The 72,089-nt window shown below is 44.7% G+C and overlaps 1 protein-coding gene across 1 annotated transcript; it reads right to left on the bottom strand.

Annotated features, from left to right (window-relative positions):
* Positions 1-38,373: 38,373 nt before the first annotated feature.
* On the bottom strand, positions 38,374-71,087 carry slc9a8 (solute carrier family 9 member 8). Its single transcript, XM_031565483.2, has 16 exons — positions 70,713-71,087; positions 70,145-70,323; positions 68,798-68,878; positions 67,831-67,889; positions 58,682-58,765; positions 58,291-58,392; positions 58,125-58,159; positions 57,272-57,415; positions 54,183-54,321; positions 53,862-53,967; positions 51,354-51,470; positions 50,752-50,834; positions 50,117-50,228; positions 44,194-44,414; positions 42,020-42,166; positions 38,374-39,281 (listed from the first exon to the last, which is right to left on the bottom strand). The coding sequence occupies exons 1-16, from the start codon at positions 70,958-70,960 to the stop codon at positions 39,168-39,170; spliced, it is 1,971 nt and encodes a 656-aa protein (XP_031421343.2). The 5' UTR covers positions 70,961-71,087; the 3' UTR covers positions 38,374-39,167.
* Between the last annotated feature and the right edge of the window lie 1,002 nt (positions 71,088-72,089).

Raw genomic sequence — 72,089 nt, 5'->3', positions numbered from 1 at the left:
TTTTCATTCCCCTCTCTTTCACTCTCTGGGTGCCTCAATTCCACTTGTACTTGCCTAGAGCGCATCTTAATGTCTCTCTTACAAAAGGTTTCCTCTTGCCAAAGGCCAAAGGCTTTTACAGGCTGTCAGTCTTCATAGCCGTGTTTGGCGAGATGTACCTCTTAATCAATACCCACCACACTCCTCGCTTCCATTTGTGTTGTATTTACTGTGCACAAACACACACCTTTGGGAGGCCCCACTCATAGTGGATTTAATGAATGTTTTCCTCTTGTTGTTGTTGTTTGGGGTTCCCAAGGTGCTCAGAGAGAAAACAGGTGGAGAGAAAGAAAACAAAAGTAGGCAACGAGTTTAAAGGGAACCCTGACTATGTGGACTCGTAGGCCTCATTAGATCAACATTGGCATCAGTTGTGTACATATGATATCAAAAACACTCTTTATTGCTGCCATTGTTGTTTACGCCGCAATGCAGTCTGGTTATTGAGGTTGAATGGTGGCACCACTCCAGTCTTGGTCCCCTTCTCTCGATAGGAGTTACAGCGGGATAAACATGTCTTCTGTTCATCCTTTTAAATTTGAACCCGAGCGCAAAGTAAGCCAAGTAAGTATGCCAACCGAGAGGCTCCGCTTTCCGTCAGCAGCTGGTCAAGGTATGCATATGGATAAAAACGTATTCCAATCATTAATCAATAATCAATGATTCCAGACATTAGCATCCACTGCTGTCGTTTGCTATATACGACATTATGAGACTCTAAAACACACTAGCAGGATGCTTATGTGTCTGATTCTATTTATAGATATCCCGTGCATTGCAGAACACGAAAATCAAGATGTTTTATGGGCTGCCCTTGTCAGCTGCCATGACCAGGAATATGCTGACCTACCAAATTGGAACCAGGTCACCAAAAGGCAAGTCAAAACATCAGTCTGTGTTCACCGTTAAGTTATTTTACATTTATTTTACATAGTTATATGGTATTTTATATAGGATAAAACGTACTTCATAATAGCTAAAGGCATCCTATATCATGTATTAAATTCAGTTTGATTCCAGGTTATTTGTATTCTTGTATATTGTAATAGTTTTTTTTATTAAAAAAAAAAAAATTTAAGATCAAAATGTAGGAAATTACACCAAATAGTGTGCTTGCATTATTTTGCACCTATATTTGATTACAACACCTAAATGTATCTACAGGAGAACTAAGTATTTATTCTATATCAATAGGATTTTGTATTTTCTCAATCATAAACGTCCTCAGATAAAAACCCATACAAATAAATGTAAATGTGAATTTACAATGTTACTTTCCCATTTCAGGTGGCATGTTTGTAATTCAAGACAGTGGTGGACTGAGGATTGTCTAGTTTCTCCTGTGAGTTTACCTGTGCACTCATTACACTCTACAAGTGATGGACTATGCCCTTTGTGCAGTTCACCTTCAGTAGTTTTAAAGGTCAAGGCAAACAACTTGTATCATTCCTTCATAATTAAGCAGTATATTTATTTGAAGAATCTTGGTTTCAGGTCTTACAGATATGCCTCATATCATCAGTTTACACGGTGAATGAGTCATTGAGTCATTTCATCATGTGCAGTCAACAGACTAAGAAATTAGCAGTTAACAGACTAAGAAATGTCTACTCTGAACCAAGTGGAAGCTATAGAGGGTTTGAAGATGTAGATGTTCTTATGTTCTTAGAGATTTCTTATTTTTGAATGATAGTTAAACTGTATAGTTTACATTTGAAGGCATTTCATCAGGAGCATGAGTTATGCACAGCTCAACACAATAGAGATCAGACAGATGCCTTCAAATAAAAATCCTTTTTCAAAATGAACCCTGATATGAAAAATATATAGATCCGTGTTTCATGTAATTTATGAAATATTAAGTGTCCTTAAATACAAACATACTGTTACGTCCAGTCCAGTTTATTGAGTTAAGTTTGTTGATTTAGATCGTTTATTCTTGTGTTCCATGTTGTGATTGTTTACTCACCTCTCCTCTCGTTTCAGACTCCTCACTCCCTGCCTCATGTGTGCTCCATCTTGTTGATTGTCTGCCCCTCCCTGATTGTGTTCACCTGTTTCTCATCACCTAGTGTATTTAGTCTGTGTTTTCCTGTGTCTCGTTGCCAGTTCGTCTTTGTTTCCCCCGTGTCTCAAGAGTTCCAGCGTTTTCCATGTTTTCCAAAGTTCTAGCGATATCGACCCTTGCTTGTATAATCGACTCCGTGTTTGCCTTCTCCTTGCCGGTACCTTTGCCTCCACCACCTTTCACCTGGATAACGAACCTGGACTGTTTATTCGACTACGTGATTGCCTCCTCCTTGTCGGTACTTCTGCCTCTTCAAACTACTACCCGTGTGACGACCCTGGACTGGATAAACGACGATCCCCGCTGCCCATCCCTGATTGGATTTGTTTGTTTATATTTGGACTGCCTTACCGTGTACCGAACCCGTTCAGTAAAGCTTGTTATTCTCCACCTCTGTCTCCGAGTCAAGCATTTGAATCCGCCGTTTCCACGTACATTACAGTACGAACTGGCCAGAAAGATGGATTCAGCCGACTCTGATGCCGTGCTCACTGCCTTGCAGTAGAAGTAGAAGACTTCATCAGACTGAGGAACAGTATAACGCGCTTCGTCTCGAGATGCGAGTGATGTCGGATAGCCAGGTGAATTTTCACAGTCAGGTTGGTCTGCTGACTAATGGGTTCCAAAAGCTCATGGATGGCCTGGACACCGTCATCACTCCGAGTGCCGTTCTGGAGCCTGCTCCAGCTGCAGCTGCAGCTTCAGTTTTATCACACACTGCTCCGTCTGCTCTTCCTCCACGTCTCTCCCGTCCCGAGAGATTTTCGGGGGATTCTGGAGATTGTCGGCCCTTTTTAGTGCAATGTGGTCTTCAATTTGAGTTTAATGCACCTATTTTCCAGACTGAACGCGCTAAGGTGGCGTACATTATGTCATATCTCTCTGGCAGGGCTGAGAGATGGGCGACTGCCGAGTGGGCAAGAAACTCGCACGTCTGCTCCTCGGTTCAGCTGTTTACGGAGACGTTGGGCAAGATATTCAACACCACTAGACCAGGTCGAGAGGCAGCGAGAGAACTGATGGGACTTTGTCAGGGCAATCGGAGTGTCTCAGACTATGCCATTACGTTTCGCACATTGGCAACCGATAGTGGTTGGAATGAGGAGTCTTTGTTTGACGCGTTCCTGTATGGGTTAGCAGAGCCTATAAGGGATCAGTTAATCAATCGTGATTTACCAGAAAATGTTGATTCTCTCATTGAACTGACAGTCAAGATTGATAAGAATCTCCAAGATCGTGGGAAACCCGGGCCTGATTATTCTGCACCTTTCCAGAGGGGACAGCGGGCTACCACTCAGCAGTCCTGGCGAGCCCCTGCTCGGTTCTCATCCGCGGCCGTCGTACCAGCGCCATCTGCAGATACGGAGGAGCCAATGCAGCTAGGACGAACCAGACTCAGTCCAGAGGAGCGTCAACGTCGAGTTCGGGAGAGAAGATGCATCTATTGTGGGCAAATGGGTCATTTCCTCTCAGGCTGTTCAGGGAGGGACCAGGCAACTGCAAGATCTACACTGGTAAGCCACACCACTGTTTCTGCTGTTCGACCTCTCATGCAAGCAAGATTTATCACACCATCTCAGACTGTTATTTATCCTTTCTTGGTTGACTCCAGAGCTGATGAGAGTTTTATGGACTGGAGGTTAGCTAAGAGATTAAATTTAAGATTAATTCCTCTTCCCAAGCCATTAGAGGCTCACGCTCTAGATGGACGTTTACTGTGCAAAATAACACACCGGACTGATCTGATTCAGATGACTATCTCCAAAGAACATACTGAATCTCTGAGTTTTCACCTGTTCAACTCTCCATCACACCCTATCATTCTGGGCTTTCCATGGCTCTCTAGACACAACCCACACATAAACTGGACCACAGGGGAAGTAACAAGTTGGGACAGGAGCTGTTCTGTCACCTGCATTCGCGCTGGTTTATCTCCTAGTTGTCCTGAACTTCCTGTGTCTCGTTCTGCTGTCTCCGCTCCTCGCACAGCTTCGGTGGACTCTGATTTCCCAGATCTCTCCGGAGTGCCTCCATGCTACCTAGACCTCAAGGAGGTCTTCAACAAGACTCGGGCTACCTCGCTTCCGCCTCATCGACCTTATGACTGTGCCATTGATCTGCTACCAGGTAGTTCACCCCCTAGGGGGCGCCTCTATTCTTTGTCTTCCCCAGAAGTAAAGACCATGACGGATTATATTGACTCTTCCCTGGCGGCGCGCCTTATTCGGCCATCCTCCTCTCCTGCCGGAGCTGGGTTCTTCTTCGTGGATAAGAAGGACAAGACACTTCGCCCCTGCATTGACTACAGGGGTTTGAATGACATCACGGTGAAGAATCGGTATCCCCTCCCGCTCATCTCTTCAGCCTTTGAACTATTGAAAAACGCAAAAATTTTCACGAGATTGGATTTAAGAAATGCCTACCATTTGGTGAGAATAAGAGAGGGGGATGAATGGAAAACTGCTTTCAACACCCCTAGTGGTCACTACGAGTACCTCGTGATGCCTTTTGGCCTGTCAAATGCCCCAGCCGTATTTCAGACTCTGGTGAATGATGTTCTCCGAGACATGCTGAACCAGTTTGTTTTCGTTTACCTGGACGACATCCTGATCTTCTCCCCTGATGAGGAGACTCACGTCGAGCATGTCCGGCGCGTTCTAAAGCGTCTTCTGTCCAACCACCTTTTTGCTAAGGCTGAAAAATGTGAATTTCATGTCTCCTCCGTCACATTCCTGGGATTTATTGTCTCGGAGGATAACATCCAGATGGACCCTACAAAGGTCAGTGCTGTCACAGGGTGGCCGACACCGTCAACCCGCAAGCAGCTTCAGCAATTCCTGGGCTTCGCCAACTTCTACAGGCGATTCATTAGGAATTTCAGTTCAGTCGCCGCTCCGCTACATGCCCTAACCTCCTCCAAAGCCCGGTTTCTGTGGTCCCTCCCGGCTGATCAAGCATTCAAGAGGTTGAAGGAGATTTTTACGTCGGCTCCTGTCCTCACCCTTCCGGACCCTCATCAACAGTTTGTGGTGGAGGTCGATGCCTCAGACTTAGGGATCGGGGGGATCCTCTCTCAAAGGTCTCAGGCGGACAACAAGCTCCAATCCTGCGCCTTCCTCTCTCAAAAACTCTCTCCTGCCGAGAGGAACTATGACGTGGGCAATAGGGAGTTGCTGGCTGCTAAGGTGGCTTTGGAGAAGTGGCGCCACTGGCTGGAGGGAGCAGAACACCCTTTCCTGGTGTGGACGGATCACAAGAACCTGGAATATATCCGCTCTGCCAAAAGGCTTAACTCCAGGCAGGCCAGGTGGGCCTTGTTTTTCAATAGGTTCAACTTTACCTTGTCTTACCACCCCGGCTCCAAGAATGTGAAACCGGATGCACTTTCCCGTCTGTTTGACCCTAGTTCTGCCCCGAGGTCCCCCTCCAACATCCTGCCTCCATCCTGTGTGGTAGGGGCAATAACTTGGGGAATCGAGAAGAAGGTCAGACAAGCTAATTTGAATTGTCAGGTGCCGGATGGGTGCCCCCCTAACCGATTGTTTGTCCCTGCCCTCCTTCGTTCCCAGGTAATCCATTGGGCCCACACCTCCCGGGTTTCCTGCCACCCCGGAGTACGACGAACTCTTTTTTTTTATGAGACAACGCTTCTGGTGGTTGTCCATGGAAAAAGAGGTTGGGGAATATGTGGCTGCCTGCCCGGTGTGTGCTCGGAACAAGAACTCGCGACGCCCACCCTCTGGTCTTCTACAGCCGCTCCCTGTGCCCCATCGTCCCTGGTCTGATATCTCCCTAGACTTTGTCACTGGTCTGCCTCCCTCTGAAGGTAACACCACTATTTTAACAGTTGTCGATCGATTCTCCAAGATGGTTCATTTCATTCCTATGCCTAAGCTGCCCTCTGCCAAAGGAACTGCGGAGGCAGTCTTATTACATGTTTTCCGGATCCATGGTTTTCCTAAAGATGTGGTTTCAGACCGGGGACCCCAGTTTATCTCCCAGTTCTGGAAGGCTTTCTGTTCCCTCCTTGGTGCAACAGTCAGTCTTTCCTCCGGATACCATCCCCAGTCCAATGGTCAGTCGGAGCGGCTGAATCAAGAACTGGAGACCGGCCTACGGTGTCTTGTGTCTCAAAATCCAGCTTCCTGGAGCAAGCATCTGATGTGGGTGGAGTATGCACACAACACGTTACCAAGTTCTGCTACCGGTCTTTCCCCGTTCCAGTGTGCATACGTTACCAGCCACCACTGTTTCCCCGATCTAGAAGAAGGACGTCAACGTTCCATCTTGCCCAGAAGTTCATTCGTCAGTGCCGTCGGGTCTGGAGTGGGGTTCGTGAAGTCCTCCTAAGGAGTTCAGTCCGTACAAAGAAGATGGCGGACCGACAACGGACTCCTGCACCCACATACCAACCTGGCAATAGGGTTTGGCTGTCCACCCGGGACATTCCCCTACGGGTAGAGTCCCGCAAGTTGGCCCCCCGATTCATTGGCCCGTTCCCCGTCTCTAGGATCATCAACCCCGCTGCGGTACGGCTCAAGCTTCCCAGGTCTATGAGGGTGCATCCCACCTTCCACGTGTCCCGAATCAAGCCTGCTTTAGAGAGCCCGTTGGTCCCACCCACCAAGCCTCCTCCTCCTCTCAGGATCATCGATGGAGGTCCTGTATACACGGTCAAACGCCTTTTGGCAGTTCGCCGCCGCGGTCGCGGTCACCAATACCTGGTGGACTGGGAGGGGTACGGTCCTGAGGAGAGGGCATGGGTGTCAACGAAGAACATTGTTGACCCTACCCTCATTCAGGAATTTAACCGCCGTCATCCTGACCAGCCTGGGACGTCCAGTGCCGTCCCTAGAGGGGACGTCCAGTCCAGTTTATTGAGTTAAGTTTGTTGATTTAGATCGTTTATTCTTGTGTTCCGTGTTGTGATTGTTTACTCACCTCTCCTCTCGTTTCAGACTCCTCACTCCCTGCCTCATGTGTGCTCCATCTTGTTGATTGTCTGCCCCTCCCTGATTGTTCACCTGTTTCTCATCACCTAGTGTATTTAGTCTGTGTTTTCCTGTGTCTCGTTGCCAGTTCGTCTTTGTTTCCCCCGTGTCTCAAGAGTTCCAGCGTTTTTCCATGTTTTCCAAAGTTCTAGCGATATCGACCCTTGCTTGTATAATCGACTCCGTGTTTGCCTTCTCCTTGCCGGTACCTTTGCCTCCACCACCTTTCACCTGGATAACGAACCTGGACTGTTTATTCGACTACGTGATTGCCTCCTCCTTGTCGGTACCTCTGCCTCTTCAAACTACTACCCGTGTGACGACCCTGGACTGGATAAACGACGATCCCCGCTGCCCATCCCTGATTGGATTTGTTTGTTTATATTTGGACTGCCTTACCGTGTACCGAACCCGTTCAGTAAAGCTTGTTATTCTCCACCTCTGTCTCCGAGTCGAGCATTTGAATCCGCCGTTTCCACGTACATTACACATACATGTATATGTGAGTCACATTCTGCCATAATACCAAAAATACCACCACATTATATTGAGAACAAACCTTTTAAAGACTTCTATATATGAATATACAGTACCTCTAGTGCTGTTGTGTGGATGTACTCCATTAGATGATCCAGGTCTTTCAAAAGCCAGTCTTTCAGTCTTCACCAGTGCTTTGTAGGCTTCAGATCCTGGCCTTAACCAAAGCTCACGTCTCTGTCTCGTCTCATCAAGGGGCTCATGAGCACATCTTTGGTCCATGTTTTCTTTTACAATATCAGGAAACACAAATTTCCTCCTCAATACAAGCTGATGTCATTGTTATTTGGGGAGACACGTAGTTATTTTTATACATTCTCTGACCTTTCACTGCCACTTCCTAGTCAGCTCGCTCTCACTGGCTATTGCAGGTCTCTGCTCAATATTCTATCCCTGTTCCTTTCACATGTCCAAGACTCAGATCAAATCAATAACATTAGGATTATGTCTGTAAACCTCACACTACATGATTATTTGGGGAGTTAATTGGTTCAGACCAGCCTCGAGTCGGGAACGCCCCCACGAAGGACGGGATGGGGCGAATCGGACCCAAAATCTGGCCAAAAATCCTCTAGCATGGGGCCAGCCTTAAACAACAAGACAGCTTAAGCACTGATAACAGACCGAGGAGCTGATATTGAAGGGGCGCTTAATAACAAAATAGGGCTGTTCACACAAGCAATCACAATTGCAGACGGTTTGCAAGAACGGTGTTTGTCTTTCCGACCCCCATTGTTAAGGTTTGGGAAAATTAAAAGTAAACAAAACGTTTCTCCGATCTCTGACCTCTGACCTACCCACTTATGGATGATGTGGAGACGGTGCGTGAGCCTGAGCCTGAGCCTCAGCCACGGCTCGAGCCTGACACCCAAGTCCCGGCAGAGTCGGTCTTGAAAAAGCCATTAGCCTTTTAAAAGGCTGGGTCAAATGACTGCGGAGCTGAAAGTAAGTCCGCAGGACGCTAAGCTGCTTGGGCTCAGTGGAAATGTGGTGGGTGGCCCTGATGTATTTAAACCGTCGACTCAAAGATAGTAGTTTCAAGTGGTGGGGATGGAGTGAGTGTGTGTTTATGTGTATGAGAGAGAGGGGAGGGGGGGAAATGAGGGTGGGGGGTGTGAGGTCTGCGATTTGAAAAAGAGGGATTTTAATCTTGAGAGTTGGAGGGCAACGACCCCAGCCGCCCTTCCCATTCCCCCCTTTATATTAGCACTGTGATCTGTTGCCGTATAATGTGACTCAGCAGAGGGAAACAGATTAATATCACAGTAATTGTAGTAATTTGTCACACTCTCTTTAAGAAGAACATGGGACCTGCTATCCCAGCGATCAGAGACGAAACTTTAAACAATGATTGATTTGTGTCCATTAATAACCACATCCATCCAGTGCTTCCCACTGAGGCCTCGTAATAATACAGTATTGATGCACAGTCCATTTCTAAGACAGTACTAGGCACACACAGACAAATGGCCTTAATCTTGATTGATAGCTGTTCATATTCATATTTGATCTCAAAGCAAGCAGCAATACTTCATGTATTGGCAGCCCCTACCCAACCGATAGCAGATTATTCTGGAAGAGTCAAGGGCCTGTTCAGGTCCAGAGTTGAAAACTACCTGGGAATACAGGTATACTGCTATGTACTACATACCATATACTATGTTCTTCTTCTGATTGTTATTACATGTATTACTTTGGTGGTGGTGTTAGCAATGTTTCATCAAGATGTGTAACTTTGGTACTTGTGTTAGCAATGTTTCATCAAGATGTGTCACTTTGGTAGTGGTGTTAGCAATGTGTCATCAGTATGTGTGTAACTTTGGTGGTGATGCTTGCAAGTTGCTACACCAGCTGAGCAGTATGAACAAAGACATCAAGTGTGGGTCTGCTAAATTCTTAGCTCAAACTCCTAACATATCCTCCATCAGATAAGGTTTGCGACAGTCTGAGAATTATTAATAATTTCATAAATGTGAAAATGTACATTTCTCCTTTCTTTGGGATCCTGCCATAAACAAAAACAACAACAACAAAAAACACACACATTGCAGCTGAGAGCAGCGTCTTCGCCAACCCCGCAATTTCACATCAGAGGGAAATTGCCCCTTGCTGCGAATGTTGACAAAGCTTTCTAGGATGCACCATATTGTAGGTCTCTTCACTGGTCTAGTGAAAAACAAATTACCCAGCTCAAATGACAACAACACAATTTGCTTAGATAACGCTGACTTCAGTCTCGGTATGCTTTCGAAGATATGTTCATGCCAAAATTATATTCCCAAATATGGCATGGAATGTCTTCACTCATACCCTTATTACTTTTAGGTTGAGTTAAGGTGTTGTAAACCAAGCAGGCTGTGTTACAGTGTATGTGAAGACACACCACAGAGTTGTGTTTCCATGTTCTACAGACAGTGGCAGAAAGAGACCAAGTACATTTACTCAAGTACTTTACATAAGTACAATTTTGAGGTACTTTACTTGAATATTTCCATGTTATGCTACTTTATACTTCCACTCCACTACATTTCAGAGGGACATATTTCTACTCCACTACATTTATTTGACAGCTTTAGTTTGTAGTTACATTTTATCATTCTAGTAAGATTTTACACCATGGATAATATAACAAGCTTTTGAAATACAACACATTGTTAAAGATTAAACCAGTGTTTTGCAACCTTTCTGGCCTTTTAAGTAATTGGAGTCACATTTCATATGTCTATAAATTGTCAACTGCTCCACCAAAAAGATTAAAGGAAAAATCCAATAACTGTAAACAGATTTTGTGTATCAGCTTTGTTTTTCTTATTTTCTCTTCCATTAATCAACTCACGACCCATCAGATTTATCTGGTGTCCCTGTATATAAAGTAGTTCAAACTAGCGCAGCCTCCAACAGCTACAACAGTAACATGCTGCTTACATGCTTCAGTATTAATAATCTAATGATGTCATATATAATATTATATATTATAAGTAAAGGATCTTACGAAGGGTTACGAAAGGCGGTTACTGTAAAGGAGAAGGAGAAGGGAATGGTGAGTTGAAGTGCCTCTTTTACGAGAAAGTTACCTTCTTGTCTTGTTGACAATGTTACGAATGGTGGGTGTTGTGCAGGACTCAATTGCACGACTCAGCACAGGGGTAGATTTAAAGGGTGAAACGTTTTACTAGCCGGGTTCGGTACACAGGTAGGCAGTCCAAGAATTGCAAACAAAACCAAACAGGGAATAGGCAGGAGAATAGTTGTAGGGCAGGCAGAGGTCAGAAGCACGAGTAATCACTTTAACAAGGAGGAAGCGCTAAACACGAGGAACAGCGGAAAAAACAAGGAACATACCATATAACAACAATTTACGAAGACGCCACGAGAAACCAGAAAACAAGGACTATATATACACACAGGCAACAGATAACGAGGGACAGGTGAGAACAATCAAGGCGGGGCAGACAAAGACACAGGTGGACTAAACAAGGGGAATTAACAGGACACAGGTGAAACCAATAATACAAACAAACCGGGAGATTGGGAACAGGTGAGGGGTGGAGACACGGACAACAACAAGAGGGCACATGGCATAGACAAACAAACATAGGAAAGCACATGGCGGGAACAAGGAAGCACGAGGACAAGACAAAGGAACAAACATGTGACAACACAAGGGAGACAAACTCAGAAATTACACACAGACAGAACACAGACCTTACAGACAAGCACTAAAACGTTGAACTACCTTGAAGTTACATTTTACCCCAGAGCATGTTGGGAAAATATGAGGGTTTTCTTCAAGGACTATGCGCACACATAAACACTGCACACAAAGATATGCATATCAATACACACACACACACATATATTAGGATTACCCCTTGCTCTCTTTTAAGCTGTTATTCAGCGGCTCTGTGTGTCCGGTATTCCGTGACAAGAGCAAAAGCGAGAGCATGACTCAGCAAGACTAAAGAACCTCTCAACAAAAGTTCTACTTTCTTCAATGCAACTCAACCCCCCCCCCCTCCCCACACACACACACACACACACACACACACTTCCCATCCACTCATTTTAGCAGATGCTTTTAACCGAAGCAAACATCAGAGCCCTGAAAAAACATTCCTTTAATTAGCCCCTGCCCGCCCCGTGGTGGGACCCCTTCCAGGATGCTCGATTAGGTTGGCACCACACTACACCTGCTGAGGCAAGATCGCACTCGGCACACCTGAGTCACTCATCTCATTCATAACAAGAAGCCGCTGCAGAGATACCCGCACACACTGATGTCCCCATCACGCTGGGCGTCCCACATTTGCATAGCTTTTTACCTCAGATAAATCTTGACACATTGTCTTATTGAAAATAGCCCCCCCCCCAACCGCATATCAGCCGAATATTGAAACAAAACACCCAGCAAGAGGAGGAAATGGGCTATTCATCCCTTTTAATGACTTTCTCTTTTTCTCTCCCTTTGCAATCGTGCCTTATCAGGTCACCACACTACTAAAATTATTATTTATTGCCAACCCCCCCCCCCCACACACACACACACACACACACACACACAGACAAGAAGGAGCTCAAATATAGGCAACTGGAGATCTAATACAAGATGCTCAATTGCAGAAAATTGGACCTGGATGGTTTTATGGGCCTGAGATAAGTAGGTGCATTATTTCAATGAATAAATGCAGGCTCATTTTCCCCCAGCATGTTTGGTGTCGGGTCAGGAGGCGAGCAGATGAAGTAGAAAGAACGAGGGAGGAGAGGGAGTAGAGGGACTGAGAGTCTTGACCTGCTTTTGCATTAAATTGCGATGGGAGCAGCGCTCATCAATCAGAGAGTGATGAACAATGCTGCGTCATTACCAGAGCACTGGAGAGAGGGGAGGAGAGGAGGTGAAAGGAGAGGAGATGAGAGGAGAGGAGAAGAGAGGAGATGAGAGGAGGTAAGGAAAGGAGAGGAGGTGAGAAGAGGCCAGGCGAGGAGACGAGAGGAGAGGAGTGGAGAGGAGAGGAGGGGAGAGGAGGTGAGGATAGGAAAGAAGGTGAGGAGAGGAGGCCGGCCAGCCAGCCCGTTTAGATGCCCCAGAATTGACTATAGTCTCAGGCTCTCTCAGGGAAAAGAAGGAAAAGGGAAGGGCAGAGAGAGAGAGAGAGAGTTTGAGTTGAGCTGTTAAAATGCACATAACAAACAGGCACACGCAGGGAGTGCAGAGGCATCACAAACAAACGGAATGTATCAGTGTGCAGACAAACTAAAATGACATGTCCAATCATACACACACACACAGACACACACACACACACACACACACACACACACACACACACACACACACACAGAAAAGACACACACAGAGAGATAATTTAAAACACTCCATGCATACATAGACTAAAGAGAGCAACAATACCACAAAACAAAACACACCCATAACCATACACACAAACAGATTGTAGGACCATCCTCTTTCCTTCCCTTTCCCATCTGTCTCCCACCACCACCACCATCCCACAATGCATCACTGCAGGTCCATCCTTTCCTGCTCTCTCAGCCCATCATGGTGGGATGTTACGATAGCAGGTATGTCCACTCATGATCAGACACACCCCCCCCCCCCCCCCCCCCCCCCCCCCCCCCCCCCCCGCCTACGGCAGTCAGAACTTACTTCCAGGCCCTCTCTCAATGCTGATAGTACACACACACACACAAATATATATACGCACACACGAACATACGCGCACAAACATACATGACCACACACACACAAACATCTTTGCGCACACACACATGACCACTAACACAAAAAACATGTATGCACACACAGAAATATACTCACACAGAAAAACTTGACCACACACAGATATACACACACTCACTCACACTCTCACACACACACACACACACACACACACACACACACACACACACTCTCTCTCTCACACACACACCATCTGTGTGAGGCCAGAGATGAGTGAGTGAAACCAAGGCAGCGTGTGCAGCAGAGCGTGCAGCAGAGGAGAGTAGACCAGCGCCAGGGCTCGGGGCATCTCTGGGATGTCGAGTGTATTTTATGGCGCCGTAAAGGCGAAGTGTGCCTTCCACCACACACTGATAACGAGGGGAGCAGCATAGACTGATGAGAGCTCTTGAGGAGTAACATAGCGCACAAATCTACCCCCCCCCCCTGTTTTATAGCAAATAAGCAGGAGCAAGGTGCCATTTGAAGGAGGGGGGGGGGGGGGGAAGAAAAAACTCAGAGGGATCTCTATGTCTCTCTCTAGGCCATGGGGTTGATAACCCCTGTAAAGTCCATCTAAGGTAAGAGTTGCCACGAATCGCTGTCTCTCTCTCGGCGAGATAAAACGAGAGAGGCGCAAGGAGCGTTTATCTTTCTCCCCATCAACAAAAACAACAGGAGCGTGATCTCCTCCATGATCTCTCTCTCTCTCACTCTCTCTCTCTCTCTCTCTCTCTCTCTCTCTCTCTCTCTCCAAACACATCCCCGCCAGCCGTAAGCCTGGGAAACCAGCAAACGCTGAACATATATGACCACATCCACTGAACAACCAAACAGAGACGGGATGGAATTACCCAGACAGAATCTCATCACCAACACCAAAAAAAAAACAAAGTGCGCGTAAGCTGCAAATAAACCCTCGACCATCTTTCTTTTTCCTGAAAATAAACGAGGGTGCCTCCTGCTGAGTCTCTGACTGGCCTCTCCATGAGATCCCTCACGTCCCTCTGCCAGCCTGCTTTCAGAAAGAGAGAGAGAGAGAGAATATGAGAGAGAAAGAGATTCGGAAAGAGAGAAAAAGACAGGAAGATAATTGGAGAGGGCGAGAGAGAGATGTAGAGTAATTGTGTGTATATGAGAGAGAGAGAGAGAAAGAGAGAGAGAGAAAGAGAGAGAGAGAGAGAGAGACGCTTATCTTTTTAATGAAGTATTCCTCCAGTGCATAGGGCTGCGTCTTAAACCATTAATTGCTGCAGTATTTTCAGAAGGGGCCAAAGACCTCTGCACCACCCGTAACCCATCATGGCACCGCTTGCGCAGAGACTCTGACTCACGGCGTGTAGAGTAGGGGTAATTAAGATGACAGGGAGAGTGTGTGTATGTGCGTGAGGGAGGGCCAGACATGTCCCCTGTTGCAGGAGGGAGGTGGTGTCAAGGTGAATGACAGATGAGGTGTGAGGCACAGCCTTTAGGGGGCGCTAGGGTTAATTTGATGCCTTCACTCGAACCTCTGGTGGCTGAGATGCTATCAGACACGTCGCTGCTGTAAAGATACTGCGTCAATCTCAGGTCTCATTTCAGCTAATCTGACGCCACCACCTGCATGCAGATCTCCTCACTGCACAGGGGGCAGAACACAGAGACAGAGAGAGAGAGAGAGAGACAGAGAGAGAGAGAGAAAAAGGCAGTGGATATTGGTAGGAATGTCTAGAGCAGTGTGTGTATGTGGGGCGGGGTGGCACAGAGTTACAGCAGGGCGTGCGTGAGGTTAGAGTGGAAAAACTTGAATGAGAACTCTTTATTCTATAGGGATAGCTATATGCCTTTATGTTAGAGGGGATAGCGAGCCTAATTATTAATACAACAGATATGTGCCTAATATGAACCAATTCAAAGAATGAAGCGATACATAACACATCATAACACCATATTTGATCCAGCCACATTTGATTCTGAGTTCTATTCAAAATTAAATAAAAAAATGTTTAACGGATAAAATATTTAAATTGAACTGACTGATCAAATGAAATCAAAAAAGTAAAAGTAAAAGGGGGGCCTGTCATGAAAAGTTTGGGAAGCACTGGTCTAGAGAGGGAGCCTCTTTAGCAGGCTCCGTACTCTGCCTTTACTCCAGTGGTCTCTGGCCAGACCAGTGGCAACTCTCTAGACCATGCTGGAGGCAGCCTCCGCAACCCAAAATGCAGGAAAAAAAGGGAAACAAATCGTCCTTCCCCAGAACAAAGATCAAAGACCACCACCAATTTCATTGAAAGGAAAGTGGGTTGAACAGGGTTAAAACGGACCCCAGGGCTCAGTACAGGTCAAGATCTAGTGCACATGCTGTTATGGACTACAATTACTGTACCATAATTCTACAAACAGGATGCTGGACCATCCCACTTTGTGACATTATGGGCAAGGGTGAGAGGCAGTATGTTTCACATGGAGAAAAAAGGCCCCACTTACCATGTTTTTTGTCAGGTTTCAGCAATCTTCAGTAAATCACACACACACACGCACGCACACACACACACACGCACGCACACGCGTGTACATGAACACATATATATACACACACACACAAACACCTGTGGACATGAACACAAACACGCACGTGTACATGAACACACACACACACACACACACACACACACACACAGACACTGGTCTTCAGCCCCCTGCTGTGAACACATCTTCCAACACTTCCTTACATCCATGCCACATTCCATTCCATCCAAATGCTGGTAAACAGTCTGTATGTGTGCATGCGTGTGTGTGTGTGTATGTGTATGTATGTGTAACATGTGTAAAAACCTGAAATGCTGAATGTGAAAAGCTCCACGAATCCAAAAAAACCAACAGACAGGCATGTTAATGACAACATAAAGGAATTAAGTCTTTCCACCGCCATCTCCAGCCAATCCCTCGGTAGCGAAGCATGCCTGAGGTCAATCCATTAGCCTCTGCTCAAGGTTTAGCCGGCCAGGCTGCAGGGTGCACTTGAGGGTAAGTGCCGGCCACTCACTGCAGGGGATCTGAAAGGCCATTAGACCCACAACACCTGGGACAAGGATACAGCTGGGCCCAGGGTCAGTCTATGGCAGCAGCAGCAGCAGCAGCAGCAGCAGCAGTAACAGCAGTAACAGCGTGGTGGTGGAGGGGGAAGGAGGGAGAGGGGGAAGGAGAGGTGGAGGGGTGGAGTAAGCATCTGGCAGGAGAGGTGTGTGTGTGTGTAGGGCCAGTGTGAAATGCTGTAATGACGATCTAGGGGTCTTGTTTTCTCCTGTTCTGCCTTAATGGTATTTTCTCTTGTGCTGATTTCTCCTGTTTGTGCGTGTGTGTGTATATGTATGTGTGTGTGTGTGTGTGTGTATAAGTGTGATTGTGTGTTTATACGTTTGTGTTTGTGTATGTGTATGTGTATGTGCATGTGAGTGCGTATGTATGTATTAGTGTGTGTGTGTGTGTGTGTATTTATGTGTGTGTGTGTGTGTGTATAAGTGTGATTGTGTGTTTATACGTTTGTGTTTGTGTATGTGTATGTGCATGTGAGTGCGTATGTATGTATTAGTGTGTGTGTGTGTGTGTGTATTTATGTGTGTGTGTGTGTGTGTGCATATTTATGTGTGTGTGTGTGTGTGTGTGTGTGTGTGTGTGTGTGTGTGTGTGTGTGTGTGTGTGTGTGTACCCAGTGCTCTTACTGCTGCAGTCTGTTGGCACTGCAGATGTCCCGATTGTTCGTGCCAACAGGAGAGGGCAGTCTGAGTTGGGTAGATAGGATTGACTGCACACACACACACGCACAGACACGCATAGGTACACTCACTCTAAAGTGGGCAGAAACTGGTTATGTGACCTTTGAGAAATTGTTGAAGGTAAGCCTTAGAGATAAATATAGACAATATATATATATATATATATATATATATATATATAGAGAGAGAGAGAGAGAGAGAGAGAGAGAGAGAGAGTAATAGCTAAAAAAGAACAATTCTCTGAAGAGAAGTAAAAACGACTAAGCACAAGCACAAACAAGAGGACAAACTGAAATCAGTAGACGCTAACCTTTAATCAATCATCACTCGATCTCCATCAATGCCGAATGTATCAATCTACTGTCAGTCCCCCATTTTCCTCCTGTCCCCTTGTCAGTCCTAGGGCCCGTCCACACGGAACCTGGATTGCCTGAATCCGGAAATAAATGTTGTCGGATCAGCTTCTCGTCCACACAAACCCGGCGGATTGGGTCACTGAATCCGCAACCCTTTGAATCCGGTCTCCAGAGTGGGTAGATTCAAACCCGCCAGCGGATCCGTGTTCTTCTGGACGCCCGATCCGCACATTTTCTAACCCGATGATGTCATTGCCCCACGTGAAGGCCCCAAGCCCCGCCTCGCAACCTCAGCCTGAACCCTTATAAACCCTGCTGCATCACTTCATAACAACAACAACATAAACTAAATCAGTGTTGTTAAGAAGCTGGTTAGGAAAGGGATGACATTAACAAGCCACACTTTAATTTATCACTGTTTAATCTATTTGCATCAGACCATTGTTCAAAACCGTTTTTTTAAAGTGTCAGCAATAGCTTATATGAGCAAATCTGACATGAAAAGATTTCTATTATAGACGGAAGTTTCAAAACGGTAACTTAACACAAACGAGGGTTATAGCGAAGTGCGCGATTCTAACTAGTCCTGTTTGAGTGCTGTGGTAACAGTAATTTCAGGTGGTAGAGAAGTCGTTTAGCAACCGGAAGATTGCTAGTTAGATCTCGACCTCTGTCTTCTGTCACTTTATGCGCATGCTGCATGACGTCTTTACAGCGGATTCAACCACTCCGCTCCACTCCAGCGTTTCCGTGTGGACGCAGATTTTTCGTGACACGGCTCCATGTGAACGCGATAAAAAAAAGATACCGAATCAAAAAATGTTTCAGGATTCAGGCAATCCAGGCTCCGTATGGACGTAGCCTTAAGCACCTCTGGCTCCCAGCCACAGCCTAATTGGTCCCCAGTGGATCCAGAGGAGGCCTTGGCTTCCTCCCCCCCAAGTGTGTACCCAGTGCTCTTACTGCTGCAGTCTGTTGGCACTGCAGATGTCCCGATTGTTCATGCCAACAGGAGAGGGCAGTCTGAGTTGGGTAGATAGGATTGACTGCACACACACACACACACACACGCACAGACACGCATAGGTACACTCACTCTAAAGTGGGCAGAAACTGGTTATGTGACCTTTGAGAAATTGTTGAAGGTAAGCCTTAGAGATAAATATAGACAATATATATATATATATATATAGAGAGAGAGAGAGAGAGAGAGAGAGAGAGAGAGAGAGTAATAGCTAGAAAAGAACAATTCTCTGAAGAGAAGTAAAAACGACTAAGCACAAGCACAAACAAGAGGACAAACTGAAATCAGTAGACGCTAACCTTTAATCAATCATCACTCGATCTCCATCAATGCCGAATGTATCAATCTACTGTCAGTCCCCCATTTTCCTCCTGTCCCCTTGTCAGTCCTAGGGCCCGTCCACACGGAACCTGGATTGCCTGAATCCGGAAATAAATGTTGTCGGATCAGCTTCTCGTCCACACAAACCCGGCGGATTGGGTCACTGAATCCGCAACCCTTTGAATCCGGTCTCCAGAGTGGGTAGATTCAAACCCGCCAGCGGATCCGTGTTCTTCTGGAAGCCCGATCCGCACATTTTCTAACCCGATGATGTCATTGCCCCACGTGAAGGCCCCAAGCCCCGCCTCGCAACCTCAGCCTGAACCCTTATAAACCCTGCTGCATCACTTCATAACAACAACAACATATACTAAATCAGTGTTGTTAAGAAGCTGGTTAGGAAAGGGATGACATTAACAAGCCACACTTTAATTTATCACTGTTTAATCTATTTGCATCAGACCATTGTTCAAAACCGTTTTTTTAAAGTGTCAGCAATAGCTTATATGAGCAAATCTGACATGAAAAGATTTCTATTATAGACGGAAGTTTCAAAACGGTAACTTAACACAAACGAGGGTTATAGCGAAGTGCGCGATTCTAACTAGTCCTGTTTGAGTGCTGTGGTAACAGTAATTTCAGGTGGTAGAGAAGTCGTTTAGCAACCGGAAGATTGCTAGTTAGATCTCGACCTCTGTCTTCTGTCACTTTATGCGCATGCTGCATGACGTCTTTACAGCGGATTCAACCACTCCGCTCCACTCCAGCGTTTCCGTGTGGACGCAGATTTTTCGTGACACGGCTCCATGTGAACGCGATAAAAAAAAGATACCGAATCAAAAAATGTTTCAGGATTCAGGCAATCCAGGCTCCGTATGGACGTAGCCTTAAGCACCTCTGGCTCCCAGCCACAGCCTAATTGGTCCCCAGTGGATCCAGAGGAGGCCTTGGCTTCCTCTCCCCCAAGTGGCATGGCACCCCGCTAGGCACTTGCTCACTAGCTAGCTGCCTGGGTTGGACGTCGAGGAGACAAGCACGCAGAGGCAATTGGGTGCGGAGTACACACACACACACACACACAGACACACACACACACAGCTTTTTGGTTTTCGGGAGGGTTCCTTCATACAGGAGTAGAGGAAGGTTGATTTACCTGCCCTTGGATCTGTGTCCAGACATACAGTATATGTTAAATATACCCTACGTCTGGCTATGCAGTCATGGTGAAGTATGGCCTCGATGAGGGTGGGAGTAATTACAGCATTAAAATGAACATTTGTAAATCAACCAAACAGAGTCTGAAAAGGGGAGGTGAAAAGTACATAGAGCATACAGACCTCAGCGCTGTGTCTTAGAGGGCACTCGTAAACGCCGTTGTTTATTACTGTGAACTCTCATCACAAAATACAGAAAACTATGCTATGCTACACCACTAACACGTGTTCTTACGGCGTGACCTTGACTTTCTCCTGTGTTGTGAAAACTGTCAGTGTTAATTTGGTTTTGCGGCTGATCCATCTGATGGGAGATGAATGTGAACATCTGCAGACACTTCTCTTCCTCCGCCGTCAGTCTCCCTCTTCCCATCAGACACATGGGATTAACATGGGTAAATCTGAATAATCAAAGACATGTGGGATTAACATGGTTAAATCTGAATAATCAAAGGCATGTGGGATTAACATGGTTAAATCTGGATCATCACTCCATATTCAGTTTTTGAAAAGCGAAGGGCACAAAAACCTTCAGCGATCTGCGCCGGCAGTGGCACATAATCAGAACTAGCGATGAGGAAAATCTGAGATGCTTTTATTCTCCCTTCTCCCTCTACACACACACACACACACACACACACACACACACACACACACACACAGAGAGAGACACACACACATGCTTGCACTGAAACACACATGTGCACACACACACACTCACACATACATATACACACACACACACACACACAATACAGATGTTCTTTCTTCCAAACCGCGTGTGGTGGCTAATGACGTGGGTGCACCGAAAATCCCCTCGCCATTCACCCAGGTTTATTTGCACACTGAGTCAATTCGGTGTGTTTTATTAGAGAATTATGTTAATTACCCACGGTGACAGGGGGTCTGACAGATTCACAGCAGGCTGCCTCCCTTAATCATCGACTTCACCGAGACCATTTGAATAAGTTATTACACCATTAAATAATTTCTCTTTCGCTCTATCCTTCATTCCATTCCTTTCTTACTGGGCAAATGGGCTCCAGTAGTTCAAGTTATTATGGAATGCAAATTATATGTGGCTTAACTTACTTAACCATCGATGTCAGGTTAAGGTCAGGAATCTGGGCCTGTTTAAGCTATTACCATTTTTTTTCTGCACTGTTTATATGGAATGAACATTAGCACGCAATTTCCTTACGGCGTCTGGGCATTTAGCATTAACAGTGTGCAGTGAGCCGGGGTACTTATACTAGTAGGCAAAGGGGCTCGGGCGGAGTTGGCGCAGATTGAGTTGGCAGGTCGGAGCTGCCCAGTCTTGAGAGAATGGCCAGGGCATGCTCTGATAAGCCTGGTGCGCGAGCCGACTACCAAATTCTGCCCAAGTTTCCAAAGACGTCAGGCCCACAAGTAGGTCACAGATCACCGCCCTCCCCAACCCCCCATTCCTTCCCCCTAACCCCTTGAGGCTACTTGATGTGTCAGTTGGGCCATATATCACTTCAAGCAACACCAACACGAAAAACAACAGCAGTCCACTAAAACGAGAGAGAGAGAAGAAATTCCAGAAGCAAATAAAGAAAGAACAGTACAACAAAAAGACAGGTAAAGAGGTTGCGGGGGACCTAGGGAGGGAGGGCAAAACAGGAGGAGAAAACACAGGAGAGAAGAAAGGAAGCTGTTTTCCTGGAAGACAGTCTGTAGGGGGGAATAGTTAAGGTGCTGTTGTCCTGGAAGACAGTCTGTAAGGGGGAATAGTTACGGTGCTGTTGTCCTGGAAGACAGTCTGTAAGGGGGAATAGTTACGGTGATGTTTTTGTCTTCTGGAGAATAGAAGTGACATAATAGTGCACGGGCATTTTGTTCCCATTTCTTTGTCTGCCACCTACACACACAAACACACACACACACACAAATCCCTTTCTCTCTCACGCACTCACACACACTTTCTCTATCTCCCTTTCAGACACACAGCTACACTTACTATGATAGAGGCAATTCACAACTTGTGAAAACAACCACGAAATGTGATTGAGTTGGTACAATAAAAAAGTAAACAGCCCTATTTCATGAGGCATACTCACACACTCACACTCATTCACACACACAGCGAGCGAGTGTAAGGTGCTAGTTGTAAAAGTGCCGGCAGGTCGGAATGGGCACATTTTAATTAACTAATGCTGAGTAGGCCACCGTACTCTCCACACACAACTCATCTCTGATGGACTGGAAACCATTCATACACACACACACACACACACACACACACACACACATTCACACACACACACACACACACACACACACACACACACACACACACACACACACACACACACACACACACACACACATGTATACCATCTCTAAGCTGTCTGACCTCTGTGTGCCTTGTGCTGTGTCATACAAACAAACATCTAAGAGATGTTTTGCATCTTTTTCTCAGTCTTCTTTTTAACCTCCTCCCTGTCTTGCTGTGCTCGCCCAGAATCAGACAGCCTTCAGCCACTTCAACCAAGGGTCATCTCTACCAACTCTTCTCCCTGCGCTCTCCCTTTTTTTCCTCTCTTCCTCTCTCATCTCTCATCTCTCTCTCTTTTCCCGTCCATCGATTCCCCTCACTCCTTCATCCCTGCCCATTAAAGTCCAGGCATACATTAACAAACTCAGCCTCATTTGCACTAATAAGAACCCATAGGGGCATCCAGCAAAGCTTGCACACCATGATACACATCATGAAATCAAGAAGTGAAAAGAGAGGGCTGGAAAAAAACAGAAAAATAATAAATAAATAATGACAAAAAGCAGGGAGGCATACACACCCACACACAAACACACACACACACACAGTGGGGATGAATCAATGTCAGACTCTTTAGCCGAAGAAGAGTTTGGTTTGGAGTGCCGGGGGATGTTAGAATGGAGCAGGGGGGGGGGGGGGGGGGGGGGGGGGGGGGGGGAGCAGTGGGGGGTTGACATTAATGAAATTACTGGAGAAAGAATAAAGCGATCTTGTACACACCAGGTTCAGTCACAGCATGTCTCCTGTGTTGGTGCACCGTCTCTGCCTCCCTCCTGGAGTGCCATGCATGGTTAAGAGAACCAGCCAGGCCAGCTCTTTCTCATCCGTATCATCCAGAACATGCACTCGCCCACCCACCCCAACACCACCACCACCACCACCCTCCGGCCAGTCCATTGCCTAGGATTCTCAAGATTCTCACATGATGAATATTTCAGCAGTGCTGCTTTAACGACCTCATCGATTGAACCTGGCTCGGAACAGGCAGGGCCGGCGATTGCTATAGGCGAACTAGGCGACTGCCTAGGGCGACGAATGGGTTGGGGGCGCTCTCTAGTGTCGCCCTTAGACCTACTTCCCATTAGTCATAGTTAGAATAACAAGCAAATTAAAACATGTTTATTAATCATGATCATCCTAGAGCGCCCCTTCAGCTACACGTTTACTTGTCAACCTAATTTTTAGATTGAATTGATGGTTATTGTCGATAATTTCCAAAGGGGGGGGGGGGGGGGGGCGGTTGCGTTAAGTTACGTTACGTTAGTTACGTTACGTTAGTTACGTGAGGGCTCCTGCACACTGCCAAGGTGGGATGAGCGTGTCAGCTACGTGACATTCGCAAAAAAGAAGCGGTCTAAACCATCTGGAGCACAGGGATGAAAACGAAGAAAGGAAGAAGAGGAAAAGAAAGCCAAGTATAGAGGTAAGTCTTCTCATCTCAGCCATTAAGGTGTCAAACGAAATAAATGTAGTATTTTGCATCATCTAATATTGGACGTTTCATTGCTGTCACTTAGGCTAGCTATAGCTAGCTAGCGACTGTTACTTTGCTAATTTGCTACGTAGGCTATTACTAGCAAACGTAACTTCACTGATAACCTACATGGATGTAAATGTCAAAAGACCCATATCTGGATAACGTATGCTAGTTATGAAAAGTACAGTTGCTGTCTACATTCATTATAAATGGCATAAGTTCTGTTTAGTGAATTCACATCTAGCAGGTGCATACACACACAGTAACCATTTTGGGGATAGTGGTGGTGTTCACCCTTCTGTACAGTTCCTCCCCAGGAATATACTCAAATGTATATGTGTTTTTTGTTTTGTTTTGTTTTTATTTTTGTTTTAAATTGGCCAGATGCACTCAGGCACTTTTTGCAGAGGCCGGCACCTGCTGGAGAAAGGACGCCTGATTCGCCTCCCTCTGAACTTTGTAAGTAGCCTACACAACTAGTACTATTGTTGCTGTTTTTGGTATTGTTATTATTATTAGCCATTATTACTTTCATAATCACATCACATTAATACTACTAATTGTAATCAGTAGCCTAATATTATTTAGCCTTGTAGCAGTGGTGGCAGTAATTGTAATTTATCTACTACAAGTTACATGGTCAGATAAAATGTATTTGTACAATGCAGCTATGTGGTAGGATGATAGAAATGACCAAATGCAATTGTGTAACGAACAGCATGGATTAACTCTGTGTTTAAATACAGCTGCAGGAGAAGGGACATCCAGTAGTACTAAAGTACAATAGAAACATGTTAGCATGTATTCAATACAATAGCTTGTTTTCTTAAAGAAGTTCAACCACATTCATGATCATTTCACTTATTATATTAAACACCGCTTGTTCGGCTATACAATATGCTTGAATACAGGTGAAGGTGAAGGGACATCCAGGACCACATCAAGCACTCAGGGCATAAAAGCACTTTTGTTTGTAGAGGGTATAGTTAGGGTGTAGAGGGTCATAATTTGCTTAAATTTCCTTACAGGTGCTTAAGAGTGTTTTGCACAGTTTATGGGTTTGCACAGTTTATGGACTTAATTTAATCCTAACTTTGAGTGTGTAATACATTATTTAAAATAATAAAAAAGAAAATGTTCTGAAACTATTCTGGTGTTTGTTGTCCATGCAACATTTATTGTTGAACTGCAATGTAGAATAGTAGAATTATAAGTGGGTGAAAAAACTGCTATGGAAAGTAAAGCAGTTGAGTTAATATATGTCTCTGCAGTGATGTTAATTGTGTGTGTGTGGGGGGGGGGGGGGGGGGGGGGCGCAAAGCTCAATCTCGCCTAGGGCAACCAAAGGGCTAGAGCCGGCCCTGGGCACAGGTTAGTAAATGCCGGCTCGTTTTGATGACCTTGCCAGCGCTGGCTGAAATGTACGGAGAATGAAGCACTGAACTGATGCAGAAATGTCATATCCCTGCCCTCTCGCCATATGAAGCGTTCATGCTCAAGTCGAGCGCGGCGACATGAGGGCACGCTGAAACCAGACCTCTGCTCAGAAGCGCACGGCAGACTTGAGTGCCTGCACTCCTGTATCAGTAGTGAGTACATACGTATACATATATATACATATATACAGTATATATACAGTTCTGTGCAAAAGTTTTAGGCAGGTGTGAAAAAATGCTGTAAACTAAGAATGCTTTCAAAACTGGAAGTGTTAACCGTTTCTTTTCATCAATTAATAAAATGCAGTGAATGAACAGAAGATGAATCTAAATCAAATCAATATTTGGAGCAGTGGCGGCTCCTGAAAAAATTCTCAGGGGGGGCAATTTTTTTTATAATGATTAAGGCGACCCATTCAGTAGGTACATTAAGTTAGCTGATTAACTCATACAGCACTACCTTTTTGTCCACTATTGGCATGCACACAACAGTAATATGTCCCCTCTTGCTACATAGCTAGAGTAGCAAGTTACAGGTGGAAAGCTATGGAAGAAAGTTGCATCCAGGAGCCTTCATAAGCAAACATGATGTGGCTCCACATGATGTGGCTTCCAATTATCCCACTTTTTCATTATCCACGTGTCTCAAATGTTGTATGATGTAACATAGCTTAACAGGACACATGATATGTCCAGTAACATCATAAAGAAGGGGTAACATAAGTCAAAACCAACAATATTTATTGACTGATCTTGAAAGTATTGGCTTACAAAAGCAAAATAAGTCATCACAAAAAATTATTCAAGAAGCGAACTGTGAAACACACTGTAAAACTTATGAAAAGTGACAGTGGTATATGAAATACAGACCGCATTAGCCACTTCACGACCGCGATTTTCTTTCGTTCCAATTCTTGGATGTAGGATTTCCCTCCCTTTGTAGAAACCTGTTGAATGGATACATTTGGTCTAGGAAGTCCTAATTGTTTTGTCATTAGTACGCCGACTAAAAAGGAGTTTCTGTCAAAGAGCGAATCGAGTTCTTGCACTGGACAGGGCAGCCATCTTGACAGAATATGCCTCCGTCGAAGCTGTATGACGTTCGTATAGGCTTTTACGTCCACTACTTATGACAAGACCAGGAGGGGCGAGCCCTCCCGGAAGCCATAGAGAATGCATTGAGAGCTCTGTTTTGTGAAAAAAATGGATTTAACATGGGAGTCAATGGGATAGGTCTGGGGCGATTTTCATTTCGCCCCAAATCGCCCCAGAAGGGGTGGGGCCTGTCGGTAGGAAAAACGTATGGCCAGAGAATGTGTATTAAAACCGGATGTCGTCACTTTATTTCCGGTCTCTGGTTGGATAAAACTTTTCAACAGAAATGGACAAGGACCTTTACTTTTTAGTTGAGAAGTTGTGTTGATCGCCTGACATGCAAACGATCGGTTTTCTTTAAATTATTATTATTTTTGTGAAGTTATACGGCTTATGTGAATAAAGCTATCTACACAACTTTTTATATGTCTACATTGACTCGTTTAGTTGTTCATGTGGTACACGTAGGTCTTAACTGAAGCTAACGCTTAGACCAACAATCCATTGGATCACATAGTAGCTAGCTAGCCTCGCTGCTAATAAGTCTAACGTTAGCATGCTGATATGAATAGACCCATTATAGTCAGGTGGCTTAATGCTCAATTGATTTGTAAACCGAACTTTTACGAAGTCATACAACTAAACACACAAGTGACTTGTTAACCTATGTCTACATTGACTCGGTTAGTTGTCCATGTGGTACACGAATGTTGCAGAGTATTGTCCTATTGTAGGACTTAACTGAAGCTAACGCTTAGACCAACAATCCATTGGAACACATAGTAGCTAGCTAGCCTCGCTGCTAATAAGTCTAACGTTAGCATGCTGATATGAATAGACCCATTATAGTCAGGTGGCTTAATGCTCAATTGACTTGTTAACCGAACTTTTATGAAGTCATACAACTAAACACACAAGTGACTTGTTAACCGAACTTTTACGAAGCTATATGACCAAACACAAAGCTAGCACTGTTAATTCCGCTATAGCTAGCCAGGTCAATTAGCTCGCCTAAGATACTGCAATTTAAGCTAACCATCTACCTCATTTCCCCCAAAACCCATCGATTACATGTGTTTGTGATGTGTAACATATATCCTTAATCAGTCATTCAAGTTATTAACGTTTATTTACCGCTAGCGATTACACGACACAAGGGTAATTCAATCGCTATTAATGTTGAACTTGAACTTCAACAACGTCACACAACATTAAAAGTCAGGCATCGGCATGGTTCCTACAGAATAAATCAAAGGTCCTTGTCCATTTCTGTTGAAAAGTTTTATCCAACCAGAGACCGGATTAAAGTGACGACATCCGGTTTTAATACACATTCTCTGGCCATACGTTTTTCCTACCGACAGGGCCATTTGAAGCACGACTTTAGGCTGACTGAACGACTGTTACCTGATTCGACAATGAAATACAGAGGCAGATCAGACGGTCTAGTGGTAGAATCCGACAGAAAAAAAATTATTACATTTAAATTTACATGTCATTTACGCGAATTACAAGAATATTGCGTTTTTACATAAGGAGTTTTTTTTTTTTTTTTTTCCCTAGGCATTGCGTCGCCCCAATCGCCCTTATGGACGAGCCGCCCCTGATTTGGAGTGACCACCCTTTGCCTTCAAAACAGCATCAATTCTTCTAGGTACACTTGCAAAGAGTTTTTGAAGGAACTCGGCTGGTAGGTTGTTCCGAACATCTTGGAGAACTAACCACAGATCTTCTGTGGATTTAGGGTTCCTCAAATCCTTCTGTCTCTTCATGTAATCCCAGACAGACTCGATGACTTACAGAATTTTTTCACTTTTACCTTTGCATCAAAATAATGCAAATGTAGGTGCCAGTTGCAAAATGCACTGTCATATTGCATGACCAATTTGTACACTGTGGTGTCACAGCTATTTACCTCAGATAATTGTATGCACCAATCTTCATGTAATCCCAGACAGATGATTTACAGCATTTTTTCACACCTGCCTAAAACCTTTGCACAGTACTTTATATATATATATATAATCTGTCACAAGGAAAGTCAATAGACACTGCAGAGCCACAGATCTAAGGAATATTCACACGCCTGAACATTGTTAGGGACGGGGCGCCTCAGCGGCATCTCTCTCCATCTGCAAAGATCTCATCTTTTCCAAGATCCACTCCCACCCCTAACCTCACCCCCCCTTCTTACCTTTGCTCACTCCCCTCCCTTGCATGTCCCTTTGAATGAAAGCATCTGCTCAATGAATGAATATAAATTATCACTCACACTAGACAAGCTTCATCGTTTTTTTCACAAGGCGTCTCAAACAGAAGGAGCAGGCAGGCAGGCAGGCGATAGGCCATTGATCCAGGGTGTCACTCTGGACTCCCCTGCAGGCTAGCATTGACAGAAGTGTCGCTAGCTTTCATCTGAGAAGCGGACAGCTCCGGCGGCAGGTGGCTGCCAAGATGGAGCCCTGCTTCAACTGCGGCACAATAGCGCAGAACACAGCCAGACAGCAGTTCAAGCCACTTCAAATCAACTACAAAAAAAAAAGAAAAAAAGCAACAAACATAAAAAAGCAAGCAAACATCATAGGCTAAACATACTCTGTATTCACAAATATAGACCTTGGCCTTGTGCACAGTGCTCACCTCTAGCTGGCAGCAGCAGCCCCAGGGCTCGACTGGGTCTAGAGAGAGGGAGAGAGAGGGAAGAAGAAAGAGAGCAAAACTTTTCTCGAACAAAAAAACAAACCAAAAAACTGAAGAAAGTTAGTCCACTTCCCGTCCTCTTCCTCTCGATTTGAAAGTAGCCGGGGCTGGGGCTGGGGACGCATGCGGCCCGGATCTGGCCCTTAGCCGGGAGCAGAGGAGATGCTGTTTGTGCCTCTGCCTCCCGCAAAGCGTTTGTTTGTCTAGAGAGAGAGGACAGCAGTGGCGCCTCCTAGCGGACGCCAGGGGGGGTTAAATTAATTGAGAAGGCTTAATCTCTAACACGTGAAATACATTTTAATGAAACATTTGACCTGATTATATTCAAATTTTAATGAAGTGGCCTACCTTATATTTTACGGTGATTATGGTGACAGGAAAGCTTTTTAATGTGATATCGTTCGTTCATGCCCACTTTGCCGTAGAGACTTATACCACACTGACAAGACTGTGAATGAGGAAAAACTGCCTAGTGGGTGTGTAGAAATAAATGTTTGCCATGTATTAAAACATACAGCAAATTGTCAGTGGTCAGGCGAGGGACTTTAACTCGACCCTGTCTTCTCACCTTTCAGATCAGAAATGCTAAATTGTGGCCCTCTGGCATGAGCAGCTACTAAACTGAATTTCAACTAGAGAGTGAGTAGTTGGTCAGACATCATTGTCGTAGTAAGCAATGGAAAATGATTTTGTTAGGTTGTCATTTGAGCAACAACTAAATATTAAAAAGAAAGGGAGGCTGAGGCCAGATATTGCTATGGTGCTAAAAAAAACTGCAATAAAGTAAGACTATTTATAGTGAGTGATATAGTTTTATGAGTGAGTGATGACTTGATTTGGATGATTAAACTAATAACATTATATTAAACACCTAATTATCGTAGTGCGAGGTTGCCCAGCACAAGGGAAAGAACATTAAGCAGCCCTCTCCTGTTAAAATCCTCGTGCTTCGCTACAAGATCACATCACTGAGAGCATTTGTTCTTTTCACATGAGGAATTGGCAGAAACAAGCAGCATGGATTCTCTTTTTCTACCACACTCTCTCGCTTTCTGTCTCGCTCTCTCTTTAATCTCGTGCTCGATCACACTCCTCCTTCACTCTCTCCCTCTACCACACTCACTCTTATACAGTCATTCCATCATAAGCCGAGGCGTGTGTGTGTGTGTGTGTGTGTGTGTGTGTGTGTGTGTGTGTGTGTGCCGAAAGAGAAATGAACAAGAGTGAGATGAGTAGAGTTGTATGTGTGTGTGTTTTTATGCGTGCGAGAGACAGACACAGACAAAAAGAGAGAAAGCAAGAAACAAGTTGTGCTATATGTGTGCAAAAGATAAAAATAGAGCGAGAAACCAACAAAAATGAGTAGAGTTGAAGCTATGTAAAGAAACAAACAGAGAGGGAGGAGAATACTGTTGCTCTAATTGCTGGAGAGTCATACAGGCTGTAAGGTTGTAAGGAGGTCTGCCTTTGCCTTTGATAGGCGTGCTTTGACACGCTTGTCTCCCCATAAATGCTGCCTATGTGATTCCACTGAAGCGCTCCAGGACAGCAGACACACGTCATGCATACCAAGCATGGATTTGACAGTGGTGTCACACAGGTGAGTGTGTGTTGTGTGTGAAGTGAGATGCCACACGGCTGCAGGAGTGTTTCGTGTGTGTGTATAGTGTGTGTGTGTGTGTGTGTGTGTGTGTGAATGGTTTCCAGTCCATCAGAGATGAGTTGTGTGTGGAGAGTAAGGTGTATTAGTTAATTAAAATGTGCCCATTCCGACCTGCCGGCACTTTTACAACTAGCACCTTACACACTCACTCTCTGCCCCCCCCCCCCCCCACCCCCCTCTCTCTCTCTCTCTCTCACACACACACACACACACACATCCTTGGTATTTCTCTCACAGATAAAAGGTGTGTGTATATATATATACAGTGCCCTCCACAATTATTGGCACCCCTAGTGAATATGAGCAAAACAGGCTATAAAAAAATCTGTCTTTGCTGTTTATCCTCTTGGTCTTTCACTCAAAATATTCACACAAATCTTACCTTTTCATTGAAGTAAAACTATTGAAAGAAAAAAAAACTGTTGACATTAAATAAATATTTTTCCCCAAAACATGTGTGCCACAATTATTGGCACCCCTTAATTTAATGTTTTGTGCAGCCTCCCTTTGCCAAGATAATAGCTCTGAGTCTTCTCCTATAATGTGTGATGAGGTTGGTGAACACATGGCACGGGATCTGAGACCATTCCTACATACAGTATCTCTCCAGATCCTTCAGATTCTTAGGTCAACGCTTGTATACTCGGCTTCAGCTCTTCCGACAGATTTTCTATGGGGTTTAGGTCGGGGGACTGTGATGGCCATGGCAAAACCTTTATTCCGTGGTCGGTGAACAATTTTTGTGTTGATTTTGAGGTGTGCTTCGGATCATTGTCCTGCTGGAAGGTCCAACCACGGCCCATTTTAAGCTTCCTAGAGGGGGCTGTTAGGTTTTCATTTAATACTTGCTGGTATTTGATGGAGTCCATGATACCATGTCTCCTAACAAGATGTCGAGGGCCTTTGGAAGAAAAACAGCCCCACAACATCAAAGATCCGCCACCATACTTCACATTGGGTATGGGGGTCTCTTCTGTATGGCTATCTTTCTGTCTACGCCAAACCCACCTTTGATGTTTGTTGCCAAAAAGCTTTATTTTGGTCTCATCTGACCATATAACTCGGTCCCATTGAAAGTCTGACTTACATTTGGCAAACTGTAGGCGCTTTAGTTTGTTGTTGATTGACAGCAGAGGCTTTTTTCTGGCAACCCTCCAAAACAATTTGTGGTGATGGAGGTGGCGTCTGATGGTAGTTCTGGAGACTTTCTGAACCCAAGACTCAATTTACCTCTGCAATTCTTCAGCTGTGATCCTTGGAGATTCTTTTGCCAGTCGAACCATCCTCCTCACGGTGCGTGGGGTCAATTTACAGATAGGTCCTCTTCCAGGCTGATTCTTAACATCTCCTGTCGCTTTAAACTACTTAATTATTTCCATGATAGTGGAAATGGGTATTTTCAACTCTTTAGAGATTTACTTGTGTCCATTTCTTGATTTGTGCAGCTCCACAACTTTCCGTCGCACATTGTCCACTGTGTTCTTGGGTCTTTCCCATAGTGATGAATGACTAATGGAATTTGGCCTGTGTCACCTCATATTTGTTCGCCAGTGGAACAGGAAGTCATGGTTGACCTCTTAAGAGTTCCTTATCAAACAGGTGAACTTAAAAATGTAAAACATGACTGGAAATATACTTCAGTTAGATTTTAATTATAAGATTTTTCTAGGGGTGCCAATAATTGTGGCACACATGATTGGGGGGAAAATATTTATTTAATGTCAACAGTTTTTTTTTCTTTCAATAATTTTGCTTCAATGAAAAGGTAAGATTTTTGTGAATATTTTGAGTGAAAGACCAAGAGGATAAACAGCAAAGACATATTTTTTTATAGCCTGTTTTGCTCATATTCACTAGTAAGCGCACGTCTTCCATAGATTAGGCTTACCTTGCTGGAGGACCCAATGGAACAGATGGGCTGAGCAGAGATGACGTGTGGGTGGTGGTGGCAAATTGGCAGTTGAATAAAATCATGTGGCAAATAAATGACTTTTGTAGTCATCTCAAGATAAAGTTATTTGTGATAATATTTTCAGCTAGGAGACTTCTGGAGCAGAAATGACCTAATTTGAGCTAAACTGCATAAGCCATCATGCACTGTAAACTCCGGAATTGTCTGAGAGTAAAAGGGGTCACCAGTGTAGAAGTTTAGCGCTATGGGGAACTCCTTGTTTAAAAGATTTCACAGACAGTAAAAAGAGGTTTATTTCAACACCACCACTCCACATCTGTGTAATTGCAGAGCACAAAACGCATCATCCCAGGGCCCTGTCTAATCTGGATCAGAATTATCCGGATTGGGGAATCCCATGTTTTGCTATCCAGGATCAGGTAATCCATCTTACTTTTGTTCCAGTTTTTCAAAGCAACGTTGGATTTGATCACCGTGATCCAGATACAAACTTTTCAAGATCACCAAATCTGGATTGTCCCTCTCAGTGATGACGTCCATGATGCGTTGAAGACCCAGACCAACCTCTGGCGTGCTCTCAGAATGAGGGACTGACTGGATTTGCATTAACGGATGCAGTTGTTAGAAGCTTATCTAGACTGGTTCATCTCTGATGATGATGTCACTGTTATTAATATACAGTGATAAATGACAGCTAAAATTAAATATATTATTTTTATTTGATATTGACAGCTGTTTCAGGGATTTTACTTGACTGTATTGAAAGGCTTAATAGGTAGCCTAATAGTATGTACTTTATTTACTATATCACTGTAAGGGTTAAACACATCAAGTGCAAATATAAATAAATGTATATACACTACATGATACAAATGTTGTATTATTTGACAAATTGTAAAGTTTTATTACATTTCCTTCCTGAAATCCACCCTGAATCCACCCTTCTGCTGGGATCAGGATTGTCCTATTTCTTTGGTATCCCAATCCTACTAAAAAGTTTAGAACAACACATCCTGAAGGTTTGATCCAGATCCAAAACAAAACTGGATTACACAATTGAATCTGATTTCTGAATCCTTTTTTACAATCCAATCCGACAGCCGAAATCCGATCAGATTACTTCTACACAACTAGGCCCAAGGGAAACGTAGTTCACCAATCTACTAACAGTAGCGTTAATGCAAACCATAGACATCCTCATATATATGATGCGAGCAAATAAGAAAATGGGCGAGAACGCTGTGAATTATATTAAATATTAGTCTTCTGTGTGAGTGGTCACCACAAGCCAATTATTTCTTTCCCAGCTCCAAATAAGTCTTCTGTTGGCTAAATTGGCTCCATATCCATTTAATAGATAGGAATGTCCGTATTGGAAACCATTCCTTCGGGATTTCTAATTATCCCGGTATAATGTAGGCTAGGGCCCAAGCATACACTGTGCTAACTGGAATCTCAAAAGCAAAGAGTTGACTCTTTTTTTTTTTTTTTATCAAGAATGAGGAACTTTATCAACTCAAATAGTCGAAGAGTTTCAAAGAGCTTGGCACTAAAAACTAAACTAAAAGCGGGTGTAACAATTATTCAGTTCATAACTGAACTGTACAGCATGTCATAAGAGTGATCAAATAACACTGAAGGGACTTATTAAGCCTTGGCATAAAATGTGTCTATGCATGCAAGTGAGCAAGAATAGCTTTCAGTAGAATAATGTGTCTGAATAATGTTGAATTCAACTCTATTACAGATCGTTTTATACCGTTATTTTGACATTGTGGATCTGGGTTCCTCCTCTCGAGGTGTATCACTACTCCAAAAGAGGTTGGCCATAACTCAAAAAGGAACATACCCTCTCTAGATAGCTTCATCATTTCTGAATGTACTCCATACTTGTTCATGCCGTAGCGATATCAGAGGCAGTTCAATAGAGATACCATAATTTTACAGTATAAACTGAGCATGCCCAATGTAGTAACAGCATGTCCTATGTACTTGTCCTATGTTATGTTATGTTGCACAGCGAAAGCGTCGGCCATGGTTTTAACGACTGAGAAGTCTGCCTTGCTGACCCTTGCCCTTGCATGGGTAAAGATGGAATGACCACACATTAAGTTGCACAGACACACACTGTATGAAGGCCCCTCAAGGGTGACGGCTCGGGCGCTGACCAGGGTTAGCTGGCTGGCTAGCCAGGACGAGGAGGATCAGTGACAGGAGGCCTTTCAGGTCACAATGACAGAAAGTAAAAACAGTAATAGTCCTTAGATGTCCAATGGGGCTTAAGCTTAAACCCACAGAGAGAGAGCCCAACGTACATAAACTAACATGTAACTCACAATATAAAAAAATCAAAAATCAAACACAAACCCAGCACTTTTTTACTGAACCCCCCCCCCCCTTCCCCCTCCCTGTGCTCTCTCAAGGAGGGGAATCAATCTCTGGAAGCCTTCATCCCCACCAGCAGTACCTTGTGAGAGTGTCTCCGGCGGAGGAGATGGCTGATCAATGAGACACACACACAGGCGCACGCGCGCGCACACACACACACACACACACACACACACACACACACACACACACACACACACACACACACACACACACACACACACACACACACACACACACACACACACACACACACACACACACACACACAGGCCCTTCATACCTCTAGTCCACGTGCGCACAGAGTATATTTTCCGGACACGTTATGGTGTTTTACATCGCTCTCTTAATATCACATTAACCACTGGCACAGAGCAGTGAAGTAACAGTAATGAAATCACTGGACGGGTGTTGCCAAGGTCGACCACCGTATATCTGCTGTGTAGGTGAGTGACTTAAGGCAAACCAGGACACGAGCAGAGAAAACCAATCATAAAACAGCACAGCAGGATATCTGATCAGCGCGGGTCGGCCTAGAGGCCAATCTCAGGGTGAAAACTGGGGTAACTAACGCCAACAGTTAGAACATCCAACAGATTCAATCTGTTTCCACACCGTGACTGACCACTCTGTCTCTCTCTAACACACATATAGCGATGCAAACAAATGCAAACAAATACACACACACACGCACAAACACACCTTTGCTCCCTGCCTGTCGCTCTCGTTTGTCTCAGCTAGATGCTACACCAGTAGAGGATAAGTACAGTTGGCATAAAAAACAGCATGACGGGCAGCACTACAGTGCATTCAAGTTTGCCTGTCAAATCTGTGTGTGTGAGAGTGTTTGCGTGTGTGAGTGTGAGTGTGTGTGTGTGTGTGTGTGTGTGTGTGTGTGTGCCTGCATTTGAGCTAGTGTGTCATTGTTGTGCACTTATCTCTAACATTCAGTAAATGGAGGGGGAAAACACGTCCCTAAAAATAAACAATGAAAAGACATGCACAGAAAGAAAACTGAATAAAAAGCAGAGGTATGGGAAGGACGATAAACAGGAGGAGAGTGAGAGCAGGTGAGAGAGAGCTGAGCACATCAAACCCACTTCAGGATAATGCAAGAACCAGCTGGGATCATACTGCCCCCTATGGGTGCGTCTGTGGAACTGCCACTATGAGAAGCATGAGAAGTTACCTTTGGGTATGGCAACCTACCCTTCCTCCGTAGTACGCACATACACACACTGCATCTTCTCCACAGCTTTGGGCATCTTACCCCTCCTACTCACACACACACACACACACACACACACACACACACACATCCATCTTCTCTACTCCCCCAACTGCTTCCTCCATATTTACCTCTCCTCCTTACTGTACTCACTCCTGCACCCTCCATCTCCCTCCTCCCCTCCTGCGCAGTGGGATGTGTGATGTGATTTGACTTGTGGAGGCCTCTCCGACCTCACACCTTTGCTCTGAGGAGCACTGGGCTGTGCTGTGCCGTGCTGTGCCGTGCCGAGCCTGCTTGCCTCCGGCCCAAGCACTCCTTCTGCTGCTGCTGCTGCTATCTTTCTCTCTCTCTCTTTCTCTCTCTGACTCACCTCTGCTCTATCAGGTCAGAAACGTCTCACACACACACACACTGAGTGAAGAGTTGGGCAGTAGTGGTGACAGAGGAAGAGATTCTCTCTCAAACACACACGGGCAGTAGGCTGGCATACCTTCTTGCAGCAGGTGAGGTACACGTGCATGATTTCACACACACAGAGTGAAGCAGGCAGGAATGGATTTTTACACACGGACAATCTGCAGGCACGACTTCTCACACACACCTGCAGTGGGATCAGCAGGCATCACACACACACACACACAGGCTGGCATCACACACAGCAGGGACGTGCACAGGAGGGGCCTAAGGTTGCTCGGGCAACTGCCCGTTTGCCCTCCTCGACTGAAGTTGCCCCTCCGAAGGAAATATATATATATATATTTAAAATAGTATTACGGCTGCAGAACTTCATGTATGCCTAGATAAAATAATCGTGGAATAAGCGTCCAGGGGACGGCGGCGTGGCGGCGGCGGTTAGTGAGGGTTTAAAATGATATAGGCAAAATATGCGTCCAGGGGACGGGGGCGTGGCAGCGACGTTGACAAAAATGTACGTGTTGCCCCTTTTTTCCAGGGCAGAGCAACTGCCCTTCAAAATTCCTGTGCATGTCCCTGACACACAGTACAGGCAAGGATGCCTTCTTGCACACAGTGAGGCTGGGAGCCCTGGGATCTGACACTCAGGACAGGTAGGCATGCTCTCTCTCTCGCTCACACCCACACAGACATGCACACACTGCAGCAGGCAAGGCTGGCATCACACACAGTACAGGCAAGCATGGCATCTTACACACAGTGAGGTGGGAATTCCCAGAATCTGTCCCTTAAGGTACACATAGCGTCTCACACACGGAGGTGAAGTGGGCAGCAGCAGTCCCTGACGCACACACTGAAGCCTACAGACAGGCATGGATTCTTACACATGGGCAAACATGGCAGAGTTCCAGAGATATGGGCAAGGGCCTGGGCTGCGTTTAACAGCATCTACCAAAATGGACACGTAGACTTTGTTGTTCACGCAGAATATCCTATTTCTCTCCCTACACTGCGATCCAACGATCTGTCAGCCATCCACGCCGTCTGAGTGACAAAAGAGGGTTGATCTTCATGTTGGCTTTTTGGGAAACCCACAAGAAGCACAAAGGGAAACTGCGTGGAACTTCATACATATGGTAGAAATGACAACGTGTTGTAGTCATTATCAAGACCGACAGGTCTAAAAATATATTTTTGAAAATGGATGTGATGACGCTAAACGTCCCCTGATGACAGTGAATAGCCGAAGTAACGGTGCCGAGCCCCGGACTGCCCTGTCCGAATGTTACCCCTGCATACACAGACGAACATGGAAATATGCGGACATCTGTCAACTTGAGGGAAAACATCACTTGGTAGCTGGAGTAAAGAAACTCCACTCCTAACACATACGGGGCTGTTCACACATGCACTCTGTACGGTTTCAATTATACTGTGACATGCAGAAGTGAAAGAACCGCCATTAGGATGCAAGCAACAAAATTGCTTGCAAAAATGTACTCTCGGAGCGTGACCGGCTATCTCAAATTTGCTCGGCTCTGTGTTATAATTAACTTGTTATCAGAAAATGGGACTGTATGGAAACATGGATGTGTACTACACCCATGTGTGACGGCTACTGCTACTGTCAATGGGTTCCACCTTGTGGTCAGGTCAGGGTGTGTTCATTCGAAACTCGTGAGATGTTTGTGGAAATTGAAACGGGAAATTCAGAGGTTAACAGGATGAGGGTGTGTTTTATTATAACTATTGATAGGACATTATAAAATCATTTTATCGACATATAAACATTCATTATCAAACTATGTCAGGCCCCCCCCCCCAACACATTACAGTTTTTTTCATTCATAGTGTCTTTCTTCATGTAGACAAATACAAATAATAATAATCTAAATTAAAGAGCGTGATAGAAAGATTTGTTTAAGTTATATTAGCTTCATCCCTCTCCCAATAAATACAAAAAAAGAGAAACCAAAATTTCACATTTAAGCTTAAAGCCTGATGCTGAAACATTCACCTGTGCCTTTCCTCCATAAATCAAATGAAGGTAAATAAGGTGAAAAAGAGAAAAAAACATTGACCAAGAGGTTACAACATGAAGGTTACAACACTAAAGAAAGTGCACAAGTATCATTTCGTTATACTCTCCCTTTTCTCTCTTTTCTCTTACAAAACGCAGATTCTTTAATGATGTTCCCGTAACATTCCCTTTCACCATTCACCTTTTTAATTTAACACCTCCACAGTGTTAGTTAGCCCCCCACCCCCGCAAGCCCCCCCCCCGTAACAGCCGTGTTGTCAAATATCTGACAGTGCTCCTTCTACTGCTCTCCCATTTGGTTGAAGTGGTATGTTCCAGTGGAGGGGTGCGCTGTGAGGAACAAGCGGTTGGGGAAATGAGTGGCATGATCAACCGTGTGTTCGAGTGTAGATTAGTGAGGCCTGGCCTCAGCACTGGTACCACTGGCTGCTGTTGGTCGGAGAGCGTGACCCTTGACCCTCGAACATGCTCAGAGCAGCTCAGTCTCATCGTTGTCATCCTCGGAGCCGGAGGGGCCCTGCCGCACCTCCTCGTACCACTTGTTGGTCAGACTCTTCATCTGGATGCGGCCGTGGAGCAGGTCCTGGAACATACAGAGATGCATCATCAGACAGGATCCACAAGATGAAAGCACACTCTGCATCACCATCATGTTGTGTCTGCAAAGTAGTTTTCAGGTTTTTCAATGCAAGATTTAGTCAACTTAAAAAATAAAATAAATAAATAAATAAATAAAAATATATATATATATATTTGTGTGTGTCACAAAACCAAAATGCAAGAAATCCACCACGTATGCTATTCAATATGGATAGGCTTTTGGTCACATGTGAACTCATTTAGATATTGTTTCTAGTGTTTCTAGCTTCACTATTCATTTTCTTGCAGCGAGAACAGCCTCGATTGCTACAAGTGGACCAAGCGAGCTCTCCGATACGGCTAGGCGTTTGGTGACATGTGAGCTCATACAGATTCCTGGTCTGCTTACATTCCACAATGCACTGGGAAACCATACCATAGAAAATGAAAGGAAGGAGAGCTCACAGTGCGTGATTAATACAGCATCCAACTGGCGAACATCCCAGACGTATCAAGCAGCATCCTGACATGAACTGATGCCCTCAGAACATTTAAATCAAAATAGCAGAATTTATGTTATTGACGTAAAACATTTTTAAGTAGTCCAATCAGGGAGAGAAAGTGTACACACAGACACACTAAGTGAGTGTTGGGAATACTCAGACATATCAGCCGGTCCAGAGCACGCCAAAAGATTTATGAGTGAGTCTCCTGCATACTAAAAGACTTATCAGCAGGTCTAAAGGCTGCATTAAAAGTCATCATCAGTGGACTCCAGTACTGCAGTCTCCAGGACTGGCCAAATTGAAGAAAATTAGGAACCAAGAGCTGATAATTAATTCACGGTTCTGGGCTTGCATCCAAGGCAATGAGAGTAATGAATTAGCGTGTGCATCTGGGACGTCGCAGTGAGTATTGAGATAGAGGGCTTAGAATCTGCTGACTGCACTGCTTCAAGGAAGTTCCCCTCACTTACACTGCAAGTTGCGTCAAGGAACAGCAAGGCAGGTTTTTACTGGTTTTAAAGTATGTTTTTGTAGGAAGCTAGGTTTTGTATGACTTTAAATGGTATATGGTCATGTGAAAGATAGATGCATACAGCTGTTGTTCCCACGGTCCCCCTAGACCAGGGGTTCTCAAACTTTTGCAAGCTGGGCCCCCCCAAAGCTGGTTAGGGGTAGTTGGGGCCCCCCCATCCACCCGCGGCCCGCCGCCACCGCCCTCAACTACACCACCATATATAGATAGATAGATAGATAGCGTATTGTTATTGATAGGCCTGACATGTCAAGGTTAGGCTATTGTTATTGTTAGGCACATACAGACAATTATTATAACTATTTATTTTTATTATTGTTATTATTATTATCAGTAATAGTAGGTATTATTATAATTAATGATTATCGACCAATTATTATTATTGTATTATTATTATTATCATAATAAAAATAAGTGGTATTATTGCTATCATTAGGATACTGTTATTATTATGGGCCTCTTGTGATCTTTACAAAAAAAAAGAATGACGAAAGAGGGGAGATGCTTAAGTCTACTGTCACTCTTCAGCTGCTCTTTCATGTCTAGTGACAGCTCATCTGCTGAGCAGAGAAATGGATCCCGAACTCAGGCGAATGAACGGTAGTCCTCTTTGAAATAGGACCCAAACTGATTTCTGATATTCGGCGTGATACAGTGTAATTTGACATAGGAGCTAAACTCAGCACAATACCTATCATTATTCTAAACGTGTTGCGTGGCCGGCAAAATCAGTGTTTCGGCAATTGTATGGGGTTTGCCAAGCTTAGCAATTCTATGAGCAACTACATAAGATGCTCCAGACACTGCTTGGAGATAGTGCTATGCTTGGACATGGTGGTTCGTTGTTGCTGGAGGCCATCACGTTTATGTTTAAAGAAGTCCACAGGCTTCTCTTTCTGACTTTTACGAATCAGAAACTTGTCCATGTTGTGTTTGTTTGCTGATACAGTGTATGAAGTTAATAAAGTTCTAATTTCAACGTCGTGTTCTTGTATGTGTGGTTGTGAACGACTTGCACACGAACAATGGATAAGGCTGTGCTAGGCAATGATTCCTAACCAAACGAACTGTACACAATGTAGACAGGGACAGCACAAAATAGTATTCAAGTGCTGGTGTTTTATTTGTTGCGGTGGATGATCAAAAAATGTAAAGGTAGGCTAGGTGTTAAGGAGAAAAGGGCTAGCTGTAGTTGGAAAAGGTAGCTAGCTAGGCTAGCTCTCGGGGCTACGAGCTTTTTATACTCGGAAGCGGAGGTGCTACTCGCGTTGAAATGATAATACTCCGTTTTGATTGGTGGATCAGGAGCAAAACAGTATTTGATTTGTTTGGGTCAGTCCAGCCCCTTGCATTTCGCTACTGAGGGAGCTTTCACTAACTAGTGACAGGTCGGCGGGTTTTTTTTCTTTCTCCGTCTGTGACATCGCGCCCTGCGAGTGTTCGCGCCCCCCACTTTGAGAACCACTGCCCTAGACTATTCACTATGTAGCATTCAATAGTTTTGTGCACTGCGATGAAATCCCAGCAAAAATGCGAGAACTTTCTGATGTTGTTTTTGAGGTATACATGCAACTTAAATACATTTCACTTCATCATCATTCATCATTAATGTACTGTTATTATTTTCGTAATATTTGTGAGTTGTTTTTAATGGACATTGTTGCTTGTTGAGTGAGAAATGAGCATGAAAGAGCCAGGCCTGACCTCCTGGGTAAGCCTGCGAGTGAAGAAGGGGTTGAGGTACTTGGCATCGAGCCACATGAAGCCTTTCAGGTCCTGCCTCTGGACAATATGGGCCTCGTACTCCTCCTCAGTCAGCTCCGACAGGTGCTCTGCCTCGATGGTGTTACCCTGACAAGGAGAAAGAGAGAACGATAAAGAGAGCGAAAGATAAGAGTTTTAGTTGTAGGTAAGAAATAGAGAAAACTTTTCCCAAAGTTGAATCAATTGGTGCTCCCCTGACATGGGGAAGAGCGAGAGGGGCAAAAGGAGGGAGAGATAAAGACAGAGTTATAGTCATGGGTACTAGAGATCCTAGAGTTAAAGACAAATAGAGTTATAGTCATGGGTACTAGAGATCCTAGAGTTAAAGACAAATAGAGTTATAGTCATGGGTACTACAGATCCTAGAGTTAAAGACAAATAGAGTTATAGTCATGGGTACTACAGATCCTAGAGTTAAAGACAAATAGAGTTATAGTCATGGGTACTAGAGATCCTGGAGTTAAAGACAAATAGAGTTATAGTCATGGGTCCTAGAGATCCTGGAGTTAAAGACAAATAGAGTTATAGTCATGGGTACTAGAGATCCTGGAGTTAAAGACAAATAGAGTTATAGTCATGGGTACTAGAGATCCTGGAGTTAAAGACAAATAGCCAGAGTTGTTACCCTGACATGGAGGTGAAGAGAGATTCAAAGTTATTGGTGTAGGTAAGCACAACAAAGCAGTAAGTTAAAATGTCACATCTCAATGGGGTTACCTTCACATGGGGAAAGAGAGAGAGAGAGAGAGAGAGAGAGAGAGAGAGAGAGAGAGACAACAGAAAAATTAACTTTACCCAAAAGAAGGAGAAAAAAAAAACACCCGACATTTGCCCAAACACCAGTCACGTTTGTGAGTCAAATAAAAGAGACATTATTGAGGCAAAACAGCAAGAACTACAACGTCCCCAGTCAGCGTGCGCGGTGTCCCTTTTGAAGCGTGGTTGCTTTGAAGTCTTACATCACATCGGGCCTTTCATCCTCAGAGAGGGCCACGCCACAATCGGTAAACACCTTTCAACTGACCCCCAGCGTACGAGAGATTTGTCTCTCCAAAGACACACCAGAGGGCAGGACACACACACACACACACACACACACACACACACACACACACACACACACACAGACACGACAGGGGACTCTTCTGGGAAACGTGAAGACCGGAGCGTGAGACATTGAATGTCTTCCGCCCTCTGGTTGTGCGTCTTTGCTGACGCAACGCCTCGAAATAACAGAAGGAGCAAAGAGAGCGGAGAAAGAGAGGAACCAACCCCCTTTTTAAAAATAATTCACACAGATGAGCAAAGAAGGCTCACTGGGGCCAATAAGATTTAGCCCTGTCAGGAAACGCTTCTTAAACATCTGGTCAAGTGTTTCAATCAGGGCTGAGAGAAAAAAGAGAGGGGGGGGGGGGGGGTTAAGTGTGTTTGTGTGTGTGTGTGTGGGGGGGCGTGTGTGTGTGAGGGTGGGGGGGGGGGGTGGGGGGGTCGCTAATGGTGCTGTCAGCCACAGACGACATCACTCAGACCAGCGGTCACTGTGTCTGATGGCCTGACTGGTCCAATCAGAGAATGTACGATCAAGACAGACAGAGAGAAGATAATGAGAATGGGGTGTGTGTGTGTGTGTGTGTGTGTGTGTGTGTGTGTGGTCTAATCGGACAAAGTAAGTCACGCAGCTTTAAAGATGATGTGGCCCTCGGGGACAACTCAAGGCGGAGTGGGGCCCTGCATGGACGTGCCCAGAATAAGGCTCTGATGACAGGCTGCACATCTGAAGTGTGACTGACGGACACTTTATGTGACACTTTTACACCACCTTACATTACATCTCTATCTGGAACAATATCTCTCTCTCTCTCTCTCTCTCTCACACACACACACACACACACACACACACACACACACACAGCACAAATTTGAAGCACTTCATCAGAACACACACACACGCGCACCAGTTTGACGCATGTGATCCTAGCACACACACGCACTCTCACACTCTCACACACAAAGCACAAATTTGAAGCATATCATCAGAACCCCCACACGCACCAGTCTGACGCATGTGATCCTAGCACACACACACACACACACACACACACACACGTACTCACCATCTTCTGCGTCTTGCTGAGGTTGATGTCCTTCTTGCTCCTGCGGCGAGTTTGGCTTTCCTCGATGTCCATTATGCGGATGAGGGGCATGGTCCCGCCCCCCATCAGCAGGATGGTGAAGAGCACGATGACGATGGTGGTGGTGCCGATCAGCTGCCTCTTCTCGATGGGCTCCAGGCCCAAGTGAAGGCTCAGAGCGTAGGGGATGGCCCCGCGCAGGCCTAGGGGAGAGGAGGAGAGAGAACCAGGAGTCAGGGAGTTAGCACCAGGAGTTGAGGAACATAGGAGGGGTGCAGGGGGGAGAAGACAGAGAGATTAGAAACAGAAGATTAAAACTAATAGAGATGAACATGGAGTGGAAATGTTAATTTCCTCTGCTAGCTAGGCCGTTTATAAGTGGGTTGGCCCTAATTAGGCAATTTGCAGTTTAAAAAGACTAGTTTGTGTTCAGTTTTGGGCATACTCGCCCTAACGCTGATCTCGGATATAACTAGCTAAAGTGTCCCCTCCCGTAACTAATTCCCTGCAGTAGTTTTCTGTTACAGAATGCAAGTTGTGTTCTTGCCTTAATGCATTAAATTAAGGAAAACAGGATTTATGTAAAAAAAATCATCGCTTTTGTTTATAGTTGGGTGGCATCTCCCCGCTTTTCTGTTTATTGCCATTGTAAATTGGTTACTCACTTAGGGTAGGCTAATTAATTCAATGCACCATGATAAATCGCTGGATTGAGATGGATGATTGAATTTGTTCATCACTTATTTAATTATTTATTATAGTGCGAAGGGGTGTGCCCTCTCTTAACGGCACCATAGTAACATCATAGTAACATTATCTCAGTATTATATGACTCTATAAAAGCCCACAACATTGGTGGACATTTTGGCCCCCCGAGTTTGCAGAGATTAAGACACTCTTCAACCTGCAACCAGTGGTCTGTCTACAGTCGCAGCACATTCTCGTGCTAAGGCACTGCCTCCAATACCGTCACCAACCTTGAAACCCACGAGGAGGAAGCACTCTCCACTAGGGCTTCAGAGAGCCCTCTTATCAGCGGAGGGATTGACGAGGAGGGGCAGATAAGAGCTCCCACTCCTCTTATCCCAACTCCGAGGAGACGAGCCACAGCTCACTGAAGGGCTCCGAGACTGGCCTCGCCGGACAGAGGCTCTCTGTGGCAGCACATGCGGGTCAAGTAATAATACGGTCGATTACCCGGCCAGGAGCACAACACCTAGAGGGGTTTTGCTAGCCAGCCCCCTGACTTGGCACAGCGAGGCTGAGGCTGGCAAAACAGCTGTTAATGTGGGCCCATCCTCACCTATTGAGCCTGAGGGCAATGCACTTAGCAGGCACTCAAAACATGGCTGTGGATTTCCTATCCTGGCAACACCCCTATCCCGGGGAATGGAAGCTGCATCCCAAAGTGGCACAAGTGATCTGGCACAGACATGAAAAGGAAGAGGTGGATCTTTTCACCTCACAGTCAACGGCACACAGTCCCCTTTGGTTTCCTCTGAGGGAAACCAACAAGCTGTTTGGGCCAAGATGCTCTGGCTTGTGTGATCGATTTCGGATACTTCCAACTCTAGACAGGATCCTCAGGGGGAACCGTGAGGTGGTACTAATGGTCCCCAAATGGCCAGGGAGAGTGTGGTTCCCAATATTACATAAAGTACTTGACAGGGAGCCTTGGTGGCCCCCCTTGAGGCTGTACCCCCCTCTCACAGCTAGAGGGTCAAATCTGGCAGCTGAACCCATCTTAGCCGCAGCTTGGGATCTGGCCTCTAAAGGGCCAGAGCCATTGTTAGGGTCATGTGATGCAGCAGTGGTGGGGACCATCCGTAACTCCAGGGTATCTTTCACCAACACACTCTATGCTAGCAGAAAAAAAATGCTGCAGAGTGGTGCAGAGAACAAAAGAAGGCACAGACATGTTGTTCCATACCAGTAATCTTCCATTTTCTCCAGACTCCTGCCTTGACAGAGGCCTCACAGCCTCCACCATCACAGTACATATAGCTGTCATCTCAGCCATGCTCAATAGGGTAGATGGCTTTGGGTCCCATACTCTTGTGACCAGCTTTCATAATGACAGAGACCTCCTCAACAAAATCTAGTGCCCTCTTGGGACTTGCCTCTTGCATTAAAGGCACTGTGTCTGCCACCATTCAAACCTTTACACAGGTTGGAATTGAGGTGGCTGTCTGAAAACAGCTTTTCTGTTGGCCATAGCATCAGCTAGATAAGCAGGCGAGCTACACAACTCACTGTAGGCTGTAGAAATTCACTGTATGAATTCTGGGACACAGGGGTGACTTCATGGCCGAACCCATCTTTTCTCCCGAAGGCCCTTTTATCTTCTTATGCAAACCAGCCCCTCAGCCTGGCAGCTGTTGAGTGCCCAACTCAGGAGGAAGAGCAGGGGCCGAGTGCATACCTTTTGTGCCCGGTGAAGGCACTGAAAACCTATATTCAAATGACTGCTGAATTCCAGCAGTCAGATTGACTGTTTGTCTATCATACGGGATATACACCTTGCAGAGGTGTGAATTCAGGTCACATGACTTGGACTTCAGAATCTTCAGAATCGTCAGAATCTAATCATGCTTTTGATGACTTCAGACTCGACAAAATGAAGAAAAAAAACTCGACTTTGACTTTCAATACCAATGACTCAAGACTTCACCTCTTTGACTTGTAATGACTTGACATATTCCATAGGTAAAAATTAGTGCTGTCAAACGATTAAAATATTTAATCGCGATTAATCGCATTTATGTCATAGTTAACTCAAAATTAATCGCGATTAATCGCACATTTTTATCTATTCTAAATGTCCCTTCATTTATTTATTTTTTTTCCATCATTTTATTTTAATTTTAATGCCCTTATCAACATGGAAAAGTGAATTGGCTTGCTTTATGCAAATGTTTTATTTTATTGAAAACCAACATTGCCAAATAGGGCGGTACAAAATAAAATTTCAGGTAAACAAGGACTCAGCCTATAGTGCAGTTAAACCATGGCTTAATATTGTATTTTTTTTTTCAAGTTTGCTGGGAACATAGCAGTCAGGCCTCTTATTTCAGAAACAATGAACCGTAACAGTTAGGTTACCAATAAAAGGTAAGCCTACTACTTCTTTGCTTTCAGCCAGCTGCCTGCTTTTTATCATCCATTTCGCCGTATGGCGCTCACCATTCACTCTCAAACCGTAACGTTAGCCTACTACACAGTTTGCGAGGCCAAAAAGAACGTTAATCTAAAAAAAAAAAAAAAAAAAAATTAAATCTCTCGCGTTAATCTCGCGATAAAATAATTAACGGCGTTAAAATGGGTTTGCGTTAACGCCGTTAATAACGCGTTAAACTGACAGCACTAGTAAAAATATAAATATAATTTTTCTAATCAAAAAAGTGCGCAGCTATTTCCTGATATTCTTGCCCACACAGGACTTCAGCAAAGCCTACAATGAACACCAATGAACCTCACAGCAGAGATAGGCACTGGTATGCAGACCACGGGTTATTGCATTTGGTTTCAAAGACTGCACTGTTGTAAACAGCAAATGGATGGCAAATGGATGGGTGTACTTGCCTTCAATACCAGAGCAAGTCACAGGTGACTTTGTTGATACAATCACTCAACCTGCATATACACATGTTGGACATCCAGGTGCTTAAACCACCATCTCTGGTGGTCATCTGAAATTCCGTACATAACCATCGTTTGTGTGTGTATGTGTGTGTGTGTGTGTGTGTGTGTTAGTGAGTGAGTGAGTGTGAGAGAGAGAGAGAGAGAGAGAGAGAGAGAGAGAACCAACAGGGTGATTAGAGCAAGGAAGTTGGGATTACATTTAGAAGGGTAAGTGGAGGTAATCGATTGCAGCCAGAGGGGAGGGGAGGGGCAGTTAAAATCTGGAGGAGGGAGTCTTGGAGACGATGAGCAGAGAACATGGGGAATCAATAGCTGGGGTGAGTAAGAGCCAAGCTACTGAGGGGCAAATGGTCTCTGGACTTCCTTTAATGATGTGCAATAACGATGACAGAAATCATTAAAGACTCTGATTTACTGAAGGTTTGTTGGGGCAAAATTGTCTTGAGTGTGAAAACAATGAAAGTCAAAAGGTAGTCCTCTGACAGACTGTACCAAGGCTTGCAGTCTTGAAAGTAGTAGAAATTACACACTTATTTTAGTTATAGTTATAGTTACACTGAATAGTTATAGTTACACTGAATTTCAATGCACACTGTTTTTTTTTCCAGTTCTAATGAAAACTATGCATGCACACCATTGTGATGTGAAATGCCAAAAGAGGCCTTCTGCTAAAATGATGTATATCACCCTATCCAGTTCCATCCATTGCCTACACTTCACAGGGCAAGGGTTATTCCAGTCTGTAATGCCAATGTGGGTGGAAATGCCACGTATAGCAAATCATTCTCCTGTCAGTCAACTAGCAATTATTTTACCTCAATGCTGCCCCCCTCTGTATGTATGTGGTTACTATAAAACACTTAGAAAAACATGCGAACAATTACAGCAGTGACAAACCTCTGCTGATGCCTGTTAGAATAGCATAACAATCAGTACGGTATAGTAGTCTATGTGAACAAAGAGTGACCACACAAACCTAAGGGTCGGGCTTAAATCTTGTAATAAATTGCTTATGAAGTGGCTGGTCTTAACTGAAGAGGTTTGTTTACCTTTGCTGTACCATAAACAGTGTTTCATGGTGTTTTCATCACTTCCCTGTGGCGATTAGAGTGGCCATCATCAATGTGAATTAGAGAGCACTTGCCAGAGGACATTCGTTTGATAGAGGGTATGCACTTACATCACTTCATCACTGAGGGCAAATCTCTTTTTCTCCCTTCCAGTCCCAGGGGTTTTGCCGTTTGCCTTACCTTTTGTGTATTTTTTGTTTAGTTTTTTTGTTCATGGACTGATCTGCTCGGCAGTGTGTATTTTTGTTATTGAAAACATTTCCTCTCAATGCTACTCCTTCCTCTCAACTCTCTTTCAATTGAATACATTTATATATCCTTCAATTCCAATGAATGCATGTTTACTAGAACTGTAAACGTAATTGTCTGAAGATTCAGACGAGTTGTTACAATTCGATTCGATTTTAGATTTTTTGTGTGTGTGTAGTTTCATGGCATTCATTCGTGAAAGCTGCCATTAAGGAAGTTAGTCTTTCTGGGACTCAGTGTGTGCACGCTACTGTGCCTACTGTGCTTCACGTGCCTACTGTGACATCATCTACATACCCTCTAGAATTCAGCCTCGACTACGGAGAGAACGGTGATGCGGAGCGTCATGCTTTACTCAAGCGTTCCTCACGGCTGGCTTCAGGCCCCGACTATCAGACAGACACCGACACAAGGGAAAGCGCACAGGCTGGGTCTCATGAGACGGAGATGGAAGGCTTAGAGCTGCACATGATGAGTAATACTCCACTCTAAAAAGTGACAAGGGGTTCCTGGATCACTGCTAACTGCCATATGCATGAGGAGGGAACCAGATTAACTACCCAAGGGGGCAAATGTCCCCAGTTGGGCTTCTCTGTGAAGCCCTTTGTCACTCTGGCGGAGTCTCCAGGCTGGGATGTCGTGAGACACTCCTTGTCTGCGAGGGCTATTCTGAGAATACACAATGTCCTTGACTAGAGCCTCTGAGATGTGGTGTGACACTGAGAGGTTCAAAGAGAGAATACCGGACACATGGTGAGAGGGGCTGGCCTCAGGCATTAGAGTTTATAGTTTGACCTGGTGTAATCAGACACAATGCTTACAACCTCATCTCTTGTGAGGGACAGAGAGAGAGAGAGAGAGAGAGAGAGAGAGAGAGAGAGGATGAAAAAGAGAACTGGCCTCAGGCAGAACAGTGTCACACAGCAGTCATTCACTACACTTACCACTGAACCACATGATGAACATCATTTTGGGCGTGATCTTGTGGTCCCGGAAGAAGTTGAGCAGGAAGGACAGAGGAAAGATATTCACCGCTCGGCCCAGCAGAACCAACACCTACAAAACAGGACAGCAGTGGTTCACTTTATATGAAGTGTACACATAGTATTTACTTCTCAAATAAGTAACATTATGACATTTTATCAACCCTACACAAATATGAAATGAACACTGCACTACTGTATTATTTAATAAGGTATTAATTACAAAGTATTTAAGGACATTTGATATAGGGTGTGGCCTTAACATCTCTCAGATACACGACATATTTATTTAGGAACTTAACGCCATTTGCTTTTGTCTCTCTATTCCGGTCAGACACAAAGTGCCGACTGAGAGATCACTTAAGTCCTTAAAACAGAGGATTTTGTTTTGATTATTTGGTGACAGAAAATCCCTTGATTTGCTTGGCGTATTTGTCTATGCACAAGCATGTCTGTGCAAATGCACTTAAGCCCCTCTCCTGTTTAAACTATTTCTTTCTTTCTTTCTTTCTTTCTTTCTTCTTTAATCTTTTTGATATGCGTTCGTGCCAGATCTAAGTCAGCAGGAAAGCTAGCAGTAAAGGAACGACACCTACGATGCACCAGATGACGAAGGAGAGCTCAAACTTGTGAGGGAAGCTGAATATGGAGAGGCCCAGGAAAGCAAACACACACGTTTCTGCAGAGAGAAAGCAGGAGGGAGGTCAGATTCAGTGTTAAGCGTTTTACATTTTCTGGGAGAATTATTTACTGTTATATAAACTAGAAATGGGCCAACAGCAACAAAGAGCAACAATGCAACTCAAAATGGAAAGAAGGGGAATAAAAACATCTTTCATTTTTGAGAGGAAAGAAGAGAGAGGGAAAATATACGAGAAAGGACGGGAACAAACACTGAATCACAAAATGAGATCAGAGACTTAGGAAAGTGTAAATGAAGGAGGCTGTTGGTAAAAAACATGGTGGTAGAAATAAAAAGAAAACTAGAATTGCAAATCTGTGTGTGTGTGTGTGTGTGTGTGTGTGTGTGCGTGTGAGTGTTTGCCTGTGTGCATGTTTCTGTGTGTGTGTGCTTCTGTCAGAATCTGTGTGTGTGTGCGCAAGGTGTTTGGTTCTGTGTGTGTGTGTGTGTGTGTGTAGGTGTGAGAGTGTAAGTGTGTGTGCGTGTCTGTGTGTGTGTTTTTGTGTGTTGACTGACCACACATGAAGGCCACAGCGCGCAGGGTCTGCTGCATGAGGATCTGAGTGACAGGAGACAGATTGTGATGGGTGTAGTGAGACATCACAATCCCTGAGAACAAAATGGCCATGATACCTGCAGGAGAGACAGAGGGGGAAGAGAGAGAGAGAGACAGGATTTTTTTTATTTATTTTAAAATTTACTCTATGACAAATTACAATGTTCAATTAACATGGAGACATTCAAGCCATCTTGAAAAATATGTTGGTTTTCTGTAACATCTAAATCTAAAAATAATTGCATAGGTTTTTCGTTTGACACATCCATAAGATATAATTCCTTTTGCTGTTTAACCATGAGACCGGTGGCAAAAATATGCCTTTTAAAAATGGCGCTTGTTGTTGTCGTCCACTCATTTCATGTTTACTTCTATTACTAACACAATATTATCTACACTTTCTACACTGCCTGATCTGGGCATTTTAGGTAAAGTACACAGTTGGTTTAAATCTTATGTCACAGGATGATCATTTAATGTGTCAAGTGCAGGGACAAGTGTCCAAATTTCACCCGCTCCCAGCTGGTGTACCTCAGGCCTCAGTCCTTAAAACCCTTTTTTTACACCACCTTTTTATGGGATCTCACATATACTTCAGTGGTCAATGCTCACCAAATTAAACCCATCCACAATCACCAGTTTCAGCAAAATCTTGTGGAACAGACACATTATGCTCCAGTCGAGGATGCAACAATATTTTGGCAACGTTAGTATTGCAAAAAAAAATTATAGCCTTCCACCGTTTTATTCATGGCACTGATCCCGACTTGTCAAAACTCATGTGTGTTGCTCAACATGAGCGTGGACTTGCAACGTGTGTGTGTCATAAACGTTTTTTATTGCAGTATACCACATATGTCGCCTATGCCACAGGCTGCCCCTGCTCCTACCATTGTAGATGACACCCAACTGTACCGTCTTTCACCCCAGATAACTTCTAATTTTGGCTTGAATCCCGGGAAGCCTCAGTGATGTTTCAGTTTGGATGAAGGATCGTCACCTTCACCTTAATCTTTCAGGGGCTAAGCTAATGGCATTTCCAGCCAATCTGGCGGTCCTACATAGTATTAGCATCCAACTTGGCTCAACATCATTTATCTTACCTAAGGCTGCAAGAAACTCAGGTGCCATGATTGATGACCGGTTTAGTTTATCTGAGCATGTGGCTTACGTCTCGAGGCCTTGTTGCACCACTCTATAATATTAAGAGGGTCAGACCCTTTCTCATCCAATATGCTCCACAACTTGTATATACGTATATATATATAAGGCCCTGGTTATATGTAAACTAGACTACTCCAGTGGTATTCCAGCAGGCCTTCTAGCAGGGGTAATGAGACCATCGCAGATTATCCAGAACATGGCGGAACAATCCGGTCTTTGATCAACCAATGAGGACATACGGAGCTCCTATGCTGATTTCCCTTCACTGGCTTCCTTATGCTGCTAGAATTCAATTAAAGTCTCTGACACATGCCCACAGGACAGGCATTGGATCAGCACTCAATTATTTCTGTTTCTATCTCAGGAAGAATTTAATAATACTTATGCGAATGCGGTGGAAAATCTGTGTTAATCACCTTCTAAGGTATATAGACATAAAGTTAATCCTGTAATGAACACCTCGTCATAACATTAATGGATCGGATTGTTAACATTAGCTGTAGAATTAACAAGCCTCATTTGATTAACAACAACGTTAGCTAGATAAGGTTCCATTGCCTATACCATTAAACCCAGAACTGCCAGCAGCATCTGCCCTGTGTCTTAGGCTATTCCATTAGCTCGTAAAAGTAGGCACTGGGTACATTTATAAAGGCAATGTCGCTAACATTATATATTGGTTTCTCTAATAAATATATCTAAAAATAAATAAATGAATGAAGACCACAGTGGCCAATGAACATGCAATATTAACAAAGGCATCAAGGCGCGAGAGCGATGGCCATGCTGAAATTCCTGCCCTGCTTGGTCACAACAGAAAGTTATAGTTGGCAAGCCAACAGATCAAACAACATGGAAACAAAATAGGTTGGGCTCAATTTGATTGAGACGGCTGGGTTAAGGCACACCAACATATTTTTTTTGGATGGCCTCGGCAATCATAATAATGTACACAGCCAAACATAAATCAATCAATTTAATATTCTGGAACAAACCTTGAGCGAGAGAAAGTCAAAGGGAAGATACATAAATCAGTGAAACAAATTGTAAATAAATATATAAGGACACACTTTGAAGGAGACAGAAAGCCAAACTGAATGAGTCATAGATCTGAGGGAAAGAGAGAAAAAAAGATGGGAATGAAAGGAGACTGGTAGGCAGATAAAGAGAAAAAGTAAACCAGAGAGGGTGGGGGATTTAAAATACAGCCATTCCATTTCACAGACATTACACATAGCTCTTTTTAATCGTCTATGGCAGCTGTGAGGGAGTGTTTTCCTCCTAAGGGAGTGGACGTCTCTTACCGGAGAGCTTGATCCCCTCTGCCAGCCCATAGGGGAGGTAGGCAAAGATGATCATCATCCCAAACTCCAGCGACGGTGTCTTCCTCAGGTCAAAGTGCTTCAGAGACTGGGCACAGCACAGTCAAGGAGGGGACTCACAGTGTACTGCAATGACACTCTCATGCCTTGTACATACAAAACACACAGACACACATACATATTTTGTGTGTGAAAACACTTTCAAATTCATATATACACACATGCATACAAACATGTACACACACATGAACGCGCGCGCACACGCACACACACACACACACACACACGCGCGCTAGAGGATACAATCGCGGAGATGAGGCCCGTAAGTGTGCCTAGTGCAGCCGAGCCAAAGAACATCTGGAGGAAGTAGCCCAGCGCCTGCAGGAAGGTCTCCCAGCCTGTCACCGTGGAGGCTTCAGAGCCAGCGAAGCCCTCGGCAGTGCTGTGTGGAACCAAAATAAAAACACAGACAACATGAGTGCTTCATCTGTATGTAGAACACCAGCGTAAACATGTAAACATAGAAATATGTGATAATGACTTGTTCATCTTCCCAGTGATTAATGAGGGAGGAAGGGTTGGAAAATATCACCAAAAGAATGAGCGACTCATCCATATGTAGGACACCACCACCATACTAGATATGGCATTGTATTTAAAAAATGCATGATAGTGACTTCATCTCACCAGTGTGTTATGGATTCGTGAGGGAAAAGGTTTGGTAAAAACAAGGGGGAAAAAAATGTGACCTTTATTCATTTCAAAAAGTAATTTTCTACATAATCTCTTAAACTATCCATGGAATTTAGCAGTGTTCTTCCTCAACTGTGGAGAGATACGGTCATGGAACTGAAGCACACGCAACTGAGGGAAAGGATCCCTGCACTTCCAAACAGTGTCCAACAGGGGGCACACTAGTGCCATCAGACAACCTACAAACATGAGCCTGACACGCCTCAGACCTCTCCTGAGAAACCGGTTTCACAGCATGCTGTTCTTTCAGTAATCCGATTTCCTAGAAGTGAAATACTTGCCTGTATCAATGAAGATCTCCAGCAACAGAAACGAGACAAAACTAAACAACAGTCTAACTGTGACGACATAGATCATTAGATCAGGTAACACAACAGTCAGGACAGTATGTAGTATGACACACTAGCTTCAACCAGCATCTACTACTACTGCTGCTGCTGCTGATGATGATGATGATGATGATGATGATAACAAAGACATGCTTAAATGTGGGTGTGAGTGACCCAGTGCATGAATAAGTAATGTTAGGAGTGTTCCAACCGCTGCTGTTTGGAAACCGTGGGGGTGGGGGCGGGTGGGGTGGGGCAGGAGTAGTGCATCAGGTGTCTGTGCAGAGACAATGCGAGCGGAGAACAGGAGAAGACTCTCCAGGAACAGAGGGCCGGTTATCTGGGGGGGTGTGGCGGGTGTTTAATAGGCGCTAACAGCAAACAATCGTTTACATTAGCCAGGGGTGTGATTATTACAGGGTGTCATATACACACACACACACACACACACACACACACACACACATAGATGGTCAAGTATAAAAATGTGCGCGCACACACACACACTGTCTGTGTGTGTGTGTGTGCGCGCACATTTTTATACTTGACCATCTATGTGTGTGTGTGTGTGTGTGTGTGTATGACACCCTGTAATAATGTGACAGTGTGTGTGTGTGTGTGTGTGTGTGTGTGTGTGTGTATGTGAGAATGTCAGAGCAGGTGAGAAAGCGAGACATCAAAAAGGTGTATAAAAGCAACAGATAAACTAGTAGCCCAGGATCTGGACAGTTCAAAAACCCCTATATACAACAGTCAGGCGAGAAGAACAATAAGGACAGCCAGGAGAGAAGAAGCTCCCCCTGGGGGAGGACAGAAGGAGGGAGGGAGGGAGGAGGTGGAGGGAGAAAAACACCCTGAGGCCAGACTTGCTCTTCCCGCCGGACCAGTCCGCCTGTGTCTGATGATGCAATGCTACTGTCACTCTCGGCAAAGTGTGTCGGCTTACCAATAAACTCTAAACACACTCCTTTGGGCTTCCTGTAACATTCCACGTAAGGCGAGACGCCGCATCTAGTGCCAATTACCCTGAGCTACAATCAAAATACTCAATGCAATGCATCTGTGACAACAGACTCTGATTCTCTCTTTTATTTTCCCATAAAGCAGGTGGTGCGGGAGGGCCATTTAAGCTTTTTAAATGTGGAGAAGCCTTTGGTTCAGGCTCCTTTCTTACAGCCTGAGGCCCACACAGCTGCATGGGCGTAGCCCGTGCTGAGGTGGGAAGCTAAGGCTAACGAGCCACACAGGTTCTGAGGCCCGCTGAGTGCACAGGCCCATAGAGGTAGCCTCTGCTGGGGCAGTGAGCTAACGCTGACGCTAACGCTAATGCTAACAGGCCACACAGGTATCTGCTTGCTGAGCATGCAGCAGCATAGAGGTAGCCTGTGCTGGGAGGGGAAGCTAATGCTAATGGACCACAATAAAGTAGGCCACACAGGCTTCTGTAGGAGTTGCTGCAGGGGTTGGCTACTCCTGCTGTGCATTTCTTCCCCACAATATAGAACCGTGAGAGAGAGAGAGGGAGAGAGCGAGAGAGAGAGAGAGAGAGCGAGAGAGAGAAAGAAAATTATGAGAGAGAAAGGAAAAAAAAAAGAGCCTGAGAAAATAAGAGAATGAAGAAAGAGTGAGAAAGAAAAAGGGCAAGGAGCAGGAAGACAAAAGGGCAAATGCAGAAACAGAGCAGAGGAGAAAAAGTGACATTTGCTGAACTACAGGAATGTTGTATGCAGGTCTGAATGTGTCCGTGTGTGTGTGTGTGCGTGTGTGTACATGCGTGTGTATAAGTGCGTGTGTGTGTGTGTGTGTGTATACGTGCATGTGTGTGTGTGTGCCTAGTCTTACCTTGTTGCCCTAGAAAATAACATCTACCAAACAAAGCTGATTCAAATACCAATGTATGCAGATGTATGCAAGCATGTGTGTATGTGTATATGAGTCCTTGCCGGCTGCTGCCTTTGCACTCTAGCTAATTCTTTCCCTTATCTATTGACACACACACACACACACACACACACACACACACACACACACACACACAGCGACAAAACAGAAATACGGAGTGATACAGATAAGGAGGGAAAGGAAAGAGTGAGAGAGAGATCTCTCTACAATATTTTACTTTTAATGGTCATGGTCAATAAAGTGTATTGAACTGAATTGAATTGAATTGAATCGAGAGACAGAGAGAAAGATAGAGAGAGAGATATATAGAAAGAGATAGAGACGGAGAAAGAAACAGAGAGAGAGAGACGGAGAGAGGGAGAGAGAGAGAGAGGGAGAGAGAGAGACAGAGAGAGAGAGAAGTCTTACTTTGTGAGCACAATGGAAACTGCATCGTTGAGGATGCTCTCTCCGAACACCAGCATGTTGAGCACAGGGTCCACGTTGAGGGCGTTGAAGATGGCGATGGTGGCCACAGGGTCCACTGCGGAGATGAGCGACCCAAAGGCAAAGCTACAGGCAAGGAAACCAACAGAGGACACACAACATGCTGATGATGAACAAGACTGTGGGTTAGCACGCCCCTTAGCAACTCTTATGGTAAATATATTCATGTATTCTGTTATATATCTATACGCTATTATAAAATATACTATATGTAATATTTTATATATATATATATATATATATATATATATATATATATATATACTATATATCTATATACTGTATGTAGTATTATCATAAGTACAGTGTACATTATTGTCATCAGGGTCATCAGTTTTGCCTTTAACAAGCATTTCCTCTCCGGAGTGACTTGCAGCTCAGTGCAGGAAGACAAGTAGTAGTCTTTGTAATCTCTACGCATGACCTTGTAACCTCTACGCATGACCTTGTAATCTCTATGTGTGACCTTGTATTCTCCATGCATGACTTTGGCACAGTTTGGCACAATTGGCACCATTTCTGCTAAGATTCACAAGTGAAATAACAGGGACTGTAAAATTCTGACTAGTATGCAAGGAAGCTGGTGAGTACATGACATCATGAAAGGATGAGTACCTGAGTATGTATGCATGCAGTATATAAGGATTCATTCATGCACTTTCTCATGCACTCATGCACTCATTCACTCTCTCATTCATCCAGGCACGCACTCATTCACAAATGTGTTCCCTTATTCACGCATTCATAAACTCTTCTATTCACTCATTTCTCTCACCTATCGGTCATGCTCATCTTGTAGATCACATCCGCCTGTGGAAGAATCAGAAATGAAAGGACATGAAAAAGATGCTCTTTTCCTTGACGCTCCAAAATAAATAAGGTTGAACTAAGTTCTCCTAGGGTTGAACTAAGTTATCCTAGGGTTGTGCTCGTGAGGTCACCTGGCCCAAGAAATAGATCCCTCCTCCCACAATGAAGGCGGAGATGGCAGTTCCGATCACGGCGAAGAGCGTAATGGATCCGATGTTCTGGAAGAAGTTTCCCTGGGGGAGACGGAGAGGATCAAAGAGCCTGGATGTGGCTAGTTTGCATGGGTCATTACCACTCCCATTAGGAAAGAACCAGTTATAGTGGTCAAGGATTTTGATGTTAAATTGACGGAGATACCCACACAAACAAACAAACAAACAATCAGAAACAAAACCCTCAATCAGAAACACAGACACACAACATCAGAAACAAACACACACAAAATCAGACACAAACACACACTCAACACATTGACATACATATACACATATACACACACACACACCGAGTCCTCTGGCTCACCTTGTGCAGTGAGTACCCAGACTCAAAGATGATGGGGGGCAGCAGCAGGAGGAAAAACATGTTGGGGCGAAACATTTCCTCCTCCTAAGAGAGAGAGAGAGAGAGAGAGAGAGAGAGAGAGAAGTCAGATAGACAGACAATCTGAAAACAGACTGCCTTCCTGCAGGGCACAACACAAACCCGCGCACACACACACACAAACACACACACACATGCACGCACGCACACGCACACACACACACACACACGCACACGCACACACAGGAAACATCCTCACCCCTTTGAGTACAGCAGTGTACCAGCTCTGCATGAGCACTGTGAATTCATTACATCAGTTTAAAATGGTAAAATGAGGAGCAGCTTGACTCTCCCGAAGACGACCCGGAGCGAAAGAAGAGGGAGAAAAAAAAAAAAAGCAGGGAACAGATGACACAATCAGGACATGGGAGAACTTCCTGGAGTGCTGCTTCACAGAAGTGCCTCACTTAAAAGCCTTTTTTTTTTTTTTTTGCTTTAAAAACATTTTTTTTTTTTTTTTTTTAAACTTCAAGTGCTCCTGTCATCTCTCTGAACACACACACTCCCGTTTTCCTCTTGGGCCTGGCTGGGATTAGGCCTGGGCTTGTGCAGCCCTCTGGTACTGACCCAGCAGACCCAAACAGTGGCTTAATACCACGGAGGGGGGGGGGGGGGTTATGGATGTGTGGGGGATGGACTAGAGCCCCAATGCAGTGTTTGCTTATATCAGCAGAGGCACCGCTTTCAGCCCAGCCGACCGTAAACACGCACATGTACACATTTGAGGCACATGTTAGCATATGCACAGCGCAAAGACGCACAGATGCTCACACATGCATGCATATGCGAATGCTGACACACTCACATACACACACACACACACACTTCATTTTCAGGTGAGTGCACACAGAGAAGGGGAAGGGAAGGAAGAGAGAGAGAGAGAGCGAGAGAGAGAAAGAGAAAGAGAGAGGGAGAGAGAGAGAAAGAGAGAGAGAGAAAGAAAGAAAGAGAGAGGGGGAGAGAGAAAGAGAGATAGATAGATAGAGAGAGAGAGAGAGGGAGGGAGAGAAAGGATGGGGAAAGGGGGGGCTACTCCACCTGGAGGGCCTCTGTGTGGCTTTCCCCTCTTACAAAGAGAGGGCTGTTCCTGTCACTGTGCATCACACACACACACACACATACCCACCCAGGACAAACACCCAGGACACACGGACACACACACACACACACACACACACACACACACACACACCCCTCATTACTTTAGCTCCATAGAAGATGGAAATTTCCCCCAAAATACTGATTTCTCTGCAGGTGGAGTTCACTTGCAAAACACAAAACACACACACACCCCCACCCACACACCCACACACACACACACACACACTGCTGTGGAGTCACACTGAACCAAGCTTTACCTGCCACAGTTTCAACAAGACTTCACATAATTACAAAGAAATGCAGCATGTATGTCCACATCTGCACACACACAGACACACACAAACATACGCCCTGTTCACACACAGGTGGCATTAGAATGCGTCTCCACATGCGTCTCGAGTGACCACTTGTGATCGGATCTTACTGCCCCACTCTATATGCAAATTGACATGCATTTACATTTAGTCATGCAACATCACTTCTGGTTGCACAAAACTAATTCACAAGGGGGCAGTGGCCCCCACTTCATTCACTGTGCCTCCTCACTTTTCAAAAATAAGACTCAAATCATTTTCATAATGATGACATAACTGCCATGCACATAAACATAACAATGAAACTTAAGGATTGACTAAAAAAACTAGGCAAAACACACATTGAGGTTGGCCACCCATCACCCAATGTTATGAGGACCACATAACCTTTCAATATCTTCCATCTTCGCACAGCATTAATCTTTAGGCTATCTACGCCTCTGTTGACTAAATAAAGGCTGGTGTGATTCTCTGATATTCACTAGCTAGCTAGCTAGCTAGCTAGCTCATCTTACATCTGACTTGGATTCAACATTGAAAGAGACAATGCTTGGAGTCTTGTGCCAAAACTCTACCCACTCACGCTGTCTTTCTTCCTCTCCTAGTCTAGACTATCTTTGCTATGGGACGCTGCTGTAGTCTCTCCACCCGATCTACCTGTAGAAACCCTCGGCCCACATACACCCATCACCACCGTACTGCCGTACACTTACTCTATAGCCATAGCCTATGCTAGCATTTATATGCTATATCTGCTAAATGACTAAATGTTATATGCAATATATATTATTGACACCACCGACATGTTTTTCTGTTCCTACTCTCCTTACCCCTGTAACAGTAACCCTATGAGCACACTGTATACCCACTAAGCTGTGTTTGTATGCATCATGTATATATCATATGATGTTTGTATATATATTATGTACATCTAACAAATGCATGTACAACACTTGTTCTTTCCCTTCCCCTTCTGCCACACAACCCTCCCCGATCCCCCCTTCCTATCTCCTCCAGGCTGACCCCAAACAGATGGGTCCCGCCTTATGTGCCTTGGATCTGCTTAAGGTTCCTTCCTGATTAACAGGGAGTTTTTCCTTGCCCCTGTTGCCATTGTGCTTGCTTTAAAGGGGGGGCAGGCTCTGGGCTCTGTATAGCGCCTTGAGACAATTTTATTGTTTTGGCACTATATAAACAAAATTGAATTGAATTGAATTGAATTGTGGAGATGTGCAAAGGTAAGAGAGCAGTTGTTGGCTACCGCGAGGTGACACCATCTTGTTACTGTTGTTAAAGTTGAATTGCCTTTAAACAGAGTAAACAGGCTTTATCAACTGACTAGTGTTTGAGGAGATACTCATCATTTGCAACCTATGGCCCTGGAAAATCTTGATGTTTGGCAAAAGTAAAACCAGCTGGATGAAGGGAAGGAAGGGGGGTGAATCAATCAATGTTGCTTGCCGGACATTAGAGGTGTACGTGGTTTGTTATTAATTATTGAAATCAACTTTTACACACTCATAATACATCTCTATGGGCATCTCAAAATTTTCAGAATTCATGTTCAAAGCCAGCTTTGAGTTCGTACTTCTTTTTACGCACAGTATGTCAGCTGAACAGGTGTTCCTTCAATGTGGCCAGGCCATAGTTGCGAACATAATGCTCAAAGACAGTGGCCATATGCAGCCCAGACTATCTCCAAATGTGTTCTGAGCGATCGGAATCTCCATGCGTCCTGGGCGCATTAAGACCTGTACTTAGAGCTGTCCATTTGTGATCTGATCACCTAAGATGTAGGGCCAATGATTTTCCGTTTCAAAAAAATGCATTTTCCGTTTCACATTTGGTGAATTCCGTATTTTGTTTCCGTTTCAGCTCATTTTGTTCACCCTGAGGTAGATTGATGGCTTAAAATGAGTGAATAATTATCGCGGAAAATCATTGGCCCTAAAGATGCATAGGTGTGAACAGGGCCTTATGTACACGCACTCACCCACTTCTCTTGTTAGGGCCATATGTGGAGTCTTCTGCATTTAAAGCTAATAATGACAGAGGCCCTGTCCTTCACCCCTGTAGGCTACTTTCCCAGAGTCCTCTCTGTCAGGGAAAGGGTGTCTCATCTAAGGCTGAACGAGTCATAAAGCACACATACACACACACAGTATCTGGGCACATATGCAGCCCCAAGGACACCCTGACACACACACACACACACACACACAGACACAAACACAGAGACTCACACACACACACACACACACACACACACACACACACACACACACAAAAACACAGAGACTCACGCATACATGCATGAATGCATATGAGGGCACACATGCACACTCGTACATTTGTACTCATTATTTGTCATGCCTCATTGCCTAAACATAGTCATCTACGGCATGATCACATGGATGTGTGCATACATAACAGAAAAACTCCTCTGAAACGAACTCAATCACATGCACACACACACACACACACACACACACACACACACGCACACGCACACGCACGGATGCACGCACGCACACACACACGCACACACGCACGCACGCACGCACGCACGCACGCACGCACGCACACACACACACACGTACACACACACGCACACACATACACACACACACACACACACACAGAGTGGCGCAGTAGCACATAGTGCCTACGTCTAGTCTGGGAAATGGTCCAATCTAGCGGAGAGCCAACAGTGATTTCATTATAAGTGATGAGAAAGCGAAGGTCACTGGAATGACACTTTGAGTTAGTAGGGAGTGTCTTGCTGTGTACGTAGAGTGTGTGTGTGTGAGCGCACTTGTGTTTGTGTATGAGATTGGTGTGTGAGTGTGTCTGTGTGTATATTTCTATGTTTGTGCACACATGTGTATATGTGAGTAAGTGCACGTATACGTGTATGTCTGAGAGAGACTGTGTGTGTGTGTGTGTGTGTCATGGTCCTTTCCTCAGCCCTGAAGGAGAGTATGCACAGGCTCTGTTAGTGGGGCTGTCAGTGGCTGCCATGTCAGTGCAGCCCTCTGCCTCTCTGTCTCGGTGCTGCTAACCATCCGGGCTTGGCCTCATATTACATTATTTAGAGGCTCCCCATCAACAAAGCTACTCATTGTGCACCCAACTGTTATGGAACAGCGTCTAGCTAAGGGCCGGGCAGGGGGGGAGGAGGTCTCTCCCCGACATGTGTGATGTTTGAGCAGTTTTACCCTGCATAGGGAAGTCATTGCCTAAAGCCAAGCTCCAGATACCGCATCGGTGCTGCAGATATACTGAGCCACCTGCTTCACACTACAGTGTGCTTCATGCTCCATAGGTGCCATTTTGGCCACGGACATTTATGGTCATAAGTGGCTCAAATTCCCGCTTTTCAACGCTTGATGAAGTTCACTCTTACTTGATTAAACCCAGTTTCTTTGCCTTTTGCTTTGTGTTGGGAAAACACTGAACAAGAAAATCCAAATAATGATTGAATTTGGATTTACCCACCAAGCTCTCCACATTCAAGCTCATGTCAACGTCACAATAATACAATGAGTTACCATATTGTAATGTATTACAATAAGTAATACCCGCCTGGATGAAGCGATAGCTACCACAGTCTGCTCAACACCATGCATTGGCTGTGAGATAAAGAGGTGAACAGAAGGTGTAGCCGTAGCTACAGACCGGCATCTCATGGCAACTCTCTCCTCTTGGCTCCCGGAGCACTGGCATCAGGACTCGCTGATTAAACCAACAGCCACAGGAGAGACGCGCGGAGACCATCCAGACTCCCGGGTTGGCTCGCGATGAAAGGGAAAAGTGCTCTGGGCACAACCCACGTGGGAAACACTGAACTAACATTCAATCAAAACAATATCCTGGAACGTTCCGTAATAGCTGTGCAAAACTGACATGTTTACAAACAAAGAGAGGAGGGAGGGGAGGAAGAATTCACATGATTAAGATTTTACGAATGTTAGATGATTCAGACAAACACTGCCATGACAACTGGAAAAGTGCTGAAGAAAAATGAGTGCGAAACAGCCCACTTCCTCTTGATTAGGAGAGCAAAAATGACCAAATAATCTGGCATCAGTGCCACTATCTATGCAATCGGAGGAGGGGCCAGGCTTAAATTAAAGAAAATGTTCTCCAGAAATCCAGAAATAGGATTTGCATCTCGGCTAAACATGGTCAACAAACAGCCTACAGTGTGTGGTCTACTATGCTGTGGAAAATATGTGTTGCCCATTCAGAAAGACACAGCACAGAAAGACACAGTGCTGTGGACAAATACAAAAAAAATAAAAAATTTAATCTACACATGTAAGTTGGAAACACCCCAATCGCATCCTTCCTCTGAACTCGTGGCCTTTTTGCAGAGCGTTGAGTTTGTTAAGCGCATGCAGACATGCATGCATAAACAAGACGCATCTCCAGGCTGAGACCTTGTGGCTGTTTTTAGATGCGTTCAAAAGGACCACTAATGCAGCCCTACATCACATGCATGTCTACGGACGTGAACGCGTGTGAACTTCTGCAGCTCTACAGTGTTTGCAAGTCTATGGTTTTGAGCACAGGCCACAAACACAGGGTGAAGCAGTTGTGCAGAGCACCTTCGCAGATCTTAATGCATGCAAGGCTGTGTGGACACAAGCGCAATGTAAAGCACTTGCATAGATCTGAAATACACGCATATCTGTGAACACAAGCATGAGGTAAAGCACTTTTGCAGAGCACTTGTGTATATCTCAAAGATATGAATGCCGCATGGACCTGACCATGGTGCAGCGCACGCATGGCAGACTTGAGGCCTCTCGATGAGAGATGCGCCTTGTTTATGCACGCATGTCTGCAAACTCAACGCTCTGCAAAAAGGCCACTTGAAAAACAATGGTGAAAAATAATTTAATCGATTAAATGAATGGCTCACTTCTCACGACACACGAGTTCAGAGGAAAGATGTGAGGTTGAGAGTGTAAAGGAAAACTGGAGAGAGAGTAACACAGAGAAAGAGACCCACACCGCAGAGGAACTTTCCTTAGCCACAGACGACAGAGGTCACTTAGCTAGAAAAACCTCGACAAAGACTCGACTCATCTCCCTGACTGAGCGCAAAACTGATGCATGTTCGTGCAGAGACGAGGAAGAAGAGAAGAGAGACAACTTGTAAAGATGGTTTCCAGGGGGGACGAGCGGCACTACTCGTGTGTGTCAGACGGAGGCAGAGGGGATGGGCGTGAGGTATGATAACAGCAGCACCGGGGTTGAGGAGGAGCCTCTGCGCTAGTCGTTGTTCCAGGGTGCTAAAGGCAGGCAGGCAGGCAGGCAGGCAGGCAGGTGGGCAGGCGGGCAGGCGGGCGGGCGGGCAGCAACGTGCCCCTTTTTTCAGACCACCCTGACTCAGTGTTCTGCCGGCTCCCTCCTCTGCGGAGGGGAAACATTCAGGCATGTGTGAGCAGCCTGCCACAGCCAATAGTGTGCACCTTCACACACACACACACACACACACACACACACACACACACACACACACACACACACACACACACACACACACACACACACACGCAGGCAAATCAAAGAAGTCCATGTTTGCATTACTCCTCACTTGCTTTGGATAAACACGTCTGACAAATAACTTAATGTAAATGTAATGTTAAACCCTGGTAAGACAAGTACAACCTTTGGCATTATGGCGAACTGTTTTATTGCTAAATAAAAATGCTGGCATTGCAAGGATAACATTTTTATGCACATATCCGGCCAACATAATGAATATAGAGCAAAACTTTTTTTTGTATGGAGGCCCCACAGACTCTAGAGTGCCCTGTGGAATACAACAGACACGGTTTCTCTTTGCTGGTGGCAGGCCAAATATTTGGTTGCTTGACTCTGCAGTTTGCCCCAAATCTAATCCAGGTCTGACCACATGTGAGTAGTCTGTCTTGGTAAAAAAATTTAACCACCACTTCCACAAAAGTTACTGAGGTAAAAACCTACTGATTTGTTTTTAGCTGTGACATACATTTTAGTCCCATGTTAATTCCCCCCGTGTAAAAACGCTCTGACTTATGGCAAATTCAAAACCCTGTTTGAATGCCAAGGAACCTCTCACCTGCATCATACAATTAACTAAACTAAATGTTGCAAAGATAGCAGCCCCTTGCAACCCGTCTCTAGTGTTGTAATATTCATGGGAAAACTACATATTACAGCCTATTCCCAAAGTTGTCAAATGACACACCTGAAAATAAACTACCTGTCCTTAGTGTCGGTTCCCCAAACAGCACTGGGCGTGCTGACAGATAAATGCTTGCTTGGGAATGGTGAGACTGTGTGAGTGACAGGCCGGTCGGCCACTCTCTGTGCTGCTCAGTGAGCCGAAGCCGTAAGGGAAGGGGGCGGGAAAGGCCATCAGAGGAAACTAGGGGCTGCGGAGGCCTACGGCTCTGGTTACTGGTGTGGGGGGGGGGGGGGGGTGTTGAGGGTCTCCTGAAACAATAGACTGTACTGTCTGTGCTGCAAAGCTGCAACAGTCTCTCTCTCTCTCTCTCTCTCTCACTCACTAGTTCATTTCCTGGCATTCACAAGAAAAAATGTTAATTGAAGCCTGTGGACCAAAGGAGGAGGGGAGGGAGAGAGGGAACACAGAGGGATGGGGGGGTTGAGAACGGGGAAGTGAAAGAGATATGGTGGGGAAGGGATCTAGAAAAAAGATTGCATATGCCAGAGAGAGAGAGAGAGAGAAAGAGAGGAAGGATAGAGAGATAGAGAGATCCCAACATAAAACAGTGAAAACGGAGAGGGGGAGGAGAGGAGAAACAGAGAGACATTGTGCAGACAGACAGAAAAGGTGCAGGGGGCAGGGCACAACCAAAAGATGAGAGGGAGAGAAGAAGGGGAGAAGAGAAAGAGGGAAAGAAGAGCGAGCACAGAGAGGCCCATTTACAGGAGGGAGGGGAACGGGTAGAGCAACAAAAGAGAGGCAAATAATAAGAGGAGACGGAGAGCAAAGGAGATGGGGAAGGAGTCAGAATGGAGAGGGGGAGAAAATGATGGGGACGGAGAGCCTGCACCACGTCACAGCAGAGCGTGAGGGAGGCGGCGGTAGAGGCATGGCCAGACTCCACCATCGGATTACCCCCGTACATAAAACATGAAGACCGCAACAACAATAACGACGATAACAACACAAAGGGTGTGTCCTGCATCTCCCCTCTCCATGCTCACTTGCCGGCTCCGTTTGTGTGTGTGTGTGTGTGTGTGTGTGTGTGTGTGTGTGTGTGTGTGTGTGTGTGTGTGTGTCTCAGCGTCAGGTTACCAGGTAACAAAACACGTGCCAAAACGTTTCCTGGCGAGGCTTGACCTGGGCGTGTTCTCATTTTGGCTAGAATGCCAATTACACACCTATGCAAGCCAATCGTGACTCAGTGTCCCATTGTTTGGGTGGCTGAAATGGTGCCTCCCTTTGCCTATCAGTGCCCAAACTCGTATCGACCCCGCCACTGATTCACTACGTAGGAAACCCTAATCGAGATTTCCACAGAGAAGTCCACTGTATTAGGGGAGAGGGAGAGGGAGAGGGAGAGGTGAGCGCTGCAAGGTGCAGGAGGGTGAGGGAGAGGCCGAAACAGAAGCAGGGCAAAGGGGGCACTGTACCTTCCAGTTGGCTAACTCCTGAAACTCGATGATCTTTATGAAGGCTCCCATGAGGATCCCTGTGGAAAGGGAAAAAAAGCACAAAAGGCACCTTTAGGAGCCAGTTCAACTTCACTGAATTTCCACTTTGGAGTGTTGGGGAGAAAAAAAACTCTGAAATTGTTAGGGGTTGGGTGGGGGGAGGGGAGGGGGGGTTGGAGACAATGACCAGTGTAATTAGAATTCTTCCCAAGAATGTGTGTTATCTGGCTGGTTCTTTTATGTGAACACACAGGCTGCGAGAATAAAGGAGTATTTTATCAATCCTTTTAAAAGGAGCCGTTGTTTAATATGCTTAAACGGGTAGGTCGGGGGAGGCGGCATTCTCCAGTTTCAGATTTAATTAGTGAGACCAGAAAAGTTGGAGACATGAAAAAACAATGCAGAGAGAGAGAGAGAAGAGGAAGAGAGGAAAAAAAGAGAGAGAAAAGGAAGGACAGAGTAAGAGCTAAGGTCTTCAGAAAAGGAAGTCTGACTCAGTCTCCTCTTCACCTTCTCTTTATCTACGTACAACCAATGGTGACTTGGCATCCGCCTGTCCTCATACAGGAAGTGAGTGTACTCATCTGAAAGGCATTGTTTATATGGACCTTCTCAGGGTCCTCAACCCTCCGCCTGCAAAACCAATGCTTTTCCTTTGAGGAACACAAGGGCTTCCTCTTGGAAACCTCCGTCTAGGAAAAGCGGATTTGTGGGGGAAAAACAACCTTTCACCAGCCCTCGAGTCCACATCCTCAATTTCACTGATTGTATCTTGTTCAGCTTGGTAGAGTTCTTTTTTTTTTGCATGCTCACTCTAAGTCACCAGTCCGGATGAGACCAGTGGTGCAAGTATACAATATTTGACATGGAGGGTGAATGGTGTTAACAGCAAAAAAAATACAGAGCAGAAGAGACAAGTGAACACAAGGCACACAAACACACTTACCCAGCGAGACTACTGCCACACTCTCGGGCAGGAAGTGAAGCTTGAACTTAATAAGCAAGTGCACCAATATGATGCAGATCCCTGGGCAAACAGAAAAAAAAAAAAAAAATTAAGTTTCATCACAACCATCATCACGGAGTGTTCAGGTAAAGTATTGCCTAGTTGCTTCTGAACAAAAAAGACAATGGAGGAATTCACACTAACATCTACTACTGTTTGATCAACCAAAAAAGCATTAGACCAACTCAGCTGAAGCACTGGTTCTGGTAAAGAATGCTTCTTTGCTTAAAGAAAGTAAAGTCAAGGGGTAAATTTGGAACCAAACACATGTGACATCTTCTCACAACTAGCTTTTCATATTCAGGGGATGTGCACTGTTAAATTACGGTCGGCACTCACATTATCTGGCCATTGTCAATCAACTGTGGCCCAGCATTAAGTAAAGTCACATGTCAATCTCGCTGTGTGCATATGGCGCAGCAAGCTCAAAGGTCAATTGAGGTTGTAGGTGAACCATCAGGAAATGCTCATAAATGTTGTAAAAGTACAAAATAATAAAGATGTAGACAAATGGTCTGAACAAGACATAGACTTATACAGTACAACTTAAAAATTAGGGCTTTCCATTGGGCGGTTAACACAAACTGGTCTCTGTGTTTGACGTCATGCAATATTTAACACAAACTGGTCTCTGTGTTTGACGTCATGAAATATTTAACACAAACTGGTCTCTGTGTTTGACGTCATGAAATATTTAACACAAACTGGTCTCTGTGTTTGACATCATGAAATATTTTGGAGGAAGACCCAGACTGGATCCTGTGTGCGTGTGTGTGTGCATATCTGTTTGTGTGTGTGTGTGTGTGTGTGTGTGTGTGTGTGTGTGTGTGTGTGTGTGTGTGTGTGTGTGTGTGTGTGTGTGCGTATCTGTTGTTTGTTTGTTTGTGTGTGTGTGTGCATATCAGTTTGTTTGTTTGTGTGAGTGAATAGTACATGTTGTTTACATCACTCCAAAAATATCTCACCCCTTTTGTGTGTGTGTGTGTGGGGGGGGGGGTCCAAAAACAAAAAGATCAAAGAAAACCCTTTTATTGTCGTAGAACAGGAAGAGTAATCTTGCTGAGAGGCTAATAATCCCCCATGGGAGCTACCTACATCTGGCCAATCAGTATCCTCCTGGGATAAAGACACAACATACCACTTCCTCTCTGCTCACCCTCCACTCTTTCCTACCCTTCTCCCCCCAGCACCCCAGGGGCAGATAACAGTGGCTTAAGTGTCACACAACTCAAATCGCAGAGTGATTGTAGAATAAAGTGGGGAGTGCGGCGGGGGTGTTAGGCTGACCAATGACAAGCAGACTGAAGAAGATTGTCATCCCACTGGACTGCTCCTCCTCCTGGGCCTTGACTCCAGTCTGCACTGGCAAGATGGGCTTCACTGTCGGAGGAACAGGGGTCGCAGCCTTGGTCACATGGGTGGTGGCATGGACCGTGTCATTGCTGGAAGTTTCGGTGTCATTCAGGCTAGTAATGTGCGGCACAGCATATAGAGGGTTAATAGAAACATGTCATCTTGTCCTACAGGTTTTACTCTATCCCAGTGTTATTAGTTAGAACCAGATGTGTAGACTACTTGCTATTATTAGGCTACTGAGAAACTTTACTATCCCAAACACATCACTTACAGACATTCCGAACAGACAGGTAAAACAGACAGTCACGTTTAGGTCACCTTTTATCATCATGCCATAGAAAAGATTCCTTAATGCTTTCTTAACTTATAGGTCAGAATCTATTTCACATCGTTTAAAAAACCGTAAAACACACATGTGGTGTCTGTGAATGTACTTCGCCTATAACCCTTGCTAGGGATAACAAATAATTCTAACCAGGGCTGGAATCTGGATACACACCTACTAATCTGCTCGGCATGTACACCGTCGGAGTGCAAGTTGAGTGCCGGGTCCTTGCCTGTCATTTTGGGGGAATGCTGATTCTCAGCGAGTGGAACCTGGTCCACCTGGCTGGCTCCATCGTCTTCCCTCCTATGCACAACCAACTCCGAGTCCTGTGCCTTGATTTCATCTCCCGAATGAGGTTTTACGAAACACAAGATGAGATATACCGAAACGCAACAATACAAGGTTCTCATCCTTAACATAAATTCAAGTCCATTTCATGTTCTGAGATGTTGCAGTGAGCTCTGTCATGTTGTTTTACCCTAGGACCACATCACAGGTTCTCTTCCTGGTTGAACATTCTGACGGGAATGGTAGTTTCGACACGTTGAATATTTACTAACTGTTTGCCAAATGAAAGCCAAGTGGATTAATATAAATGTGTAAATCTTCTCAAATTAATAAACAACAGGTCAAACTAAGCGCACTGTCACGTAAATACCATACTTTAACATAAACATTTCACAAATTACATAGTGACGTGATTTACTGGTACCACATTTCCCAGAAAGCATAGTGCGGTGGCATTTACGATGATTCCACAAATCCGCTTTGACTTCTAGGAATTGTAGTTTTCAGTCGTATGTTGGCCACTTCTAAATTGATTCGTTTTAGAACCTTTCCAAAAACATTTAGCACTTAAACACTCCAAGAAAAAAAAACAGGAAAAGTTATTACAAAAGGCCTTACATTTGAAATTGTTAGACTGACAGTATCATGTCTGACAAACAAGTTGGAGAAGTGAAAAAACAAAATAGCGTGGTTTTTTATTTGACTAAATCTCGATGTTCCTACAGCAAAACTCCACACAACTAGCAATTCCCCATGTCACAATTGTGGCAATTCGCCATGCAATTTCCTTTCATTTGAACAACTATCAGTGAGTAGCCTACATGCTCAGAGAATAAAGAAAATTAAATACTTCCAAAGCCATTTATACCCATTCCACACAGGATTTTTATATTTCATATGAACTGTGCCAAAAGCAGACAGAACTATTGCTTTGAGTATGTTGTATCATTATACCAATTAATTGACAAAAGTGAAAAGTAGTGAAGAAATCAAGTTGTGACCATCTAAGGCCACGTTACGGAAGAAGCAACCTACCATAATTTGTCTTCCATTGCTGATGAAAAGAGTGGATACTGGTAGACAAGGGTATTTGCAGTGAAGTGGCTTTCCCCTAAATTAATAATTGTGAAAATGTTCCTACAACAAATAGTGACTTTGTCAACACAGAGCTCAATACAAATCAATAATAGCAATCCCAATGCTTTCAGTCCTGTGGGATTTGGTTTCCCTGGCAAAAACTGCCATACAGGACACTGGCTA

Source organism: Clupea harengus, chromosome 4 (assembly GCF_900700415.2).
Source record: "Clupea harengus chromosome 4, Ch_v2.0.2, whole genome shotgun sequence".
Lineage (NCBI taxonomy): Eukaryota > Metazoa > Chordata > Actinopteri > Clupeiformes > Clupeidae > Clupea > Clupea harengus.
This window is presented reverse-complemented; position numbering and strand designations above follow the sequence as displayed.

Bases quoted from the DNA above. Each gene is read 5' to 3' on its own strand.
- slc9a8 (XM_031565483.2), bottom strand. From the start codon at position 70,960: ATGTTAAGGATGAGAACCTTGTATTGTTGCGTTTCGGTATATCTCATC. The intron at 51,471-53,861 runs GTAAGAGACGTC...TCTCTCCTGCAG, and splicing joins AGAGGGGATCAAGCTCTCCG to GTATCATGGCCATTTTGTTC. The intron at 50,229-50,751 runs GTAGGTGTCGTT...CCTGTTTTGTAG, and splicing joins CCTTCGTCATCTGGTGCATC to GTGTTGGTTCTGCTGGGCCG.